The 72,089-nt window shown below is 47.1% G+C and overlaps 1 protein-coding gene across 1 annotated transcript; it reads left to right on the top strand.

The window, feature by feature from the left end:
- Positions 1-24,630: 24,630 nt before the first annotated feature.
- Positions 24,631-69,310, top strand: mrps2 (mitochondrial ribosomal protein S2). Its single transcript, XM_078226148.1, has 4 exons — positions 24,631-24,754; positions 29,424-29,555; positions 53,711-53,837; positions 68,671-69,310. Exons 1-4 carry the CDS (start codon positions 24,736-24,738, stop codon positions 69,209-69,211), a joined length of 819 nt encoding a protein of 272 aa, XP_078082274.1. The 5' UTR covers positions 24,631-24,735; the 3' UTR covers positions 69,212-69,310.
- The last annotated feature ends 2,779 nt before the right edge of the window (positions 69,311-72,089 follow it).

The raw sequence follows: 72,089 nt of genomic DNA, 5'->3' as shown, positions 1-72,089 counted from the left end.
GTATCCCTTTGTGATTTGTCTAATCATTTGTGAATTGAGGCAAAATGATTCTTTCTGTTCTGATAGCTTCATTAAATTAGAATAAATATGGAATCAGTTCTGAGTATCGGTGGCAGTGATAGTTCCTCTGGGGTGTATGTCAGAGTAAGAAGTTTAACAACACCAGGTTAAAGTCCAACAGGTTTATTTGGTAGCAAAAGCCACACAAGCTTTTGGAGCTCCAAGCCCCTTCTTCAGGTGAGTGGGAATTCTGTTCACAAACAGGGCATATAAAGACGCAGACTCAATTTACATGAATAATGGTTGGAATGCGAATACTTACAACTAATCAAGTCTTTAAGATACAAACAACGTGAGTGGAGAGAGCATCAAGACAGGCTAAAAAGATGTGTATTGTCTCCAGACAGGACAGCCAGTGAAACTCTGCAGGTCCAGGCAGGCTGTGGGGGTTACAGATAGTGTGACATGAACCCAATATCCCAGTTGAGGCCGTCCTCATGTGTGCGGAACTTGGCTATCAGTTTCTGCTCAGCGACTCTGCGCCATCGTGTGTCGTGAAGGCCGCCTTGGAGAACGCTTACCTGAATATCAGAGGCCGAATGCCCGTGACTGCTGAAGTGCTCCCCAACAGGAAGAGAACAGTCTTGCCTGGTGATTGTCGAGCGGTGTTCATTCATCCGTCGTCGCAGCGCCTGCATAGTTTCCCCAATGTACCATGCCTCGGGACATCCTTTCCTGCAGCGTATCAGGTAGACAACATTGGCCGAGTTGCAAGAGTATGTACCGTGTACCTGGTGGATGGTGTTCTCACGTGAGATGATGGCATCCGTGTCAATGATCCGGCACGTCTTGCAGCGGTTGCTGTGGCAGGGTTGTGTGGTGTCGTGGTCACTGTTCTCCTGAAGGCTGGGTAGTTTGCTGCGGACAATGGTCTGTTTGAGGTTGTGCGGTTGTTTGAAGGCAAGAAGTGGGGGTGTGGGGATGGCCTTGCTGAGATGTTCGTCTTCATCAATGACATGTTGAAGGCTCCGGAGGAGATGCTGTAGCTGGAGAAGCTGGGGATCGCCAAGGCCATCCCCACACCCCCACTTCTTGCCTTCAAACAACTGCACAACCTCAAACAGACCATTGTCCGCAGCAAACTACCCAGCCTTCAGGAGAACAGTGTTCACGACACCACACAACCCTGCCACAGCAACCTCTGCAAGACGTGCCGGATCATCGACACAGATGCCATCATCTCACATGAGAACACCATCCACCAGGTACACGGTACATACTCTTGCAACTCGGCCAATGTTGTCTACCTGATACGCTGCAGGAAAGGATGTCCCGAGGCATGGTACATTGGGGAAACTATGCAGACGCTGCGACAACGGATGAATGAACACCGCTCGACAATCACCAGGCAAGACTGTTCTCTTCCTGTTGGGGAGCACTTCAGCGGTCACGGGCATTCGGCCTCTGATATTTGGGTAAGTGTTCTCCAAGGCGGCCTTCACAACACACGACGGCGCAGAGTCGCTGAGCAGAAACTGATAGCCAAGTTCCGCACACACGAGGACAGCCTCAACCGGGATATTGGGTTCATGTCACACTATCTGTAACCCCCACAGCCTGCCTGGACCTGCAGAGTTTCACTGGCTGTCTTGTCTGGAGACAATACACATCTTTTTAGCTTGTCTTGATGCTCTCTCCACTCACGTTGTTTGTATCTTAAAGACTTGATTAGTTGTAAGTATTCGCATTCCAACCATTATTCATGTAAATTGAGTCTGCGTCTTTATATGCCCTGTTTGTGAACAGAATTCCCGCTCACCTGAAGAAGGGGCTTGGAGCTCCAAAAGCTTGTGTGGTTTTTGCTACCAAATAAACCTGTTGGACTTTAACCTGGTGTTGTTAAACTTCTTCCTGTGTTTACCCCAGTCCAACGCCGGCATCTCCACATCGTGTATGTCAGAGCCCAGACCCCACAGCACAGCTGACCAGCTACACTGGGGCAGGAGGAAGTTCGGGAAAGCAATAGTGATAGGAGACTGCAGAGTTAGGGGAACAGGCAGACATTGCTCCAGCCACTGTTGGGAGTCCACAATAGTCTCATCTTATTGAAACATAGGAAATCCTGAGGGGATTTGATAGGATGAATGCTGACAGAATAAGTAGTGGGCTGCCACAGGGATCAGTGCTGGGGCCTCAAATTTTTAGAATCTATGTCAACGGCCTGGATGAAGGGACTGAAGACATGGCAGTGAAACCCGACAGTCAGATAGGTAGGAAAGTAAATTGTCAAGAGCATGGAGAGGCCGAAATTTTACCGGCCCACCCGCCACGGGAATCGGAGCGGGCGAAGGATGGAATGTGGAAAGGTGCGTTGACCTCGGGCAGGATTTTCCGGTTTCGGGATGAGCGAGGCCGTAAAATCCCATCCAGAGAGTCCAGAGGAATGGAGACAGATTAAACCAGTGGTGAAAAATTGGCAGATAGAGGATAATATGGAAAAATGTGAAGTTATTTATGTTGCTGGAAAGAATAGAAAAGCGGGATACTATATAAATGGAGAGAGGCTTCAGAACTCAGCCTTTTGGCTAAGATCAAACCCACGATAGGTGCAGTACCTCATTTTGTCAGCTTGGATCTTGTTTGCCTCTCTTGTGGGGACCATGAATTGGATTCAATTTGAAGTTGAATTTTGGAGCGAGCAAGGAGATGGATTGGGGTCTGCACGGTCCTCGCTGAGTGTTAACTTTGTAAAAATTATAAAAATAAACTCGGTGGTACAGATGGATCTATGCATCAGGGTACAAGAAACAGAATAGGTTAATATGCAGGTACAGCAAGTAATGAGGAAGGTAAATGGAATGTTAGTGTTCATTGCAAGGAAAATGAAAATAAAAAGGGGAGCTTTATTGCAGCTGTGCAGGGTTTCAGTCGAATACGTCTGGATTCTGTGCACAGTTTTGGTCTCCTCATTGGAAGTAAAGTAATTGCATTCGAAGCAGTTAGACCATTAGACCATAAGATATAGAAACAGAATTAGGCCACTCAGCCCATCGAGTCTGCTCCGCCATTCAATCATGGCTGATATTTTTCTCATCCCCATTTTCCTGCCTTTTCCCCATAACCCCTGATCCCCTTATTAATCAAGAACCGATCTATCTCTGTTTTAAAGACACTCAATGACCCGGCCTCCACAGCCTTCTGTGGCAATGAAGTCCACAGATTCACCACCCTCCGGCTGAAGAAATTCCTTGGAACCCAAACTGATCATCAGCAAGTTATTGACAGCACTGTCCATGATCCTTTCCATCATTTTACTGATGAATGAGAACCAAATATCACACTCCACTAACTCAGTATATTGATTCAAGTATCCAGGCCCTTTCAGCTGGTCAGTAATGAGTACTGGATGCAGACCAGGAACTGCAAAATCCTTAACATACTGAATTAGTGGATTTTAGACTATTGACAGTGCTCTTCCATTTCACAGATTCAGAATAGATGTTACAACATGGAAAGATGTGGAGTTGCCAGTGTCGGACAGCGGTAGGTACAGTAAGTCGTCTCGCAACACCAAATTAAAGTCCAACAGGTTTATTTGGTAGCACGAGCTTTCGGAGTGTTGCCCTTCATCAGGTGAGTGAAGAGTTCAGTTCACAAACAGGGCATATAGAGACACAAACTCAGTTACAAGATAATGGTTGGAATGCGAGTCTTAACAGTTAATCAAGTCTTTATAGATGCAGACAGTGTGAGTGGAGAGTGGGTTAAGTACAGGTTAAATAGGCGTGAATTGCCTCCAGCCAGGACAGTGAGATATGGAAAGAGGCCATTCAGCCCTTCTTTCTCTACCACTCCAATGCCAAATCATCCCTAACTAAGATGTGCGGGTTAGGTTGATTGGCCAGGTTAAAAATTGCCCCTTAGAGTCCTAAAATGCGTAGGTTAGAGGGATTAGTGGGTAGATATGTAGGGGTAGGGCCTGGGTGGGATTGTGGTCGGTGCAGACTCGATGGGCCGAATGGCCTCCTTCTGCACTGTAGGGTTTCTATGATGATCTCTGTTTTAAAGGAGCATCCCTTCACTCTGAAGTTGTGCATTCGAGTTCTAGTTTCTCCCACCAGTGGAAACATCCTCTCCACATTTCTAGGCCTCTCAATATTCTGTAAGTTTCAAATAGATGCCCCCTCATCCTTCTAAACTCCATCGAATATCGACCCAGACTCCTCAACCGCTCTTCATATGACAAGCCTTTCATTCCAGGGATCATTCTTGTGAACCTCCTCTGGACCCTTTCCAAGGCCAGCACATCATTCCTTAGAAATGGGGCCCAGAACTGCTCATAATATTCCAAATGGGGTCTGACCAGAGCCTTATACAGCCTCAGCAGTACATCCCTGCTCGTATATTCTAGCCCTCTAGAAATGAACGCTAAGAATCAAAGAATCACAGAATCCTACAGACCCATCGAGTCTGCACCGATGCATGAAAGGCCCTGACCTGCCCACCTAATCCCACTTGTCAGCACTTGGCCCATAGCCCTGAATGTTATGACGTGCCAAGTACTCATCCAGGTACTTTTTAAAGGATGTGAGGCATCCCACCCCCACCACCCTCCCAGGCAGCACATTCCAGACCGTCACCACCCTCTGGGTAAAAAGGTTTTTCCTCAAATCCCCCCCAAACTCCTGCCCCTCACTTTTAACTTGTGTCCCCTCGTGATTGACTCTTCAACTAAGCGGAACAGCTGGTCCCTATCCACTCTGTCCATGTCTCTCATAATCATGTACATCTCGATCAGGTTGCCCCTCAGTCTTCTCTGCTCCAATGAAAACAACCCAAGTCTATCCAACCTCTCTTCATAACATAAATGCTCCATCCCAGGCAGCATCCTGGTGAATCTCCTCTGCACCCCCTCCAGTGCAATCACATCCTTCCGATAATGTGGCGACCAGAATTGCACACAGTACTCCAGCTGTGGCCTCACCAAAGTTCTATACAGCTCCAACATGACTTCTCTGCTTTTTAAAAAAAGTTTATTTATTAGTCACAAGGCTTACATTAACACTGCAATGAAGTTACTGTGCAATTCACCTAGTTGCCACCCTCCGGCGCCTGTTCGGATCAATGCACCTAATCAGCATGTCTTTCAGACTGTGGGAGGAAACCGGAGCACTCGGAGGAAACCCATGCAGACACGGGGAGAACGTTCAAACTCCACACAGTGACCCAAGCCGGGAATTGAACCCGGGTCCCTGGCACTGTGAGGCAGCAGCGCTAACCACTGTGCCACCGTGCCACTTTTGTAATCTGTACCCTGATTGATAAAGGCGAGTGTGCCATATGCCTTTTTCACCACCCTATTAACCAACCTTTCCACCTTCAGAGATCGATGGACAAACACGCCAAGGTCCCTTTGTTCTTTGGAACTTCCCAGTGTCAGACCTTTCATAGTATACTTCCTTGTCAAATTACTCCTTCCAAAGTGTATCACCTCACACTTTTCAGGATTTAATTCCATCTGTCACTTATCCGCCCATTTGACCATCTTGTCTATATCTTCCTGTAATCCAAGACACTCAACCTCACTGTTAACCACCCGGCCAATCTTAGTGTCATTGGCAAACTTACTGATCCTACCCCCCACATAGTCATCTATGTCATTTATATAAATGATGAACAATAGGGGGCCCAGCACGGATCCCTGTGGTACGCCACTGGCTTCCAGTCACTAAAGCAACCGTCTATTATCACCCTCTGTCTCCTACCGCTAAGCCAATTGTGAATCCAAGATTGAATTTGCCTTCCTAACTGCCAACTGAATCTGCATGTTAGCCTTAAGAGAGTCCTGAACCAGGACTCCCAAGTCCCTTTGTGCTTCAGATTTCCGAAACCTTTCTCCATTTAGAAAATAGTCTATGCCTCTATTCTTCCTACCAAAGTGCACAACCTCACACTTTCCCACATTGTATTCCATCTACCACTTCTTTACCCACTCTCCTAGCCTGTCCAAGTCATTCTGCAGCCTCCCCACTTCCTCAACACTACATGTCCCTCGACATATCTTTGTATCATCCGCATATTTAGCAACCATGCCCTCAGTTCCATTTTCCAGATCATTAATGTATAATGAAAAGTTGTGGTCCCAACACTGACCCCTTAGGACTATTGACAGGCAGAGAGATCTGGGCATACATGTCCACCGATCACTGAATATGGCAATGCAGGTGGATAAAGTAGTCAAGAAAGTATACAGCATGCTTGCCTTCATCGGTCGGGGCATTGAGTAGCAGGTCATGCAGCAGCTGTACAGAACCTTAGTTAGGCCTCATTTAGAATATTGTGTACAATTCTGGTCGCCACACTACCAGAAGGATGTGGATACTTTGGAGAGGGTACAGAAAAAATTTACCAGGATGTTGCCTGGTCTGGAGGGTATTAGCTATGAGGGGAGGTTGGATAAACTCAGTTTGTTCTCACTGGAACGACGGAGGTTGAGGGGTGACCTGATAGAGATCTACAAGATTATGAGTGACATGGTAAGCAGTCTCACAACACCAGGTAAAAGTCCAACAGGTTTATTTAGTAGCACGAGTTTTCGGAGTGCTGCTCCATCATCAGGTGAGGGCAGCACTCCGAAAGCTCGTGCTACCAAATAAACCTGAAGACTTTAACCTGGCGTTGTGAGACTTCTTACTGTGCCCACCTCAATCCAATGCTGGCATCTTCACATCATGAGTGGCATGGACAGAGTGGATAGTCAGATGGACTTTCCTAGGATAGAAAAGTCAAGTACTCGGGGACATAGGTTTAAGGTGCGTGGGGAAAAGTTTAGAGGAGATGTGTGAGGCAAGTTTTTTTACACAGAAGGTGGTGAATGTCTGGAACACGCTGCCCGGGGAGGTGGTGGGAACAGGTACGATTGTGGCATTTAAGGGGAAACTACATGAATACATGAATAGGATGGCAATGGAAGGATACGGACTCTGTAAGTGCATACGGTTTTAGTTTAGGCAGGCATCGTGATCGGCGCAGACTTTTCTTTGTTCTTTGTTTGTTTCCTGTGGAACACCACTAATCACCGGTTGCCATCCTGAAAAGGACCCCCTTATCCCCACTCTCTGCCTTCTGTCTGTCAGCCAATCTTCTATCCATGCCAGTACCTTGCCTCCAACACCATTGGCTCTTAGCTTATTTAACAGTCTCCTATGCGGCACCTTAGAACCATAGAAAACCATAGAAAATTACAGCTCAGAAACAGGCCTTTTGGCCCTTCTTGTCTATGCCGAACCATTTTATGCCTAGTCCCACTGACCTGCACTTGGACCATATCCCTCCACACCCCTCTCATCCATGAACCCGTCCAAGTTTTTCTTAAATGTTAAAAGTGACCCCACATTTACCACTTTATCAGGCAGCTCATTCCACACTCCCACCACTCTCTGCGTGAAGAAGCCCCCCTAATATTCCCTTTAAACTTTTCTCCTTTCACCCTTAACCCATGCCCTCTGGTTTTTTTCTCCCCTAGCCTCAGCGGAAAAAGCCTGCTTGCATTCACTCTATCTATACCCATCAAAATCTTATACACCTCTATCAAATCTCCCCTCAATCTTCTACGCACCAGGGAATAAAGTCCCAACCTATTCAATCTCTCTCTGTAACTCAGCTTCTCAAGTCCCGGCAACATCCTTGTGAACCTTCTCTGCACTCTTTCAATCTTATTTACATCCTTCCTGTAACTAGGTGACCAAAACTGTACACAATACTCCAAATTCGGCCTCACCAATGCCTTATATAACCTTACCATAACACTCCAACTTTTATACTCGATACTCCGATTTATAAAGGCCAATGTACCAAAGGCACTCTTTACGACCCTATCCACCTGTGACGTCACTTTTAGGGAACTCTGTACCTGTATTCCCAGATCCCTCTGTTCAACTGCACTCTTCAGAGTCCTACCATTTACCCTGTACGTTCTTCTTTGGTTTGTCCTTCCAAAGTGCAATATCTCACACTTGTCTGCGTTAAATTCCATTTGCCATTTTTCAGCCCATTTTTCTAGTTGGTCCAAATCCCTCTGCAAGCTTTGAAAACCTTCCTCACTGTCCACTACACCTCCAATCTTTGTATCATCAGCAAACTTGCTGATCCAATTGACCACATTATCATCCAGCTCATTGATATAGATGACAAACAACAATGGACCCAACACCGATCCCTGCGGCACACCACTAGTCACAGGCCTCCACTCAGAGAAGCAATCCTCCACAACCTCTCTCTGGCTCCTTCCATTGAGCCAGTGTCTTATCCAATTTACTACCTCCCCATGTATACGTATCGACTGAACCTTCCTAACTAACCTCCCATGAGGGACCTTGTCAAAGGCTTTCTGGAAATCCAAATAAATCACATCCACTAGCTCTCCTTTATCTAACTTTTGTTACCTCCTCAAAGAATTCTAACAGATTTGTCAGACATGACCTCCCTTTGACAAAGCTGTGCTGACTCAGCCCTATTTTACCATGCATTTCCAAGTACTCCGCAATTTCATCCTTCATAATGGACTCCAAGATCTTGCCCACGACCGAGGTCAGGCTAACTGGCCTATAATTTCCCATCTTCTGCCTCCCTCCCTTCTTAAACAGGGATGTTACATTAGCCTTTTCCCAGTCCTTTGGGGCCTCCCCTGACTCCAATGATTCCTGAAAGATCATCACCAATGACTCCACCATCTCCTCAGCTATCTCCTTCAGAACCCTGCGGTGTAGTCCATCCGGTCCAGGTGATTTATCCACCTGCAGACCTTTCAGCTTCCCGAGCACCTTCTCCTTAGTGATGGCCACGACATTGACCCCTGCCCCCTGAGAAGAGTCACTTGACTCTTTTCTGGGACTTATTTTATAAGGAAGATTGGATCGTTTGGGCCAATGCGCACTATAATTTAGAAGAATGATGGGTGATGCGGGTCAGAAAGGACAGTGGGGTTAAGGTCACAACTAGATCAGCCATGAACTTATTGAATATTGAGCAGGCTTGAAGGTCAGTTCTGGGAAGTGGGCCAAGAAATGGCAAATGGAGCTCAATACAGATAAATGTGAGGTGTTACATTTTGGAAAGTCAAATCAAGGTAGGACTTTCACGGTGAATGGTAGAAACTTAGGGGGTATCCTGGAACAGAGAGACCTTGGAGTTCAGGTGTACGGTTCTCTAAAGGTGGAGTCACAGGTGTAGAGGGCAGTGAAGAAGACTTTTGGCATGCTGGCCTTCACCAGTCAGGGCATTGAGTATAGAAGTTGGGAAGTTATGTTGCAGTTGTGCAGGACGTTGGTGAGGCCGGACCTGGAATATTGTGTTCAGCCTTGCTATAGGAAAGATAATGTGGACATGCTGGCATTGGACTTGGGTGGGCACAGTAAGACGTCTCACAACACCAGGTTTATTTGGTAGCATGAGCTTTTGGAGTGCTGCTCCTTCATCAGGTGAGTCCAGTTATTAAACTGGAGAGAGTGCAGAAGAGATTTACAAAGGTGTTGCCAGGACTCAAGGGACTGAGTTATAGGGAATGATTGGACAGGCTAGGACTTTTTCCTTTGGAGCGTAGGAGACTGAGGGGTGATCTTATAGAGGTGTAAAAGATCATGAGAGGCATGGATAGGGTGAATGCACTTGCTCAGTCTTTTTCCCAGGGTTGGGGAATTGAGAACTAGAGGGCATAGTTTAAGAGGGGAAAGAATTAATGGGAACCTGAGGAGCAGCGTTTTTACACAGAGGGTGGTGCGTGTGTGGAATGAGCTGCCGGAGGAAGTGGTTGAGGCAGGGACATTGGCAACATTTAAAAGGCATTTGGACAGATAAAGTTAAAGTTTATTTATTAGTCATAAGTCGGCTTACATTAACATCACAATGAAGTTACTGTGAAAATCCCCTAGTTGCCACACTCCGGTGCCTGTTCGGGTACACTGAGGGAGAATTTATCAAAGCTAATGCACCTAACCAGCACGTCTTTCGGACTGTGGGAGGAAACCGGAGCGCCCAGAGTAAACCCACGCAGACACTGGAGAGAACAAGCAAACTCCACACAGACAGTGACTCAAGCCAGGAATTGAACCCAGGAAATGGGGTTAGAATGGTTAGGTGGTTTGTCTTTGACTGGAGCAACTGCGATGTCCTTTAGGACCTGGCCAGCTCGGTCTGACGCGGTGCTGCTACTGAGCCACTCTTGGTGATCAACATTGAAGCCCCCCTACCCAGAGTATATTTGTGCATTTGCCATCCTCAGTTCCTCTTCAAAGAGGTGTTCAATGTGGACGTGCACTGATTCACCAGCTGAAGGGTGAGGGGTGGCAGCAGGTCATAATCAGCAGGAGGTTTCCTTGCCCACGTGTGACCTGATGCCATGAGACTTCATGGGATCTGGAGTCGATGTTGAGGACTCCCAGGGTAACTCTCTCCCAACTGTATACCACTGTGCTGCCACCTCTGCTGGGTCTGTCCTACTGGTGGGACAGGACATAACCAGGAATGGTGATGCTGGTGTCTGGGATATTATCTTTAAGGTATGATTCTGTGAGCATGACTTCATCAGGCTGTTGCTTGACTAGTTTGTGAGAGAGCTCTCCCAATTTCCCCAGGCGTAAGGAGGACTTTGCAGGGTTGACAGGGCTAAGTTTGCAGTTGTTCTTTCTGGTAGGACTATGCTTGGTGATTCATCCGTGTCCATCCCTTTTAGACTTCATAGTCATTTGATATAACTGGATGGTTTACTAGGCCATTTCAGAGGGCAGTTGAGAGTCTACATAAGAACAAAGAACAAAGAAAATTACAGCATAGGAACAGGCCCTTTGGCCCTCCAAGCCTGCACCGACCATGCTGCCCGACTGAACTAAAACCCCCTACCCTTCCGGGGACCATATCCCTCTATTCCCATCCTATTCATATATTTGTCCAGATGCCCCTTAAAACTCACTATCGTATCTACTTCCACTACCTCCCCCGGCAGCAAGTTCCAGGCACCCACCACCCTCTGGATAAAAAACTTGCCTCATACATCTCCTTTAAACCTTGCCCCTCACATTTGTGGAAGCTGGATTTAATTTTATCCAGCAGTTTTTTGGATGCAGCACAGAGAAGGAGAGCGGGGGGGGGGGGAGGGGGTGGGGGGGGGGGGGGGGTACATTTGGGATTTCAGTTATTTCACAGAATAAAAAAAAGATCAAAATATACATCATAGCAGACTAAAAATATTCCTGATGTGTGATTATAAACTTTATGAATCGAGCAACGGTGGCATACTCTAGTGATTAGTCTAATCAGCTATGGAGAATACAATCTGTCCTATTTAGTAGCTGGGAAATCAATATTGGGTGACCTAAGCTAAATGCCAGAATGACCACCTGTTCCTATGACAATGGGGCTTAATTTTCCAGCATGGGAAAAGATGCATTGCCTGGGACAGTAAGGAGCTCAGATCACACAAGTTTCTGAAGTTATGGTTTGTATTATCTGCAACACTTGGTTCTGCTGATTCCAAACTACCCATTTTGTTGTGTCTTCTTTCTGGACACATTCATATGTGATTGCCTCCACTGCTACAAGATCTTTGTGATTACTCCATCCTGTTCACTTGAGGGGTTAAATCACACTTCTTTTGATAACTGTTCAAATAACAGACTCTGACCAAAGTGAGTCCACCTCCTGCACCAAAATCTCATCTCTTGTGCATCTTGAGACTAACTGGAACATCTCATTGTTAGGCTAGCTACAAAATTATTATTATTTAATTAATTATGTGTAATTTAACCCCTCAAGTGAACAGGATGGAGTAATCATTAATAATAATAATCAATAAATTTTACTTACACAAATCAACCACATTGCTGTAGTTCTGGAGTCACATGTAGGCCAGACAGGGTAAGGACGGCAGATTTCCTTCCCTAAATGACATGATGCAGAATGGAGAACTTCAGATTCTGGGGACATTGAGACATGGTCTGGCGAAGGTGGGACCTGTACAGACCATGCCAGTTACACCTGAAGAGAACATAGACCAATTTTCTTGCACTTTACTTATATTATTGGGGAGGATTTAAACTAACTTGGCAGGGGTAAAGCAGGAGGTAATACCAGAAAGAATACCAATGTTCAAAGCAATAGCATCAGAATAGAAATCAGTGAGGTATTGGGGGCGATCTTATCATTGCGCCCCACCAGACGATGGCACCAGATGTTCGATATGGTCAGCCTCGTGCCCATTTCTGGCACGAAATTGAAAAAATTATTTGAATTGAATTTGCATATTTTTAACACGTGTTTAGTGAGCCTGGGATGGAATTGTCCGGGCTCACTTGTCTCTGTGGCATCGCCAGAAGAGATTCTCTCCAGCGAGAATCTCAGCTGGTCTCCAGCAACAGGGACCAGACATGATGGCCTCGCCAGTAGAACCCCTTGGGCAGTGCCAGGACCAGCCTAACACCATGGCACCACCCATCCAGAACTGGGCCAAGAGAGCAGGGCTTGAGGAGTGCAGTGCCTACTGCGAGGCAGGGCCAGACGGGGGCAGCATTGGGAATCAGTGGGAGAGGGAGGGGGACGATCGGGGCTGGCAATGTGGGGAGGATCAGGCCAGCCATCGGGGGTGGGTGGATTGGACTGGCCTGGCCATGGGGGTGGGGGGGCGATGGGGAAGAGTTGGGCTGGCCACGCCCCCTTCCCCTACAGGCAAGAAACCATTTTAGAGGATTATTTTGTCTAAGTGGATGAGATAGCAGATTTGGACATGCCCAAAAAAGGGATCAGAAACTCTCCTGTTTTCACGCTCGTCCATAAGATCACCCACATTAGGAGGGATCAGAGCAAGAGGGAATATAATAACGTCTAAATTAAGGTGACTGTGCATATAAGTAAATGTGTGAGTGCCGTAAATAAAGTTGATGATCTGAAGATGCAGACAATCATGTGGAGATGTTGTGATGATAATTGGGACCTGGTTCAAAGGAGAGCTTGGTGTTAAAAATTCCTGGACACAAGATGTTGAGGAAAGCTATGAAAAGAAGGAAAGGGGAGGTGGTATTGATTAAGGATAGCATTACAGTACTAGAGAGAGAGGATGTCTGAGACAGTCAAGAACAGAATTTACTTGGCTAGAACCAAGAATTAAAAAATGTTTACATTGCTTGGTGTAGTGGCGGAGCAGGCTTGAAGGGCCAAATGGCCTCCTCCTGCTCCCATCTTCTATGTTTCTTCTATATAAAGGGCACCAACTAATGACAAAGATGCAGAGGAACAAATGTGCAAGAAAATTACAGAGAAGTGCAGGAATTATAGAGTAATTATACCTTTTAGTTCCATTAATTATCCACACACAGACTGGGATAGTAGTTATGCAAAGTAGTAAGAGTTCCTGGATGTGTTCAGGAAATTTCTCTACATCTGTATGTTTCGAGCCCAATAAAAAATGTCCATTGCTGGACCTGATATTTGGGAATGAGCTGGGCCAATTAGAACATGTATCAGCAGGAGAATATTTAGGGGACAGTGAACATTGTATCATGAGCTTTAGGGCAGCTATCGAAAAAGACAAGGAATAATCCAGAGTAAGAATAATTAATTGGAGGAGGGCAAACTTCCTGGAAGATTTGGTCCAGATAAATTAGGATGATTTGATTTATTGTCACACGTATTAACATACAGTGAAAAGTATTGTTTCTTGTGCGTTATACAGACAAAGCAAACTGTTCATAAAGAAGGAAAGGAGAGAGTGCAGAATGTAGTGTTACAGTCATAACTAGGGTGTAGAGAAAGATCAACTTAATGCAAGGTAAGCCCATTCAAAAGTCTGTTGGCAGCAGGGAAGAAGCTGTTCTTGAGTCAGTTGGTACGTGTCCTCAGACTTTTGTATATTTTTTCCGAAGGAAGAAGGTGGAAGAGAGAACGTTCGGGGTGTGTGGGGTCCTTAATTATGCTGGCTGCTTTGCCGAGGCAGCGGGAAGTGTAGACAGAGTCAATGGATGGGAGGCTGGTTTGCGTGATGGATTGGGCTACATTCACGACCTTTTGCAGTTTCTTGCGGCCTTGGGCAGAGCAGGAGCCATACCAAGCTGTGATACAACTGGAAAGAATGCTTTCTATGATGCATCTGTAAAAGTTGGTGAGAGTCGTAGCGGACATGCCGAATTTCCTTAGTCTTCTGAGAAAGTAGAGGCATTGGTGGGCTTCCTTAAGTATAGCATCGGCATGGAGAGACCAGGACAGGTTGTTGGTGATCTGGACACCTAGAAACTTGAAGCATTTGACCATTTTCACTTCTCTTTGGGACAATACTTGAGAAACTCTTTGGGACAATACTTGAGAAACTCTTTGGGACAATACTTGAGGTTTTTGAACTGACTTTGAAACCTGGATTTCAATTCCTGCATGTTCACCCTGGACTCGTGCAACAAGAAGAATTTGCATTTATATAGCACCTTATTGATGTAGACAAGGGCATGTCCTCCACTACACTTCCTGAGGTCGATGACTTTGACAATGTCGTTTTACTGACATTGAGGGAGAGATTATTGTTGTTGCATTAGTTACCAGATTCTCTATCTCATTCTTACACTCAGTCCCACTACGGTGGTGACATCTGCAAACTTGAAAATCGAGTTGGAGGGGAATTTGGCAATACAGTCATAGGTGCATAAGGAGTAGAGTAGGGTGCTGAGGACACAGCCTTGTGAGGCACCGGTGTTGAGGATGATGTGGGCGGCACGGTAGCACAGTGGTTAGCACTGCTACTTCACAGCTCCAGGGACCTGGGTTCGATTCCCGGCTTGGGTCACTGTCTGTGTGGAGTTTGCACATTCTCCTCGTGTCTGCGTGGGTTTCCTCCGGGTGCTCCGGTTTCCTCCCACAGTCCAAAGATGTGCGGGTTAGGTTGATTGGCCATGCTAAAATTGCCCCTTAGTGTCCTGGGATGCGTAGAGGGATTAGCGGGTAAAATATGTAGGGATATGGGGGTAGGGCCTGGGTGGGATTGTGGTCGGTGCAGACTCGATGGGCCGAATGGCCTCTTTCTGTGCTGTAGGGTTTCTATGAATCTATGATTGTGGAGAAGGTGTTGTTGCCTATCCTTACTGACTGCGATCTGAGGGCTAGGAAGTCCAGGATCCAGCCGCAGAGGGAGGAGCATAGCCCCAGGCCACAGAATTTGGAGATGGGTTTTGTAGGAATAATGGAGTTAAAAGCTCAGCTGTAGTCAATAAATAGGAGTCTGACGTAAGTGTCTTTATTATCTAGGTGTTTCAGGGTTGAGTGTAGGGTCAGGGAGATGGCATCTGCTGTTGTCAGGGAAAAAATCGGACCTCTCAGGGACAAAAGTGGGGAATTACGCTTGGAGCCCAAAGAAGTAGGGGAGATCCTAAATGAATACTTTGCGTTGGTATTCACAGAGGAGAGGGATGTGTTGACTGGGTGTGTCTCGGAGGGGAGTGTTGAACCGTTGGAGAAAATCTCCATTACAAAGGAGGAAGTGTTAGGTTTGTTAGAGAATTTAAAGACTGACAAATCCCCAGGGCCTGATGGAATCTATCCAAGGCTGCTCAGGGAGACGAGAGATAAAATCGCTGGGCCTCTGACGCAAATCTTTGTCTCGTCACTGGACGCAGGTGAGGTCCCAGAGGATTGGAGGATAGCTAATGTGGTCCCATTATTTAAGAAGGGTAGGAAGGATAACCCGGGTAATTATAGGCCGGTGAGCTTGACGTCCGTGGTGGGGAAGTTGTTGGAGAAGATTCTTAGAGATAGGATGTATGCGCATTTAGAAAGGAATAAACTCATTAACGATAGTCAGCATGGTTTTGTGAGAGGGAGGTCATGCCTCACTAACCTGGTGGAGTTTTTTGAAGAAGTGACTAGAATGGTTGACGAGGGAAGGGCCGTGGATGTCGTCTATATGGACTTTAGTAAAGCGTTTGACAAAGTCCCTCATGGTAGGCTGGTGAAAAAGGTTGGATCTCATGGGATAAAGGGGGAGGTGGCTAGATGGGTGGAGAACTGGCTTGGTCACAGAAGACAGAGGGTGGTAGTGGAAGGGTCTTTTTCCGGCTGGAGTCCTGTGACTATTGGTGTTCCGCAGGGCTCTGTATTGGGACCTCTGCTGTTTGTGATTTATATAAATGATCTGGAAGAAGGTGTAACTGGGGTGATCAGTAAGTTTGCGGACGACACAAAATTGGCAGGACTTGCAGATAGTGAGGAGCATTTTCAGAAGCTACAGAAGGATATAGATAGGCTGGAAATTTGGGCAAAGAAATGGCAGGTGGAGTTCAATCCTGATAAATGCGAAGTGATGCATTTTGGTAGAAATAATGTAGGGAGGAGCTATATGATAAATGGCAGAACCATAAAGGGTGTAGATACGCAGAGGGACCTGGGTGTGCAAGTCCACAGATCCTTGAAAGTGACGTCACAGGTGGAGAAGGTGGTGAAGGCGGCATATGGCATGCTTGCCTTTATAGGACGGGGCATAGAGTATAAAAGTTGGGGTCTGATGTTGCAGATGTATAGAACATTGGTTCGGCCGCATCTGGAATACTGCATCCAGTTCTGGTCGCCACACTACCAGAAGGACGTGGAGGCTTTGGAGAGAGTACAGAGGAGGTTTACCAGGATGTTACCTGGTATGGAGGGGCTTAGTTATGAGGAGAGATTGGGTAAACTGGGGTTGTTCTCCCTGGAAAGATGGAGGATGAGGGGAGACTTAATAGAGGTGTATAAAATTATGAAAGGCATAGATAGGGTGAACGGTGGGAAGCTTTTCCCCAGGTCGGTGGTGACGTTCACGAGGGGTCATAGGTTCAAGGTGAAGGGGGGGAGGTTTAACACAGATATCAGATGGACATATTTTACACAGAGGGTAGTGGGGGCCTGGAATGCGCTGCCAGGCAAGGTGGTGGAGGCGGACACACTGGGAACGTTTAAGACTTATCTAGACAGCCATATGAACGGAGTGGGAATTGAGGGATACAAAAGAATGGTCTAATTTGGACCAGGGAGCGGCGCGGGCTTGGAGGGCCGAAGGGCCTGTTCCTGTGCTGTATTGTTCTTTGACCTGTTGCGGAGATAGACGAACTGTAGTGGATTCAGTCAATCTGGCAGGCTGGAATTGATTTGTGCTGAAGGGGACGACTTTTATGCTTAATATTACGGTCATTTTACGCGTTTATATCAAATTTATGTTGCCCAGTAATGAATGATGGGAAATGTTGTCAGCAGCTCACAGCAATGCGATGACTCATGGAGAGGCTCCTTGCACCCCCTAATCACTTCAGACAGTCTTAATCACTTTAGACTCCAGGAGGGAAGACATAGACAATAGCCCAACTGATTAGATTATGCAAGAAGTTCAAATCACAAAGGGAACCCTCCAGAAAGAGATCAGCCCAGGGGAAGTAGGATCACTTCATCATTAGCCACAGATCAAGTCCATCTATCTATAATGGCTTTTCAATACTTCGCTATTGTGTCACTGCTTTGTGTTATTTGTTTTAGTAGGTACTGATCACATAACTTGTAGTGAATGACAATAACCCACATGGGTCCCATTCATGCTATCAGCAACTGCTTGAATGAGCCCATTACCATACGCTTGGCGCAAAGTTCAAAACCCTATAAATTGTAAAGTGCACACTGGCCAGGGGAGCAGCTGTCTTCCCCCAGGCCTGTGGTTTGTTATTTTGTAAGAAGTCTCACAACACCAGGTTAAAGTCCAACAGGTTTATTTGGCAGCAAATACCATAAGCTTTCGGAGCACAGCTCCTTCATCAGATTTCAGTTCTCAGCAAAAAAAAAAATATATTCCAGCAAAAAACAAGGATTGTAAGAAAAGGGAGAACCAGCCGTGGATAACGAAGGAAATAAAGGAGAGTATTAAAATAAAAACAGCTGCGTACAGAGTGGCCAAAAATAGTGGAGAAACAAGTGATTGGGAAAAATTTAAGAAACAACAAAGAGAGACTAAGAAAGCGATAAAGAAAGGAAGGATAGACTATGAAGCTAGGCTAGCAATTAATATAAAAAATGATAGTAAAAGTTTTTATAAATATATAAAAAGGAATAGAGTGGCTAGAGTGAATGTTGGACCCTTGGAGGACGAGAGGGGGGAGTTAATAGTGGGAAATGAGGATATGGCTGAGTCTTTAAATAAGTTTTTTGTGTCGGTCTTCACGGTGGAGGACACAAATAGTTTGCCAAATATTAACGATAGAGGGTTGGCAGCAGGAGAAATACTTAATACAATTAATGTTACCAGAGAGGCAGTGCTGGGTAGACTAATGGGACTGAAGGTGGACAAGTCCCCGGGTCCGGATGGAATGCATCCCAGGGTATTGAAAGAAATGTCAGCGGTAATAGTGGATGCGTTAGTGATTATTTATCAAAACTCGTTGCATTCTGGGGTAGTGCCGGTTGATTGGAAAACGGCTAATGTTACGCCGCTGTTTAAAAAAGGAAGGAGACAAAAGGCGGGTAACTATAGGCCGGTCAGCTTAACGTCTGTAGTAGGGAAAATGCTGGAATCCATTATTAAAGAGGAGATAGCAGGGCATCTGGATAGAAATGGTTCGATCAATCAGACGCAGCATGGATTCATGAGGGGAAAGTCGTGCTTGACAAACATGTTGGATTTTTATGAAGATGTGACTAGGGCGGTTGATGGAGGAGAACCGGTGGATGCGGTGTTTTTGGATTTCCAAAAGGCGTTTGATAAGGTGCCCCATAAAAGGCTGCTGAAGAAGATTAGGGCACACGGAGTTGGGGGTAGTGTGTTAAAGTGGATTGGGGACTGGCTATCCGACAGGAAGCAAAGAGTTGGAATAAATGGGTGTTTTTCCGGTTGGAGGAAGGTAACTAGTGGCGTGCCGCAGGGATCGGTACTCGGGCCGCAACTGTTTACCATTTATATAGATGATCTGGAGGAGGGGACGGAGTGTAGGGTAACGAAGTTTGCAGACGACACAAAGATAAGTGGAAAAGTGAATCGTGTGGAGGACGGAGAAGATCTGCAGAGAGATTTGGACAGGCTGAGTGAGTGGGCGAGGATATGGCAAATGGAGTATAACGTTGAGAAATGCGAGGTTATACACTTTGGAGGAAATAATAACAAATGGGATTACTATCTCAATGGAAACAAATTAAAACATGCTACCGTGCAAAGGGACCTGGGGGTCCTTGTGCATGAGACGCAAAAGCCCAGTCTGCAGGTACAACAGGTGATCAAGAAGGCAAATGGGATGTTGGCCTATATCGCGAGGGGGATAGAATATAAAAGCAGGGATGTCTTGATGCACCTGTACAGGGCATTGGTGAGGCCGCAGCTGGAATACTGTGTGCAGTATTGGTCCCCTTATATGAGGAAGGATATATTGGCATTGGAGGGAGTGCAGAGAAGGTTCACCAGGTTGATACCGGAGATGAGGGGTTTGGATTATGAGGAGAGGCTGAGGAGATTGGGTTTGTACTCGTTGAGGGGGGATCTTATGGAGACTTATAAGATAATGCGGGGGCTGGATAGGGTGGAGGCGGAGAGATTCTTTCCACTTAATAAGGAAGTTAAAACTAGAGGACACAGCCTCAAAATAAAGGGGGGTCGGTTTAAGACAGAGTTGAGAAGGAACTTCTTCTCCCAGAGGGTGGTGAATCTCTGGAATTCTCTGCCCACTGAGGTGGTGGAGGCTACCTCGCTGAATATGTTTAAAGCGCGGATGGATGGATTCCTGATCGGTAAGGGAATTAAGGGTTATGGGGATCAGGCGGGTAAGTGGTACTGATCCACGTCAGATCAGCCATGATCTTATTGAATGGCGGGGCAGGCTCGAGGGGCTAGATGGCCTACTCCTGCTCCTATTTCTTATGTTCTTATGTTCTTATGATATCTGTTCTCCAACAGTGCACAGACACAGAAGTCAAGTTACAGAATACTAATTGGAATGCAAATCTCTACAGCCAGCCAGGTCTTAAAGGTACAGACAATGTGGGTGGAGGGAGCATTCAACACAGGTTAAAGAGATGTGTATTGTCTCCAGACAGAACAGCTAGTGAGATTCTGCAAGATCAGGGGGAAAGCTGTGGGGGTTACTGATAATGTGACATAAATCCAACATCCCAGTTTAGGCCATCCTCATGTGTGCGGAACTTGGCTATCAGTTTCTGCTCAGCGACTCTGCGCTGTCGTGTGTCGTGAAGGCCGCCTTGGAGAACGCTTACCTGAAGATCCAAGGCTGAATGCCCGTGACTGCTGAAGTGCTCCCCCACAGGAAGAGAACAGTCTTGCCTGGTGATTGTCGAGCGGTGTTCATTCATCCGTTGTCGTAGCGTCTGCATGGTTTCCCCAATGTACCATGCCTCGGGACATCCTTTCCTGTAGCGTATCAGGTAGACAACGTTGGCCGAGTTGCAAGAGTAGGTACCGTGTACCTGGTAGATGGTGTTCTCATGTGAGATGATGGCATCCATGTCGATGATCCGGCACGTTTTTTCAGAGGTTGCTGTGGCAGGGTTGTGTGGTGTGGTGGTCACTGTGTTATTTTGGACAGGGAATAAAGCTTGTGTTGCCTTTTGTACTGTACTCATGTCTGCTTGTCTTTTATGCTGGTAAGAAGCAAAAACTTCCCCTTACAGTGCCATGACTAACCTTTTGAAGCACTTCATAATGATGGATGTCAGAGCCATCTAACGATAGTCATTAAGGCTTCGCTGCTTAGCTTTTCTTTGGATGAAAGAGGGGCAGAAAAAATTGTAACAATACAATAGGTTTCTGCCAAGCATACCCTCATGTCTCAAATAAAAGACTAAATTTCTTTCTGTTCATCATCAGGGACTCAGCCAATGAGTCCACCAGTTTTACTCTGAATTAGTTTAAGGGTACCAAGTGCAGGGCCTTCTGAAACTAATCAAGGAGAGGTTTCTAGAACAATAATCAGGAACTCTCCATGTTAGACTACGCAGCTGGAACTACTTTTTGGGAGCAGTTCATGAGTCTGGAACTTGGTCCAAGAGCGCTTCAACATCTCCCAGACATTTACAAATAAACCAGAATCGAATCTTTCAGCCAGGAGATTATGCGTCAGTGCTCCGACCAATAACAGGTGAACTCTTACAAGCCCAATTCATTGGCCTGTACAGAGTAGCAAAGAAACTCAAGAGAAGTGAACCATCTAATCAAGATCCCATCGGAGGGGAAAAAGCAAAGGCTGCGTCACTTCAACACGATAAAGCAATATCACAGCTGTGAAGGAGACAAGCAGGTTACAAACGGTCTGTCCCATTGCCACTGACCTGGAGGGGCGGGTAGCACTGGGGACGAATTGGAGGGAGACGTGGGCAAGGCCCACATTGAACGCCTGACTACCAGCTAACCAACACAGAAATACTAGTCAATGTAGACTCCTTATTCACCCACCTCAATGCAAAGGGTAGCAGTGGAAGGGTGCGTTTCTGAATGGAGGGCTGTGACAAGTGGTGTTCCTCAGAGATCAGTGCTGGGACCTTTGCTGTTTGTAATACATATAAATGATTTGGAGGAAAATGTAACTGGATTGATTAGTAAGTTTGCGGACGACACAAAGGTTGGTGGATCTGCGGATAGCGATGATGACCATCAGAGGATACAGCAGGATATAGATCAGTTGGAGACTTGGGTGGAGAGATGGCAGATGGAGTTTAATCCGGACAAATGTGAGGTAATGCATTTTGGAAAGTCTAATACAGATAGGAAATATACAGTAAATGGCAGAACCCTTAAGAGTATTGATAGGCAAAGGGATCTGGGTGTACAGGTACACAGGTCACTGAAAGTGGCAATGCAGGTGGAGAAGGTAGTCAAGAAGGCATGCGGCATGCTTGCCTTCATCGGCCGGGGTATTGAGTTTAAAAATTGGCAAGTCATGTTGACGCTTTATAGAACCTTAGTTAGGCCGCACTTGGAATATAGTGTTCAATTCTGGTCGCCATTCTACCAGAAGGATGTGAAGGCTTTGGAGAGGGTACAGAAAAGATTTACCAGGATGTTGCCCGGTATGGAGGGCATTAGCTATGAGGAGCGGTTGGAGAAACTTGGTTTGTGCTCACTGGAGTGACGGAGGTTGAAGGGAGACCTGATAGAAGCCTACAAGATTATGAGAGGCATGGACAGAGTGGATAGTGAGAGGCTTTTTCCGAGGGTGGAAGAGTCAATTACTAGGGGGCACAGGTTTAAGGTGCGAGGGGCAAAGTTTAAAGGAGATGTACGAGGCACATTTTTTTACACAGAGAGTAGTGGGTGCCTGGAACCTGTTGCCGGGGGAGATAGTGGAAGCGGATACGGTAGTGACTTTTAAGGGACGTCTTGACAAGGACAGGAATAGGATGGTAATAGAAGGATATGGTCCCCAGAAAGGTCGGGGGTTTTAGTTAAGTGGGGCAGCATGGTCGGTGCAGGCTTGGAGGGGCCGAAGGGCCTGTTCCTGTGCTGTAATTTTCTTTATTCAAACAGCAAGCTGACTGCTGGCGCTGCTCACTGCATTTGCAGAGATAAGCCCAGCTATACCACCCAAACTCTACATGATGTGGATGTGGGAGACGTCCTGCCATGAGGCAACATACCTTCCATCGATGCCCAGAAAAGCTGCCCAGCTCCAGGAGATTAACTACATGATGGAGCACCAATTGATAGAGCTAGCGGCAGAGGCTGGAGCTGCCCAGATGTGCTGGTGTCCAAGTCAGACAGCTCCAGGTTCTGTATTGACGACCAAAAGATTAATACAGTGACCCGAACTGGCTCTTCCCCGATACCCTTGCTGGAATAGAAGGGTAGGTAAAAGTAGCCTACATTACAAAGACAAATTTATTAAAGGGCTTTCTTTGTCAAGCTGTGCAAAGTAAATTGCGGAGTTGCAATCTCAGGTTGGTTATATCAGTGTGGAGCCACGCCATTTGGATTCTCAAATGCCCAGCTACATGAAGCTGCTGAACCACGATGTGGAGTTGCCAGCGTTGGACTGGGGTGGGCACAGAAAGAAGTCTCACAACACCAGGTTAAAGTCCAACAGGTTTATTTGGAATCACAAGCTTTCGGAGCGTTACTCAGGTGATGATGTGAGACTTCTTACTGATGAACCAGGTAGTGGTGGGCTTATCTAATTGTGTAGTGTACCTGGATAACCTCCTGTGTCAGTGACACTTGCGAGTTCAATAGAAGAGTACTGGGGGCCCTGTTCCAGAGAGTGCAGTCAGCTGACCTTGTGGTCAATATCGCAAGGAGAGCGACTTATCCACTGACAGTGCAGCACTCCCTCAGCACTGACCCTCTGACAGTGCGGCACTCCCTCAACACTGACCCTCTGACAGTGCAGCACTCCCTCAGTACTGACCCCCATCAGTGCGGCACTCCCTCAGTACTGACCACTGTCAGTGCGGCGCTCTCTCAGTACTGACCCTCTGATAGTGCAGCACTCCCTCAGTACTGACCCTCTGACAGTGCGGCACTCCCTCAGCACTGACCCTCTGACAGTGCAGCACTCCCTCAGCACTGACCCTCTGACAGTGCGGCACTCCCTCAGCACTGACCCCCTGACAGTGCGGCACTCCCTCAGTACTGACCCTCTGACAGTGCGGCACTCCGTCAGTACTGACCCTCTGACAGTGCGGCACTCCCTCAGCACTGACCCTCTGACAGTGCGGCACTCCCTCAGTACTGACCCTCTGACAGTGCGGCACTCCCTCAGCACTGACCCTCTGACAGTGCGGCACTCCCTCAGTACTGACCCTGTGACAGTGCGGCACTCCCTCAGTACTGACCCTCTGACAGTGCGGCACTCCCTCAGTAGCGCCTGACAGGTTGCTGATGGTGGAAATGTTCCCAATCGCTGTCTTTAGCTCTCACTCAGTCCTGTTGGTGCTGAAGGGAAAGTTGTTCAGTGATTGGGACAAAAGGATTTGAGAATTCCTGCCCCAAACTCCGGGCCGTATCCTCTTTTTTTTAAAAAAGTGAATGTTTATCTTTATTTACAGCATGTTTTACATGTTCACATTTTCAGTTGTGATTATCTAATAATTATTTACAAACTTGCAAATTGAAGAGCTTGAGTCTGCAAAGCTAAAATCCATTTGTGTCTTCTACAAACCATTCAGATTTCATATAGGTAAAATAAAAACCCTCCCAAAATTAGTCTGGTCTGTCATATTCGTGTAGCTGGATTAATGGATAGAAAGTATATCCACTCTGTCATTAGTTGGTGTTTGTCTCTCAGTGGGGAACGGAAGGCAGTTCTGCAAAAAGTGCATTCTCAATGAATATTGAAGCACTTTCTGGCTGATGGCCATCTTTAAATATTTGCAATGTTTATTCAAATATTTTATGAATAAAGTATATTTTTGCAAAAAAGGAAGTGCGTTCTCTATTGGAAGCCACAAGATCTTTGTTTTTCCCCAGCCCAACTATTTTGTCCTCCGGAGAAAGACAGACGCCACAGCTTTGCCGGCGCCATATTGGTAAGGGCTGACCAGCCATGTTAGGAAATGCTCAGGCTAACCCGCCATGTTGGTGAGGGCTCAGGCTGAACCGCCATGTTGGTGAGGGCTGACCCGCCATGTTGTGGAGTGCTTATTCGCCATGTTGGGGGGGGGGGAATGGGGTGATGACCCGCCATGTTGGTGAGGACTCCGGCAGCGTGGCACTGAGCATTGGTTTTGATAAAGTTTGTTGAATTGACACTGGCGGCAATGAGGTTTGTTCGGAGCGGTGAGTGAAAGAAAAACTGCAAATAAACCGTTCAATCCGCACCGCCCGCACAGCGCCTCTGAGGGAGGGGCCTCAGAGAGGCTGGCCCGGGTTTAGAGGATTAAATTCAGCATCTTTAACAAATGTTTAAAATCAGATTCCCCGGAGAGAAATAATTCTCTCTAGAGGCCCGAACAGAGGGTCAGTGCTGAGGGAGTGCCGCACTGTCAGAGGGTCAGTACTGAGGGAGTGCCGCACTGTCAGAGGGTCAGTACTGAGGGAGTGCCGCACTGTCAGAGGGTCAGTACTGAGGGAGTGCCGCACTGTCAGAGGGTCAGTACTGAGGGAGTGCCGCACTGTCAGAGGGTCAGTACTGAGGGAGTGCTGCACTGTCAGAGGGTCAGTGCTGAGGGAGTGCCGCACTGTCAGAGGGTCAGTACTGAGGGAGTGCTGCACTGTCAGAGGGTCAGTACTGAGGGAGTGCCGCACTGTCAGAGGATCAGTGCTGAGGGAGTGCCGCACTGTCAGAGGGTCAGTACTGAGGGAGTGCTGCACTGTCAGAGGGTCAGTACTGAGGGAGTGCTGCACTGTCAGAGGGTCAGTGCTGAGGGAGTGCCGCACTGTCAGAGGGTCAGTGCTGAGGGAGTGCCGCACTGTCAGAGGGTCAGTGCTGAGGGAGTGCCGCACTGTCAGAGGGTCTGTACTGAGGGAGTGCCGCACTGTCAGAGGGTCAGTACTGAGGGAGTGCCGCACTGTCAGAGGGTCAGTGCTGAGGGAGTGCCGCACTGTCACAGGGTCAGTACTGAGGGAGTGCCGCACTGTCACAGGGTCAGTGCTGAGGGAGTGCCACACTGTCAGAGGGTCAGTGCTGAGGGAGTGCCGCACTGTCAGAGGGTCAGTGCTGAGGGAGTGCCGCACTGTCAGAGGGTCAGTACTGAGGGAGTGCCGCACTGTCACAGGGTCAGTACTGAGGGAGTGCCACACTGTCAGAGGGTCAGTGCTGAGGGAGTGCCGCACTGTCACAGGGTCAGTACTGAGGGAGTGCCGCACTGTCAGAGGGTCAGTACTGAGGGAGTGCCGCACTGTCAGAGGGTCAGTGCTGAGGGAGTGCCGCACTGTCAGAGGGTCAGTGCTGAGGGAGTGCCGCACTGTCAGAGGGTCAGCACTGAGGGAGTGCCGCACTGTCAGAGGGTCAGTGCTGAGGGAGTGCTGCACTGTCAGAGGGTCAGTACTGAGGGAGTGCCGCACTGTCAGAGGGTCAGTGCTGAGGGAGTGCTGCACTGTCAGAGGGTCAGTACTGAGGGAGTGCCGCACTGTCAGAGGGTCAGTGCTGAGGGAGTGCTGCACTGTCAGAGGGTCAGTGCTGAGGGAGTGCCGCACTGTCAGAGGGTCAGTGCTGAGGGAGTGCCGCACTGTCAGAGGGTCAGTGCTGAGGGAGTGCCGCACTGTCAGAGGGTCAGTGCTGAGGGAGTGCCGCACTGTCAGAGGGTCAGTGCTGAGGGAGTGCCGCACTGTCAGAGGGTCAGTACTGAGGGAGTGCCGCACTGTCAGAGGGTCAGTGCTGAGGGAGTGCCGCACTGTCAGAGGGTCAGTGCTGAGGGAGTGCTGCACTGTCAGAGGGTCAGTGCTGAGGGAGTGCCGCACTGTCAGAGGGTCAGTACTGAGGGAGTGCCGCACTGTCAGAGGGTCAGTACTGAGGGAGTGCCGCACTGTCACAGGGTCAGTGCTGAGGGAGTGCCGCACTGTCAGAGGGTCAGTGCTGAGGGAGTGCCGCACTGTCACAGGGTCAGTACTGAGGGAGTGCCGCACTGTCACAGGGTCAGTGCTGAGGGAGTGCCGCACTGTCAGAGGGTCAGTACTGAGGGAGTGCCGCACTGTCAGGGGGTCAGTGCTGAGGGAGTGCCGCACTGTCAGAGGGTCAGTACTGAGGGAGTGCCGCACTGTCAGAGGGTCAGTACTGAGGGAGTGCTGCACTGTCAGAGGGTCAGTGCTGAGGGAGTGCCGCACTGTCAGAGGGTCAGTGCTGAGGGAGTGCCGCACTGTCAGAGGGTCAGTGCTGAGGGAGTGCCGCACTGTCAGAGGGTCAGTGCTGAGGGAGTGCCGCACTGTCAGAGGGTAAATACTGAGGGAGTGCTGCACTGTCAGAGGGTCAGTGCTGAGGGAGTGCCGCACTGTCAGAGGGTCAGTACTGAGGGAGTGCTGCACTGTCAGAGGGTCAGTGCTGAGGGAGTGCCGCACTGTCAGAGGGTCAGTACTGAGGGAGTGCCGCACTGTCAGAGGGTCAGTACTGAGGGAGTGCCGCACTGTCACAGGGTCAGTGCTGAGGGAGTGCCGCACTGTCAGAGGGTCAGTGCTGAGGGAGTGCCGCACTGTCACAGGGTCAGTACTGAGGGAGTGCCGCACTGTCACAGGGTCAGTGCTGAGGGAGTGCCGCACTGTCAGAGGGTCAGTACTGAGGGAGTGCCGCACTGTCACAGGGTCAGTGCTGAGGGAGTGCCGCACTGTCAGAGGGTCAGTACTGAGGGAGTGCCGCACTGTCACAGGGTCAGTACTGAGGGAGTGCCGCACTGTCAGAGGGTCAGTGCTGAGGGAGTGCCGCACTGTCAGAGGGTCAGTGCTGAGGGAGTGCCGCACTGTCAGAGGGTCAGTACTGAGGGAGTGCCGCACTGTCAGAGGGTCAGTGCTGAGGGAGTGCCGCACTGTCAGAGGGTCAGTACTGAGGGAGTGCCGCACTGTCACAGGGTCAGTGCTGAGGGAGTGCCGCACTGTCAGAGGGTCAGTACTGAGGGAGTGCCGCACTGTCACAGGGTCAGTACTGAGGGAGTGCCGCACTGTCAGAGGGTCAGTACTGACGGAGTGCCGCACTGTCAGAGGGTCAGTGCTGAGGGAGTGCCGCACTGTCAGAGGGTCAGTGCTGAGGGAGTGCCGCACTGTCAGAGGGTCAGTGCTGAGGGAGTGCCGCACTGTCAGAGGGTCAGTACTGAGGGAGTGCTGCACTGTCAGAGGGTCAGTGCTGAGGGAGTGCCGCACTGTCAGAGGGTCAGTACTGAGGGAGTGCTGCACTGTCAGAGGGTCAGTGCTGAGGGAGTGCCGCACTGTCAGAGGGTCAGTACTGAGGGAGTGCCGCACTGTCAGAGGGTCAGTACTGAGGGAGTGCCGCACTGTCACAGGGTCAGTGCTGAGGGAGTGCCGCACTGTCAGAGGGTCAGTGCTGAGGGAGTGCCGCACTGTCACAGGGTCAGTACTGAGGGAGTGCCGCACTGTCACAGGGTCAGTGCTGAGGGAGTGCCGCACTGTCAGAGGGTCAGTACTGAGGGAGTGCCGCACTGTCACAGGGTCAGTGCTGAGGGAGTGCCGCACTGTCAGAGGGTCAGTACTGAGGGAGTGCCGCACTGTCACAGGGTCAGTACTGAGGGAGTGCCGCACTGTCAGAGGGTCAGTGCTGAGGGAGTGCCGCACTGTCAGAGGGTCAGTGCTGAGGGAGTGCCGCACTGTCAGAGGGTCAGTACTGAGGGAGTGCCGCACTGTCAGAGGGTCAGTGCTGAGGGAGTGCCGCACTGTCAGAGGGTCAGTACTGAGGGAGTGCCGCACTGTCACAGGGTCAGTGCTGAGGGAGTGCCGCACTGTCAGAGGGTCAGTACTGAGGGAGTGCCGCACTGTCACAGGGTCAGTACTGAGGGAGTGCCGCACTGTCAGAGGGTCAGTACTGACGGAGTGCCGCACTGTCAGAGGGTCAGTGCTGAGGGAGTGCCGCACTGTCAGAGGGTCAGTGCTGAGGGAGTGCCGCACTGTCAGAGGGTCAGTGCTGAGGGAGTGCCGCACTGTCAGAGGGTCAGTGCTGAGGGAGTGCCGCACTGTCAGAGGGTCAGTGCTGAGGGAGTGCCGCACTGTCAGAGGGTCAGTGCTGAGGGAGTGCCGCACTGTCAGGGGGTCAGTGCTGAGGGAGTGCCGCACTGTCAGAGGGTCAGTACTGAGGGAGTGCCGCACTATCAGAGGGTCAGTACTGAGGGAGTGCCGCACCGTCAGAGGGTCAGTACTGAGGGAGTGCTGCACTGTCAGAGGGTCAGTACTGAGGGAGTGCCGCACTGTCAGAGGGTCAGTACTGAGGGAGTGCCGCACCGTCAGAGGGTCAGTACTGAGGGAGTGCTGCACTGTCAAACAGATTCTGGGGTGAAGGGTGGAAAGGTCGTAAAGCTGGATTGTGGGGGTTAGTTTATTTCAGACAGTACTCGATGGATTTCTATTTCTGAGGCTTCGCTGGTTTTGGGAATTAGGGCAAATGCGGGTTTTTGTTTTCAGATTCCAGCATTCACAGTAAGCTGCTTTTATTGCGTATTGGAGAATGAACTGTTTTCAGGAACCGTTCAGCCCTGATCTCAGTGAGAGACTGGAGACGCGGCTGGGCCCTGGGCTCCAGGGATTTCTCTTCACCCTCAGGATGCTCCTTCAAACCCACTTCATTGACCACAGCTATCAGTCATCTGTCGGAATCGGTGACATTGTTGTTTGGTATCATTTTTCTGCATGGTTTTCTACATAAATGCTGCTATATAAATACAGATTGTTGTTGCCTGACTGTGGCCTGAGTGTGATTCAATGTGATTGGGAATATTTGCTAGTGTAGTGGGCGAAGGCCAGTGTGTGCTGTATTTGTATGCATTTCTAACCCCATTCTCTCTCTCTCTCCCAGTGCTGCCACGCTTGGCCTGCGTAACCACCCGCACCTTCCTCTCTGGGCCTGTTTCAAGATATCAAGCAAAAGATCAACTGCAGGGGCATGCTGAAGCTCCTTCTCCAACATTACTGGAGTCAGTGCACGAAGGTGAGTAATGAGCTGATTATGAGGGAACATTGCACCTGTCTGCATTCGGGACTGAGGGGAAAAATGTTAATTTCAAAAGAACCTTTTGAGACTTTGGACGTTTCAAAGAGCGTGACAGATAATTAAGTATTTTGAAGTGTGGTCACTGCGATAATATAATGTCGTAAACACAGTAAGAAGTCTCACAACACGAGGTTGAAGTCCAACAGGTTTATTTGGTAGCAAAAGCCACTAGCTTTCGGAGCGCTGCTCCTTCGTCAGGTCGAAGGAGCAGCGCTCCGAAAGCTTGTGTGGCTTTTGCTACCAAATAAATCTGTTGGACTTTAACCTCGTGTTGTGAGACTTCTTACTGTGTTTACCCCAGTCCAACGCCGGCATCTCCACATCATAATATAATGTGACAACACGTTTGTGCTCAGGAAGCTATTAATGTGGGCAGCACGGTGGTTACCACTGCTGTCTCACAGCACCAGGGACCCGGGTCGAATTCCAGCCTCGGGCAACTGTGCGCCGCTCCCTCAGCACTGACCACCCGACAGTGCGGCGCTCCCTCAGCACTGACCACCCGACAGTGCGCCGCTCCCTCAGCACTGACCACCCGACAGTGCGCCGCTCCCTCAGCACTGACCACCCGACAGTGCGCCGCTCCCTCAGCACTGACCACCCGACAGTGCGCCGCTCCCTCAGCACTGACCACCCGACAGTGCGCCGCTCCCTCAGCACTGACCACCCGACAGTGCGCCGCTCCCTCAGCACTGACCACCCGACAGTGCGCCGCTCCCTCAGCACTGACCACCCGACAGTGCGCCGCTCCCTCAGCACTGACCACCCGACAGTGCGCCGCTCCCTCAGCACTGACCACCCGACAGTGCGCCGCTCCCTCAGCACTGACCACCCGACAGTGCGCCGCTCCCTCAGCACTGACCACCCGACAGTGCGCCGCTCCCTCAGCACTGACCACCCGACAGTGCGCCGCTCCCTCAGCACTGACCACCCGACAGTGCGCCGCTCCCTCAGCACTGACCACCCGACAGTGCGCCGCTCCCTCAGCACTGACCACCCGACAGTGCGCCGCTCCCTCAGCACTGACCACCCGACAGTGCGCCGCTCCCTCAGCACTGACCACCCGACAGTGCGCCGCTCAAAGAGGCTGTGGGCCAAGTGCTGGTAGATGGGATTAGGTGGGAGTTCAGGTGTTCCTTGCGTGTTGGTGCAGACTCGAAATGCTGAAGGGCGTCTTTCTGCGCTCTATGATTCTATGATTCCACGGAGTATTGTGTGCAGTTCTGGCCACCTCACTATAGGAAGGATGTGATTGCACGAGAGGGGTTGCAGAGGAGGTTCACCAGGACATTGACTGGGATGGAGCATTTGAGCCAAAAGGAAAGACTATAGGCTTGGGTTGTTTTTCTCGAGAGCAGAGAAGGACTGAGGGTGAGGAGAAATTTCTTCACCCAGAGGGTGGTGAATGTGTGGAATTCACTCCCACAGAAAGTGGTTGAGGCCAAAACGTCTGATTCCAAGAAGAAATTAGATTTCGCTCTTGGGGCTAAAGCGATCAAGGGATATGGGGGGAAGGGGGGATCAGGATGTTGAATTTGATGATCAGCCAAGATCATAATGAATGGCAGAACAAGCTTGAAGGACCGTATGGCCTCCTCCTATTTTCTTTGTTTCAATGTTTATATGACTGAGGTGTATAAGATTGAGGATTATGGACAGAGTGAATAAGGAGCAGCTGTTTGAGAGGTCAGTCATGAGGAGGTGTCATTTTAAGTTAAAGGGGCAGGAGATTCGGAGGGGATTCACTGAGCATTGTATGAATCTAGAGTGCGCTGCCTGGAAAGGTAGCGGAGGCTGGAAACCTTACAACCTTCAAAAAATATTTGGATGAACACTTGAAACATTGAAAATGGGATTGGTGGGACTTTAGTGATAGATATTGTCAATGCAGACTTTTATTTATTAGTGGCACAAGTAGGCTTACATTAACAATACAATGAAGTTACTGTGAAAATCCCCTAGTCGCCACACATCGGCACCTGTTCGGGTATACCTGAGGGAGAATTTAGCATGGCCAATGCACTCGAACCAGCACGTCTTTCGGACTGTGGGAGGAAACCGGAGCAGAACGTGCAGACTCCGCACAGACAGTGACCCAAGCTTCCAGAATCGAACCCAGATCCCTGGCGCAGTGAGGCAGCAGTGCTAGCCACCGTGCCAACCAGACTTGATGGGCTGAAAGGCCTTTTCTGCGCTGTTTAACTCTGACACTAAATTGCTTGATGTGCAGTTGATGCCGGAGAACCACTATTTCCATTGGCACATGGTACTGCCATGTGAGATCCATGTAGGTTGCACAGCATAATTAAATCATTGGCTCAAATATTTCAACTGCCAAATTGTGATCAGACAGATACATTACCAAGACCTGAATATCCCAACACCTTTAGTTAGAAACAGAAATAGAAAATGCTGGAAAATCTCAGCTCTGACGAAAGGTCACCTAGACTCGAAACGCTGGCTCTATTCCTTCACCACAGAGGCTGTCAGACCTGAGATTTTCCAGCATTTTCTGTTTTTGTTTCAGATTCCAGCATCCGCAGTATTTTGTTTCAATCTTTAGTTAGGAAACAGAATTACATAAGAACATAAGAAATAGGAGCAGGAGGAGTCCATCTAGTCCCTCGAGCCTGCCCCGCCATTCAATAAGATCATGGCTGATCCGATAGTGGTTTAGTTCACTTACCCGCCCGCTCCCCATAACCCTTAATTCCCTTATTGATCAGAAATCTATCTACCTGTGACTTAAACATATTTAACGAGGTAGCCTCCACTGCTTCAATGGGCAGAGAATTCCAGAGATTCATTACCCTCTGAGAGAAGAAGTTCCTCCTCAACTCTGTCCTAAACTGACTCCCCCATATTTTGAGGCTGTGTCCTCCAGTTCTTGTTTCCTTTCTAAGTGGAAAGAATCTCTCTGCCTCTACCCTGTCGAGTCCCTTCATTATCTTATATGTCTCTATAAGATCTCCCCTCAGCCTTCTAAACTCCAACGAGTACAGACCCAATCTCTCCTCATAAGTTAACCCCCTCATCTCCGGTATCAACCTGGTGAACCTTCTCTGTACTCTCTCCAAGGCCAATACATCCTTCCGCAAATAAGGGGACCAAAATCACACACAGTATTCCAGTTGCGGCCTCACCTGTACCTTGTACAATTGCAGCAAGACCTCCCTGCTTTTATACTCCATCCCCTTCGCGATAAAGACCAACATTCCATTTGCCACCTTGATCACCTGCTGCACCTGCAAACTGAGATTTGTGATTCATGCACAAGGACACCCAGGTCCCTCTGCACATAGAACATAGAACAGTACAGCACAGAACAGGCCCTTCGGCCCACGATGTTGTGCCGAGCTTTATCTGAAACCAAGATCAAGCTATCCCACTCCCTATCATCCTGGTGTGCTCCATGTGCCTATCCAATAACCGCTTAAATGTTCCTAAAGTGTCTGACTCCACTATCACTGCAGGCAGTTCATTCCACACCCCAACCACTCTCTGCGTAAAGAACCTACCTCTGATATCCTTCCTGTATCTCCCACCACGAACCCTATAGTTATGCTCCCTTGTAATAGCTCCATCCACCCGAGGCAATAGTCTTTGAACGTTCACTCTATCTATCCCCTTCATCATTTTATAAACCTCTATTAAGTCTCCCCTCAGCCTCCTCCGCTCTAGAAAGAACAGCCCTAGCTCCCTCAACCTTTCCTCATAAGACCTACCCTCCAAACCAGGCAGCATCCTGGTAAATCTCCTCTGCACTCTTTCCAGCGCTTCCACATCCTTCTTATAGTGAGGTGACCAGAACTGCACACAATATTCCAAATGTGGTCTCACCAAGATCCTGTACAGTTGCAGCATAACCCCACGGCTCTTAAACTCCAACCCCCTGTTAATAAAAGCTAACACACTATAGGCCTTCTTCACGGCTCTATCCACTTGAGTGGCAACCTTTAGAGATCTGTGGATATGGACCCCAAGATCTTTCTGTTCCTCCACAGTCTTCAGAACCCTACCTTTGACCCTGTAATCCACATATAAATTAGTCCTACCAAAATGAATCACCTCACATTTATCAGGGTTAAACTCCATTTGCCATTTTTCAGCCCAGCTTTGCATCCTATCTATGTCTCTTTGCAGCGTACAACAGCCCTCCACCTCATCCACTACTCCACCAATCTTGGTGTCATCAGCAAATTTACTGATCCACCCTTCAGCCCCCTCCTCTAAGTCATTAATAAAAATCACAAAGAGCAGAGGACCAAGCACTGATCCCTGTGGCACTCTGCTAGCAACCTGCCTCCAGTCCGAAAATTTTCCATCCACCACCACCCTCTGTCTTGATCCACTGGAGCAAGCTGAGAGGGGTGATTGAAAAGCAGCAGTGCTGGTAAGAGATTAATTGGATTAATTGAATTGTTTATTTATTTAATTAGTCAGCTAGTGTGTGTATTTTTTTGGCCTTTACTTTAACAGCAGTTTTTCAAGTTTAAAGTGAAAACTAGAAGTGGGCAGCAAAGGAGTCTGGGAAGGGTTTTTATTTTAACTTTAAAAGTCAGTTACCTGGGAGGTTCCCCCTCATTGATCCACTGGAGCAAGCTGAGAGGGGTGATTGAAAAGCAGCAGTGCTGGTAAGAGATTAATTGGATTAATTGAATTGTTTATTTATTTAATTAGTCAGCTAGTGTGTGTATTTTTTTGGCCTTTACTTTAACAGCAGTTTTTCAAGTTTAAAGTGAAAACTAGAAGTGGGCAGCAAAGGAGTCTGGGAAGGGTTTTTATTTTAACTTTAAAAGTCAGTTACCTGGGAGGTTCCCCCTCATTGATCCACTGGAGCAAGCTGAGAGGGGTGATTGAAAAGCAGCAGTGCTGGTAAGAGATTAATTGGATTAATTGAATTGTTTATTTATTTAATTAGTCAGCTAGTGTGTGTATTTTTTTGGCCTTTACTTTAACAGCAGTTTTTCAAGTTTAAAGTGAAAACTAGAAGTGGGCAGCAAAGGAGTCTGGGAAGGGTTTTTATTTTAACTTTAAAAGTCAGTTACCTGGGAGGTTCCCCCTCATTGATCCACTGGAGCAAGCTGAGAGGGGTGATTGAAAAGCAGCAGTGCTGGTAAGAGATTAATTGGATTAATTGAATTGTTTATTTATTTAATTAGTCAGCTAGTGTGTGTATTTTTTTGGCCTTTACTTTAACAGCAGTTTTTCAAGTTTAAAGTGAAAACTAGAAGTGGGCAGCAAAGGAGTCTGGGAAGGGTTTTTATTTTAACTTTAAAAGTCAGTTACCTGGGAGGTTCCCCCTCATTGATCCACTGGAGCAAGCTGAGAGGGGTGATTGAAAAGCAGCAGTGCTGGTAAGAGATTAATTGGATTAATTGAATTGTTTATTTATTTAATTAGTCAGCTAGTGTGTGTATTTTTTTGGCCTTTACTTTAACAGCAGTTTTTCAAGTTTAAAGTGAAAACTAGAAGTGGGCAGCAAAGGAGTCTGGGAAGGGTTTTTATTTTAACTTTAAAAGTCAGTTACCTGGGAGGTTCCCCCTCATTGATCCACTGGAGCAAGCTGAGAGGGGTGATTGAAAAGCAGCAGTGCTGGTAAGAGATTAATTGGATTAATTGAATTGTTTATTTATTTAATTAGTCAGCTAGTGTGTGTATTTTTTTGGCCTTTACTTTAACAGCAGTTTTTCAAGTTTAAAGTGAAAACTAGAAGTGGGCAGCAAAGGAGTCTGGGAAGGGTTTTTATTTTAACTTTAAAAGTCAGTTACCTGGGAGGTTCCCCCTCATTGATCCACTGGAGCAAGCTGAGAGGGGTGATTGAAAAGCAGCAGTGCTGGTAAGAGATTAATTGGATTAATTGAATTGTTTATTTATTTAATTAGTCAGCTAGTGTGTGTATTTTTTTAGCCTTTACTTTAACAGCAGTTTTTCAAGTTTAAAGTGAAAACTAGAAGTGGGCAGCAAAGGAGTCTGGGAAGGGTTTTTATTTTAACTTTAAAAGTCAGTTACCTGGGAGGTTCCCCCTCATTGATCCACTGGAGCAAGCTGAGAGGGGTGATTGAAAAGCAGCAGTGCTGGTAAGAGATTAATTGGATTAATTGAATTGTTTATTTATTTAATTAGTCAGCTAGTGTGTGTATTTTTTTGGCCTTTACTTTAACAGCAGTTTTTCAAGTTTAAAGTGAAAACTAGAAGTGGGCAGCAAAGGAGTCTGGGAAGGGTTTTTATTTTAACTTTAAAAGTCAGTTACCTGGGAGGTTCCCCCTCATTGATCCACTGGAGCAAGCTGAGAGGGGTGATTGAAAAGCAGCAGTGCTGGTAAGAGATTAATTGGATTAATTGAATTGTTTATTTATTTAATTAGTCAGCTAGTGTGTGTATTTTTTTGGCCTTTACTTTAACAGCAGTTTTTCAAGTTTAAAGTGAAAACTAGAAGTGGGCAGCAAAGGAGTCTGGGAAGGGTTTTTATTTTAACTTTAAAAGTCAGTTACCTGGGAGGTTCCCCCTCATTGATCCACTGGAGCAAGCTGAGAGGGGTGATTGAAAAGCAGCAGTGCTGGTAAGAGATTAATTGGATTAATTGAATTGTTTATTTATTTAATTAGTCAGCTAGTGTGTGTATTTTTTTGGCCTTTACTTTAACAGCAGTTTTTCAAGTTTAAAGTGAAAACTAGAAGTGGGCAGCAAAGGAGTCTGGGAAGGGTTTTTATTTTAACTTTAAAAGTCAGTTACCTGGGAGGTTCCCCCTCATTGATCCACTGGAGCAAGCTGAGAGGGGTGATTGAAAAGCAGCAGTGCTGGTAAGAGATTAATTGGATTAATTGAATTGTTTATTTATTTAATTAGTCAGCTAGTGTGTGTATTTTTTTGGCCTTTACTTTAACAGCAGTTTTTCAAGTTTAAAGTGAAAACTAGAAGTGGGCAGCAAAGGAGTCTGGGAAGGGTTTTTATTTTAACTTTAAAAGTCAGTTACCTGGGAGGTTCCCCCTCATTGATCCACTGGAGCAAGCTGAGAGGGGTGATTGAAAAGCAGCAGTGCTGGTAAGAGATTAATTGGATTAATTGAATTGTTTATTTATTTAATTAGTCAGCTAGTGTGTGTATTTTTTTGGCCTTTACTTTAACAGCAGTTTTTCAAGTTTAAAGTGAAAACTAGAAGTGGGCAGCAAAGGAGTCTGGGAAGGGTTTTTATTTTAACTTTAAAAGTCAGTTACCTGGGAGGTTCCCCCTCATTGATCCACTGGAGCAAGCTGAGAGGGGTGATTGAAAAGCAGCAGTGCTGGTAAGAGATTAATTGGATTAATTGAATTGTTTATTTATTTAATTAGTCAGCTAGTGTGTGTATTTTTTTGGCCTTTACTTTAACAGCAGTTTTTCAAGTTTAAAGTGAAAACTAGAAGTGGGCAGCAAAGGAGTCTGGGAAGGGTTTTTATTTTAACTTTAAAAGTCAGTTACCTGGGAGGTTCCCCCTCATTGATCCACTGGAGCAAGCTGAGAGGGGTGATTGAAAAGCAGCAGTGCTGGTAAGAGATTAATTGGATTAATTGAATTGTTTATTTATTTAATTAGTCAGCTAGTGTGTGTATTTTTTTGGCCTTTACTTTAACAGCAGTTTTTCAAGTTTAAAGTGAAAACTAGAAGTGGGCAGCAAAGGAGTCTGGGAAGGGTTTTTATTTTAACTTTAAAAGTCAGTTACCTGGGAGGTTCCCCCTCAGTAGTAGTTTTTTTTTCTCTCGGGCCCCTAGCCCTATAAATTGGTGCAGAGGAGATACCCGATCCTCTACACTGGTAGAGGATCCCACCCTTCCATCCTCCTCTAACCTAATTATAAGTGTGGGGAAGTTTTTTGTTTTCTTTTTTTCTTGCTGGTAATGGCTTCAGGGATGGCAGTTCAGGCAGTATGCTGCATCTCCTGTGGGATGTATGTGGTGAGGAAATCCAGTAGTGTTTCAGGAGATTTTAGTTGTAAGAAGTGCATTAGATTGCAGCTTCTGGAGGAGCGTGTAAAGGAGCTGGAGGGGGAGGTAGAGGAACTCCGCATAATTCGGGAGGCGGAGGTGGAAGTTGATAGGAGTTATAGAGAAATAGTAACTCCTAGAAATGAGGCTTGGGTCAATGCCAGGAGGAGGGGTAAGAAGCAATCGGGAAGACAATCCCCTGGGGCGGTTCCCCTCCATAATAGGTTTTCGGTGCTGGAGGCTACAGTTGAGGAGGAATCAACTGAGCATAGAGAGCAGATCTCTGGGGGTGAGCCGAGTGAGAAAGCTCAGGTGGTTAGGGGCTGTAAAAGACTGGGCCTTGTGATTGGGGACTCCACAATTAAGGGGACAGATAGGAGGGTCGGAACTAAAGGTAGGGACTCAGGGTTGGTGTGTTGCCTACCAGGGGCTGGGGTCCGGGATGTGTCTGACAGGGTATTCAGGACTCTTAGGGGGGAGGGAGATAAACCACAAGTTATTGTACATGTGGGGACACACGACATAGGGAGGATAGGGGAAGGGGATATTAGGCAGGGATTTATGGAGTTGGGGTGGAAACTAAAGGCCAAGACTGACAGAGTGGTTATCTCTGGACTCTTGCCTGTACCACGGGATAGTTTAGAGAGGAATAGGGAGAGGGAAGGTTTGAATTCATGGCTGAGGGGATGGTGCAGGAGGGAGGGGTTCAGGTACTTAAGCAATTGGGGCTCGTACTGGGGAAGGTGTGACCTCTATGAGAAGGATGGTCTACACCTTAATCAGAAGGGGACCAATATCCTGGGGGGTAAATTTGCTAAGGCCATGCAGGGAGGTTTAAACTGATTCGGGGGGGGGGAGGGATCCTGAGTAGTGGGGCTGAAAGTGAGGGATGCATGGATGGGGACTGCAATGCACGGCATTGCAGAGGTGGGGTGGAGCAGGGTTTGAAATGTGTATACTTCAATGCCAGGAGTATTCGCAATAAAGTGGGTGAACTTGCAGCGTGGATCAGTACCTGGGACTTCGATGTTGTGGCTATTTCAGAGACATGGATAGAGCAGGGGCAGGAATGGATGCTGCAGGTCCCGGGGTTCAAATGTTTTAGTCGAAGTAGGGAAGGAGGTAGAAGAGGGGGAGGGGTAGCATTATTGGTCAGAGATTGTATCACAGTGTCAGAGAGGAGGTTTGATGAGGACTTATCTGTTGAGGTAGTATGGGCGGAGATTAGAAATAGGAGAGGAGAGGTCACCCTGTTGGGAGTCTTTTATAGACCTCCTAAAAGTTCTAGAGAGGTTGAGGAAAGGATTGCGGAGTCAATCCTGCTTAGGAGTGAAAGTAATAGGGCAATTGTTATGGGGGATTTTAACTTGACTAATATTGACTGGAATTGTTATAGCTCTAGCTCGTTAGAGGGGTCAGTTTTTGTTCAAAGCGTGCAGGAAGGTTTTTTGACTCAGTATGTAGACAGGCCAACTAGAGGTGAGGCTATATTGGATCTGGTGCTGGGAAATGAGCCAGACCAGGTGCTAGACTTGGAAGTTGGTGTGCATTTTGGTGATAGTGACCACAATTCGGTTACGTTCACCTTAGTGATGGAAAGGGATAGGCATGAACCTCGGGCCAGTGGTTTTAGCTGGGGGAAGGGTAATTATGAGGCTATTAGGAGAGAATTAGGAAACATAGGTTGGACTAGGAGATTACATGGACTGGGAACGTCCGACATGTGGAGTTTTTTCAAGGAGCAGCTACTGCGAGTCTGTGATAGGTATGTCCCTGTCAGGCAAGGAGGAATTGGTAGGGCTAGGGAACCGTGGTGCACCAAAAAAGTTTCTTTGTTGGTTAAAAAGAAAAAGGAGGCTTATGTTCGGATGAGACGTGAGCACTCGGGTAGTGCACTAGAAAGCTTTAGATTGGCTAAGAGGGAGTTGAAGAGCGAGCTTAGAAGGGCTAAAAGGGGACATGAGAAGACTTTGGCGGATAGGGTTAAAGAGAATCCTAAGGCGTTCTATAGGTATGTCAAGAACAGAAGGTTGGTTAGGGCAAGTTTAGGGCCAGTTATAGATGGCAGAGGGAAGTTATGTGTGGAACCGGAGGAGATTGGTGAAGCATTGAACCAATATTTCTCTTCGGTGTTCACGCAAGGGGACATGAATATAGCTGAGGAGGACACTGGGTTGCAAGGGAGTAGAATAGACAGTATTACAGTTGATAAGGAGGATGTGCAGGATATTCTGGAGGGTCTGAAAATAGATAAATCCCCTGGTCCGGATGGGATTTATCCAAGGATTCTCTGGGAGGCAAGAGAAGTGATTGCAGAGCCTCTGGCTCTGATCTTCAGGTCGTCGTTGGCCTCTGGTATAGTACCAGAAGATTGGAGGTTAGCGAATGTTGTCCCATTGTTTAAGAAGGGGAACAGAGACTTCCCCGGGAATTATAGACCGGTGAGTCTCACTTCTGTTGTCGGCAAGATGTTGGAAAAAATTATAAGGGATAGGATTTATAGTTATTTGGAGAGTAATGAATTGATAGGTGATAGTCAGCATGGTTTTGTGGCAGGTAGGTCGTGCCTTACTAACCTTATTGAGTTTTTTGAGAAAGTGACCAAGGAGGTGGATGGGGGCAAGGCAGTGGACGTGGTATATATGGATTTTAGTAAGGCGTTTGATAAGGTTCACCATGGTAGGCTTCTACAGAAAATGCAGATGTATGGGATTGGGGGTGATCTAGGAAATTGGATCAGGAATTGGCTAGCGGATAGGAAACAGAGGGTGGTGGTTGATAGTAAATATTCATCATGGAGTGCGGTTACAAGTGGTGTACCTCAGGGATCTGTTTTGGGGCCACTGCTGTTTGTAATATTTATTAATGATCTGGATGAGGGTATAGTTGGGTGGATTAGCAAATTTGCTGATGACACCAAAGTCGGTGGTGTGGTAGACAGTGAGGAAGGGTGTCGTAGTTTGCAGGAAGACTTAGACAGGTTGCAAAGTTGGGCCGAGAGGTGGCGGATGGAGTTTAATGCGGAGAAGTGTGAGGTAATTCACTTTGGTAGGAATAACAGATGTGTTGAGTATAGGGCTAACGGGAGGACTTTGAATAGTGTGGAGGAGCAGAGGGATCTAGGTGTATGTGTGCATAGATCCCTGAAAGTTGGGAATCAAGTAGATAAGGTTGTTAAGAAGGCATATGGTGTCTTGGCGTTTATTGGTAGGGGGATTGAATTTAGGAGTCGTAGCGTTATGTTGCAACTGTACACAACTCTGGTGCGGCCGCACTTGGAGTACTGTGTGCAGTTCTGGTCCCCACATTACAGGAAGGATGTGGAGGCTTTGGAGAGGGTGCAGAGGAGGTTTACCAGGATGTTGCCTGGTATGGAGGGGAGATCCTATGAGGAGAGGCTGAGGGATTTGGGATTGTTTTCGCTGGAAAGGCGGCGGCTAAGAGGGGATCTTATTGAAACATATAAGATGATTAGAGGTTTAGATAGGGTGGATAGTGATAGCCTTTTTCCTCTGATGGAGAAATCCAGCACGAGGGGGCATGGCTTTAAATTGAGGGGGGGTAGTTATAGAACCGATGTCAGGGGTAGGTTCTTTACCCAGAGGGTGGTGAGGGATTGGAATGCCCTGCCAGCATCAGTAGTAAATGCGCCTAGTTTGGGGGCGTTTAAGAGATCCGTAGATAGGTTCATGGACGAAAAGAAATTGGTTTAGGTTGGAGGGTCACAGTTTTTTTTTTAACTGGTCGGTGCAACATCGTGGGCCGAAGGGCCTGTTCTGCGCTGTAATGTTCTATGTTCTATGTTCTATGTCTTCGATCAGACAGCCAGTTACCTATCCAATCGGCCAACTTTCCCTCTATCCCACACCTCCTCACTTTCATCATAAGCCGACCATGGGGGACCTTATCAAACGCCTTACTAAAATCCATGTATATGACATCAACTGCCCTACCTTCATCAACACACTTAGTTACCTCCTCAAAAAATTCTATCAAATTTGTGATGCACGACTTGCCCTTCACGAATCTGTGCTGACTATCCCGGATTAATCCGCATCTTTCTAAATGGTCGTAAATCCCATCTCTAAGGACCTTTTCCATCAGTTTACCAACCACCGAAGTAAGACTAACCGGTCTATAATTACCAGGGTCATTTCTATTCCCTTTCTTAAACAGAGGAACAACATTCGCCATTCTCCAGTCCTCTGGCACCATCCCCGTGGACAGCGAGGACCCAAAGATCAAAGCCAAAGGCTCTGCAATCTCATCCCTTGCCTCCCAAACAATCCTAGGATACGTTTCATCAGGCCCAGGGGACCTTCAGTTTATTCAAAACTGCCAGTACATCCTCCCTCCGAACATCTATTTCCTCCAGCCTATTAGCCTGTAACACCTTCTCTTCCTCAAAAACATGGCCCCTCTCCTTGGTGAACACTGAAGAAAAGTATTCATTCATCACCTCGCCTATCTCTACTGACTCCATACACAAGTTCCCACTACTGTCCTTGACCGGCCCTAACCTCACCCTGGTCATTCTTTTATTCCTCGCATAAGAATAAAAAGCCTTGGGGTTTTCCTTGATCCGACCCGCCAAGGACTTCTCGTGTCCCCTCCTAGCTCTCCTAAGCCCCTTTTTCAGCTCATTCCTTGCTAACTTGTAACCCTCAATCGAGCCATCTGAACCTTGGTCTCTCATCCCCACACAAGCTTCCCTCTTCCTTTTCACAAGACATTCCACCTCTTTCGTGAACCATGGTTCCCTCACTCGGCCATTTCCTCTCTGCCTGACAGGGACATACCTATCAAGGACATCCAGTATTTGTTCCTTGAAAAAGTTCCACTTTTCATTAGTTCCTTTCTCTGACAGTTTCTGTTCCCAACTTATGCCCCCTAATTCTTGCCTAATCGCATCATAATTACCTCTCCCCCAATTGTAAATCTTGCCCTGCCGTACGGCCCTATCCCTCTCCATTGCAATAACAAAAGACACCGAATTGTGGTCACTATCTCCAAAGTGCTCTCCCACAACCAAATCTAACACTTGGCCCGGTTCATTTCCCAGTACCAAATCCAATGTGGCCTCACCTCTTGTCGGCCTATCCACATATTGTGTCAGGAAACCCTCCTGCACACACTGCACAAAAACTGCCCCATCCGAACTATTTGACTTACAAAGGTTCCAATCAATATTTGGAAAGTTAAAGTCCCCCATGACAACTACCCTGTGACCCCCACACATATCCATAATCTGCTTAGCAATTTCTCCCTCCACATCTCTATTACTATTTGGGGGCCTATAGTATACTCCTAACAACGTGACCGCTCCTTTCCTATTTCTAACCTCAGCCCATATTACCTCAGTGTGCAGATCCCCCTCGAAGTGCCTTTCCGCAGCCGTTAAACTATCCTTGATTAACAATGCCACTCCTCCACCTCTTTTACCAGCTTCCCTACACTTAGTGAAACATCTATACCCCGGAACGTCCAACAACCATTCCTGTCCTTGTTCTACCCACGTCTCCGTAATGGCCACAACATCGTAGTCCCAAGTACCAATCCACGCCCCAAGTTCATCTACCTTGTTCCGGATGCTCCTTGCATTGAAGTAGACACACTTCAACCCACCTTCCTGTCTACCGGTACCCACCCTTGACCCTGATACCTTCCCCAATACCTCATCACCCTCACTGACTTCTGGACTACAATTCCTTTTCCCACTCCCCTGACAAATTAGTTTAAACCCCCCTGAAGAGCCGTAACAAATTTCCCTCCTAGGATATTGGTGCCCCTCTGGTTCAGGTGCACCCCGTCCTGTTTGTACAGGTCCCACCTTCCCCAGAATGTGTTCCAATTATCCACGTATCTGAAACCCTCCCTCCTACACCATCCCTGCAACCACATGTTTAACTGCACTCTCTCCCTGTTCCTCAACTCGCTATCACGTGGCACCGGCAACGTACCAGAGATGACCACATGTTTTGTCTTGGCTCTCAGCTTCCAGCCCAGCTCCAGAAATTCCTGCTTTAAATCTCCGTCCCTTCTCTTACCTATGTCATTGGTACCAATGTGTACCACGACTTGTGACTGTTTCCCCTCCCCCTTCAGAATCCAGAAAACACGGTCTGAGACGTCACGGACCTTGGCATCCGGTAGGCAACATACCATCCGTGAGTCTCTTTTGCTACCATAGAACCTCCTATCTATCCCTGCACAGTAGCATGTTGTAATTTTTCACCATTTAAATAATAGTCCATTTTACTATTATTCCTTCCAAAGTGGATAACCTCACACTTGTCAACGTTATACTCTATCTGCCAGATCCTCGCCCACTCACTCAGCCTATCCAAATCTCTCTGCAGACTTTCCGCATCCTCCACGCAATTCGCTTTCCCACTCATCTTTGTATCATCCGCAAACTTTGTTACCCTACACTCGGTTCCCTCCTCCAGGTGGTCTATGTATATGGTAAACAGTTGAGGCCCCAGCACCGATCCCTGCGGCACGCCACTAGTCACCAACTGCCAACCAGAAAAGCACCCATTTATTCCAACTCTCTGCTTCCTGTTAGATAGCCAATCCTCAATCCACGCTAACACTTTACCCCCAACTCCGTGTACCCTAATCTGCAGCAACCTTTTGCGAGGCACCTTATTGAACGCCTTCTGGAAATCCAAAAACAACACATCCACCGGTTCCCCTCTGTCAACCGCACTCGTTACATCTTCATAAAAATCCAGTAAATTCGTCAAACACGACTTTCCCTTCATGAATCCATGCTGCGTCTGCTTGATCGAACCATTTTTTTCCAGGTGTCCTGCTATTTCTTCTTTAATGATGGATTCCAGCAATTTCCCAACTACGGATGTTAAGCTAACTGGCCTGTAGTTACCTGCCTTTTGTCTACCTCCTTTTTTAAACAGTGGCGTCACATTAGCTGTTTTCCAATCAGCCTGCACTTACCCAGAATCCAGCAAATTTTGATAAATTACAACCAACGCATCCGCTATTACATAGAACATTACAGCGCAGTACAGGCCCTTCGGCCCTCGATGTTGTGCTGACCAGTGGAACCAATCTAAAGCCCCTCTAATCTACACTATTCCAATATCATCCATATGTTTATCCAATAACCATTTGAATGTTCTTAATGTTGACGAGTCCACTACTGCTGCAGGCAGGGCATTCCACGCCCTTACTACTCTCTGAGTAAAGAACCTACCTCTGACATCTGTCCTATATCTCTCACCCCTCAATTTAAAGCTATGTCCCCTCGTGCTAGCCTTATTTCTGCCATTTCTTTCAGTACCCTGGGATGCATTCCATCCGGCCCCGGGGACTTATCTACCTTTAGTCCCATTAGCCTACCAAGCACTACCTCTTTCGTAATAGTAATCGTTTGAAGGACCCCCACCCCCCCCCCCCCCCCCCCCCCCCAAAGTCCCACAACCATCAATTTTCAGTAAGCTATTTGTGTCCTCTACCATGAAGACTGACACAAAAAACTTGTTTAAGGCCTCGGCCATTTCCTCGTTTCCCATTATTAAATCCCCCTTCTCTTCTTCTAAGGGTCCAACATTTACTTTAGCTACTCTTTTCCTTTTTATATATTTGTAAAAACTTTTACTATCAGTTTTTATATTTTGTGCTAGTTTAGTTTCATAATCTATCTTTCCTTCCTTTATCGCTTTCTTAGTAGTTCTTTGTTGTTTTTTAAAGTTTTCCCAATCTTCTAATTCCCCACTAGTTTTGGCCACTCTGTACGCATCGGTTTTTAATTTAATACTCTCCTTTATTTCCTTCGTTATCCACGGCTGGTTATCCCTTTTCTTACATTCCTTTTTTATCACAGGAATATATTTTTGCTGAGTACTGAGAAAAATCTCCTTAAAAATCCGCCACTGTTGCTCAGCTGTCCTACCAACTAGTCTGTGCTCCCAGTCTACATTAGCCAATTCTGCCCTCATCCTATTGTACTCCCCTCTGTTCAAGCAGAGGACACTGGTTTGGGACCCTACTTTCTCTCCCTCCATTTGTATTATAAATTCAACCATATTGTGATCACTCATTCCAAGAGGATCCCTCACAAGAAGATCATTAATTTTATCAGTCTCATTACACAGGACCAGATCCAAGATAGCTCGCTCCCTCATAGGTTCTGTAACATACTGTTCGAGGAAACTATCCCGACAGCATTCTAAGAACTCTTCCTCAAGTCCACCGCATCCGACTTGAGTCAACCAATCAATATGCAGGTTAAAATCCCCCATGATTATTGCTGTTCCGTTTTTGCACGCATCCATTATTTGCTTGTTTATAGCCCGACCCACCTCAAAGTTATTATTTGGGGGCCTATAGACCACGCCCACCAGTGACTTTCTCCCCTTACTATTCCTTATCTCCACCCACAACGATTCCACATTCTGCTCCTTAAAGCCTATATCGTCTCTCACTACCGCCCTGATGTTATCTTTAATTAACAGAGCTACCCCGCCTCCTTTTCCTTCCTGTCTATCCTTCCGAAATGTCTGATACCCCTGCATATTCAGTTCCCAGTCCTGGTCACCTTGCAACCACGTTTCTGTAATGGCCACAGAATCATACCCATTTGTACTGATTTGTGCCATCAACTCATTCACTTTGTTTCGAATGCTACGTGCATTCAGGTAAAGTGTCTTTATGCTAGTCTTTATATGGACCCGGTTTGTTAGTGCATTCTTTTGATTGCACGCTCTGTCCCTACCTGTCGCAAACTGGTTATCCTTCCCCAGACCATCTCCTTGCACTGCGTTGACCACCTCCCTTCTTGTGTTTGTCACCTTTTTTTACTCTGCCTGAGCCCTTGACTCTTTTAACTAGATGAATGTCCTCATCATTAACCCTCACTTGTACCCTCTCCTTTACCTTTGATTTTGTAATTCCCCATACCTCTAAACCCCTCCCCCCCCACTATTTAGTTTAAAGCCCTATTTACAGCCCTGGTTATACGATTCGCCAGGACTCTGGTCCCAGCACGATTCAGATGAAGACCATCCCATCTGAACAGGTCACATCTGAACAGGCCCCATCTTCCCCAATACTGGTGCCAATGTCCCATGAATTCAAACCCATTCCTCCCACACCAATCTTTGAGCCACGCATTTACCTCCTTAATCTTATTGACCCTGCGCCAATTCACTTGTGGCTCAGGTAGTAATCCAGAGATTACCACCTTGTTGGTTCTGTTTTTTAATTTGGCTCCAAGCTTTTCATACTCCCTCTGCAGAACCTCTGTTCCTGTTCTGCCTATATCGTTGGCACCTACATGGACCACTACAACTGGATTGTTACCCTCCCTCTCCAAGTTCCTCTGCAGCCCAGATGAGATATCCTGGACCCGAGCACCAGGCAAGCAACACAACCATTGGGAATCTCGATCCTGGTCACAAAGAACAGTGTCAATGCCCCTAACTACACTATCCCCAATTTACACTACATTTCCTTTTTCTTCCTCCACCTGAACGGCTCCCTGTACCACGGTGCCGTGGGCAGTTTGCTCGTCCTCCTTGCAGTCGCCATTCCTGTCCACACTGGGAGCAAGAATTTCAAACCTGTTGTACAGATTCAGGGACTGAGGCTCTTGCAACTCTACCTTCTGGATCCCAATTCCTGCCTCACTCGCAGCCACACCCTCTTGCCCCTGACCCCCAGCTGAATTAGTTAGTCTAATTAGACAAAGAATATGAATACATGGAGGAAGAGTTGATTCTTCTGAAGCTTTTAGCTTTACTTGCATTTGTATAGTGCCTTTAGTAAAATAAAATATTCTCAGGAGATCCACTGGAGTTTTTCTCCACATTGGGAAATATTCAGGTTATCAAAAGGTTGGTCAAAGAGATTAAGTTTCAAAGCGTGTCTTAAAGGAACGGAGAACTAGGTACGGAACTCTAGAGTTTAGGATGTCATGAGCTGAAGGCAGGGCCAGCAATATGGCACAATGGAAATCTGCTCAAGAGGCTGGATTTGGAGGAGCACAGAGTTCCTTAAGGTTGTGAGGCTGGGTGAGATTAGTGATCGGGAGGGGTGAGGTCATTGTGGGATTTGAGAGCAAAGTAAGAATTTCGGTGGATCAGGAGCCACAATGGGTCAGCAAGGATAGGGGTAAGTGATGAACAGGACTTGGTGCGAGTTTGGTAATAGGCACCAGAGTGAATGGTCTCAAGTTTATAGAGAGTGCCAGGAGATTGTTGGAGGAGATGGTCTCCTGGTCCAAAATCGTGGTTGTGAGTTCAGCAGCAAGTGACCTGTAGCGGGGTCAGAGACTGGCGATTTTACAGAAGTGGATGCAAGCAGTCTGTGATAGAGGAATTATGGGGTCTAAGGTCAGTTCAAAGACAACTCAGTTTTTCCAGTATTCAACTGGAATAAGTTGTGTCTCATTGGGATTGGATATCAGACATGCAGTCTGATCATTAGTGGACAGTGAAGGAGTTGAGAGAGCTGGTGGCGAGGTAGAACTGAGTGTCATCAGTGTACATATGAAAATTAAAGCTGTACTTTCTGGTGATCTCATTGTGGGGTAGCATGTCGATGAGAAATGGGAGGGAGCAGGAAGAGAAGCCATTGACAGAGATTGTGTGGCTATGATTGGAGAAAATAGAATGGAACCAGGTGAGAGCAGCTCACAACAGTGGAATGGTGTTGGAGGAGGAGGATGTGGTCAATGTGTCACAAGCTGCAGACAGGATGAGGGGGGAAAGTTTCCCTTTGTCCCAGTCACACAGGATCTCATTTGTGACTCTGATAAGACCCATGCTGGTACAGAGATGGGGTGGAAACCTGATGGGAGGGTTTCAAAGAAAAGGTTCTGGGAATTTTGGCCACAGATCTGGGGCAACACCTCATGGAGAGGGAAGGTAGAGAAGGGACAGCGGTTTGCAAGGATGGAGTGGGCAAGAGGAGAGAGGTAAATACAGCAGATTTGAAGAAAAGGAGAACAATACTTAAGGAGAGGTCAACTAACATGGAGAGCAGGAAGAGAAGCTGATGGTCAGTAGTTCAGTGAGGACAGGGTCAAGGGAGCCTGAGGTGGATCTCATGGAAATGCGAGCTTAGGATGATGGGAAAGAAATAGAGAATAATGCAAGTTCTAGGTTCAGTTGGTTTAATTTTGCCCTGGAGATGATCTTGGAGATGTGGGTGGTTGTAATTGAATTACATTAGTGCTTTATTTCATAGAATCACAGAATTAATACAGCACAAAGACGGCCATTTGGCCCACCATGCATGCTACAGTTCTGTGAATGAACATTTCACCTTCTGCCATTATCCTACTTTCTCTGTGTAAACCTGCACAATTTTCCTTTTCAGTTAACAATCTAGTTTCCTTTTGAAAGCCTCGATTGAACCTACATCCACCACAGTCTTGGGCACAGTATTCCAAAGCCCAAACATTCACAGTGTGATACAGTTTTTCCTCTTGTTGCTTTTGCTTCTTTTGCCAATTAAAATCTGTGCCCTCTCATTCTCCATCATTTCACAAGTGGGAACAGTTTCTCCCTGTCTATTCTGTCTTTGGATTAAATTCAGCCTTCTCTCTGCCAAGGAAATAGTCCCAACTTCTCCATGACTGAAGTTCCTCATCCCTGCAACCATTCTTGTGAATCTTGCACTCTCTCCAACACCTTTGCATCTTTCCGATAGTGTGGCGTCCAGAACTGGACACTCTACTTCAGCTGAGGCCACGTTACATTTTGCATTTTGGTCGATCCAATTCAGGTGGGAGCTATAAAATAAATGGCAGAACCATCAGGAGCATAGACACACAGAGAGATCTGGGAATACATAAGAACATAAGAAATAGGAGCAGGAGTAGGCCATCTAGCCCCTCGAGCCTACCCCGCCATTCAACAAGATCATGGCTGATCTGAAGCGAATCAGTTCCACTTACCCTCCCGCTCCCCATATCCCTTAATTCCCTTATCGATCAGAAATCTATCTACCCGTGATTTAAACATATTCAACGAGGTAGCCTCCACAACTTCAATGGGCAGAGAATTCCAGAGATTCACCACCCTCTGAGAGAGTCCATAGGACTCTGAAATCGGCCCCGCAGGTGGAGGAGGTGGTTAAGAAGGCGTATGGTGTGCTGGCCTTTATCAGTCGAGGGATTGGGTTTAGGAGTCCGGGGATAATGATGTAGCTATATAAGACCCTCGTCAGACCCCACTTGGAGTACTGTGCTCAGTTCTGGTCGCCTCATTACAGGAAGGATGTGGAAAAGATTGAAAGGGTGCAGAGGAGATTTACAAGGATGTTGCCTGGTATGGAGGGTCTTAGCTATGAGGAGAGATTGGGTAGACTGGGGTTGTTCTCCTTGGAAAGACGGAGAATGAGGGGAGATCTAATAGAGGTATACAAGATTATGAAAGGTATAGATAGGGTGAACAGTGGGAAGCTTTTTCCCAGGTCGGAGGTGACGATCACGAGGGGTCACGGGCTCAAGCTGAGAGGGGCGAAGTATAACTCAGACATCAGAGGGACGTTTTTTACACAGAGGGTGGTGGGGGCCTGGAATGCGCTGCCAAGTAGGGTGGTGGAGGCAGGCACGCTGACATCGTTTAAGACTTACCTGGATAGTCACATGAGCAGCCTGGGAATGGAGGGATACAAACGATTGGTCTAGTTGGACCAAGGAGCGGCACAGGCTTGGAGGGCCGAAGGGCCTGTTTCCTGTGCTGTACTGTTCTTTGTTCTTTGTTTGTTGCCTGGATTGAGTGGCATGCCTTATGAGGATAGGCTGAGGGAGCTCGGTCTTTTCTCCTTGGAGAGATGAAGGATGAGAGGAGACCTAATAGAGGTGTATAAGATGTTGAGAGGCATTGATCGGGTGGACTCTCAGAGGCTTTTTCCCAGGTTGGAAATGTCTGCTACGAGAGGACACAGGTTTAAGGTGCTGGGGAGTAGGTACAGGGGAGATGTTAGGGGTAAGTTTTTCACACAGAGGGTGGTGGATGAGTGGAATCGGCTGCCGTCAGTGGTGGTGGAGGCGAACTCATTAAGGTCTTTTAAGAGACTCCTTGATGAGTACATGGAGCTTAATAGGATGGAGGGTTATAGGTAGGCCTAAAAGGTAGGGATGTGTTCGGGACAACTTGTGGGCCGAAGGGCCTGTTTGTGCTGTAGTTTTTCTATGTTTCAAGTTCCCCCTCAACTCTGTTCTGAACCGGCCCCCACTTATTTTGAGGCTGTGCCCTCTAGTTCTGGTTTCCCTTCTAAGTGGAAAGAATCTCTCTGCCTCCACCCTATCCAGCCCCTTCATTATCTTCTATGTCTCTATAAGATCACCCCTCAGCCTTTTAAACTCCCAACGAGTACAGACCCAATCTGTTCAATCTCTCCTCATAAGCCACTCCCCTCATCTCCGGTATCAACCTGGTGAACCTTCTCTGCACTCCCTCCAAGGCCAATATATCCTTTCGCAAATAAGGGGACCAAAACTGCACACAGTACTCCAGTTGCGGCCTCACCAGTGCCTTGTACAGTTGCAGCAAGACTTCCCTGCTTTTATATTCTATCCCCCTTGCGATAACGGCCAACATTCCATTCGCCTTCTTGATCACCTGCTGCACCTGCAGACTGAGTTTTTGCGATTCATGCACAAGGACCCCCGGGTCCCTCTGCACAGTACCATGATGTAATTTTTCTCCATTTAAATAATATTCCAATTTACTATTATTTCTTCCAAAGTGGATAACCTCACATTTGCCAACGTTATATTCCATCTGCCAGATCATCACCCATTCACTCAGCCTATCCAAATCTCTCTGCAGACTTTCCGCTTTCCCACTCATCTTCGTGTCATCAGCAAACTTTGATACCCTACACTCAGTCCCCTCCTCCAGATCATCTATGTAAATGGTAAACAGTTGAGGCCCCAGCACCATCCCTGCGGCACGCCACTGGTCACCAACTCCATGTATCCCAATCTTCTGCAGCAACCTTTTGTGAGGCACCTTATCGAATGCCTTCTGGAAATCTAAAAACACCACATCCACCGGTTCCCCTCTGTCAACCACACTAGTCAAATCTTCATAAAAATCCAGTAAATTCGTCAAACACGACTTTCCCTTCATGAATCTATGCTGTGTCTGCTTGATCGAACCATTCTTATCCAGGTTCTCTGCTATTTCCTCTTTAATGATGGGCTCCAGCATCTTCCCAAATACGGGCGTTAAGCTAACCAGCCTGTAGTTACCCGCCTTTTGTCTACTTCCTTTTTTAAACAGCGGCGTAACAGTAGCTGTTTTCCAATCAGCCGGCATTACCCCAGACTCCAGCGAATTTTGATAAATAACTACTAACGCACCTGCTATTACCTCAGCCACTTCTTTCAGTACCCTGGGATGCATTCCATCCGGGCCCGGGGACTTGTCTACCTTCAGTCCCATTAGTCTACCAAGCACTACCTCTTTAGTAACAGTAATTGTATTAAGGACCTCACCTCCCACCAACTCTCGATCTCTAATATTCGGCAAACTATTTGTGTCTTCCACCGTGAAGACCGACACAAAGAACTTATTTAAAGTCTCAGCCATTTCCTTGTTTTCCACTATTAAATCCCCCCTCTCGTCCTCCAAGGGTCCAACATTCACTCTCGCCACTCTATTCCTTTTTATATATTTGTAAAAACTTTTACTATCATTTTTTATATTTTGAGCTAGTTTAGTTTCATAATCTATCTTTCCTTTCTTAATCGCTTTCTTACTCGTTCTTTGTTGTTTTTTAAAGCTTTCCCAATCCACTAATTCTCCACTATTTTTGGCCACTCTGTACGCATCTGTTTTTATTTTAATACTTTCCTTTATTTCCTTCGTTATCCACTTCTGGTTATCCCTTTTCTTACAGTCCTTCTTTATCACCGGAATATATTTTTGCTGAGTACTTTAAAAAATCTCCTTAAAAACCCTCCACTGTTCCTCAACTGTCCTACCTACCAGTCTGCTTGCCCAGTCTATATTAGCCAATTCCGCCCTCATCCTATCGTACTCCCCTCTGTTCAAGCAGAGGACACTGGTTTGGGACCCTACTTTCTCACCCTCCACTGTATCAGAAATTCAACCATATTATGATCACAGGTCCACACATCCTTAAAAGTGGCAGCTCAGGTAGAAAAGGTGGTGAAGAAAGCATAGGGCATGCTTGCCTTCGTATCTTTCGGACTGTGGGAGGAAACTGGAGCACCCGGAGGAAACCCACGCAGACATGGGGAAAACGTGCAGACTCCGCACAGACAGTGACCCAAGCTGAGAATCGAACCCAGATCCATGGCGCTGTGAGGCAGCAGTGCTAACCACTGCCATCGTGATGCCCATTCTCACACAGTTCCTACCTTTCATCATGTCATGCATCTCCTCATATTCCTGATGTTGCCAGAGCTCAAGGGACTCATCAAATCGTTTCAATAGTTCGGCTGCTGTGTTTGAGAAACTCTGAACAGCTTTCTGCTGCTGTTTTCTGTGATGCTTCAGTTCAGTCTGGCCCTTGATTCTAGTTTGAGAGTTACTATTGAATCTGCTCCCGTCATCCTTTCAGGCAGCGCCTTCCATATTATAAACACTTGCTGCATGATAAATTGTCTCCTTGTGACAAGATCAAGGGGTTGCCTCTGAATGTGTGTCAGGAGTTTGTCTGAATGGAGGGCAGGGGAAGCACCCAGGATTAGGAGTTCTCAGCACAGAGGCTGAGAAGGTTGAAGTGAGTATATGTCTGGATGAAATGTGGTGGTATGGAGAGTTATACAATTATAACTTTCATGGCAAGGGAGACAGAACAGGGTGAGATTTTGGTGGTAAAGGCAAGATTGCCAGTGTGGCCTAGGCTAGGTGGTGAAAGATATCATTAGGTGTGGAAATTTCATTTGGTGCTAAAGTGTCACCAACTATCAGCCTAGTTTGAATCAAAGCTGGAATATCCGTGCAATCAGTCACATTAAGGCTGTGAGTGGCAAGGGCTTGTTTGGAATGATCATTCCGCAAGGGAATGTGGAGAGGGAGGTGGTAAAATGTGCAGGACCCATATCCGTATTGACTTAGTGTTCATTCTGATCCTGTGGTAAATTCTGAGCATTAACTATTGGTTGTGTAATTGTTCTAGAGAATAATGGGCTATTGGCTGACTCCCTGAAACATCCAGACTTCTTCCATATCGGTGAGCTCTTCTCACTCAAAGACCTCTTTGATGCCAGGGTGCACTATGGTCACAAAAAGGGTTGTCGGAACAGGTAAGTGCTCGCTGCTTTCTTTCCACTGGCATAGACAGGGAAATCATTTGGAGCTGCTCGACCAGGAGGTCCTGTATGTGGGGTTGGAGGAGTCGAAGGGAATCACTGTTACAATATTGCACAAGAACCATCAAATGCTTCTACCACACGAAGAGACCATGCAGGCATTCTACAATAGGAACCTCCTCCACACAACAACTTCCATACCAGACCTCTGCCTTTTCCCCAGAACCCTGCAATCCTTTTGTTCAGATACCATAGAACCATAGAAAATTACAGCTCAGAAACAGGCCCTTTGGCCCTTCTTGTCTGTGCCGAACCATTTTTTGCCTAGTCCCACTGACCTGCACTTGGACCATATCCCTCCACACCCCTCTCATCCATGAACCCGTCCAAGTTTTTCTTAAATGTTAAAAGTGACCCCGCACTTATCCCATTCCCGGAACTATTCTTCAATCTTTCCAACATCTTCACCTTCTTCCTAAAGAGTGGATCTCAGAACTGGACACAATAAGAACATAAGAACATAAGAAATAGGAGCAGGAGTAGGCCATCTAGCCCCTCGAGCCTGCCCCGCCATTCAATAAGATCATGGCTGATCTGACGTGGATCAGTACCACTTACCCGCCTGATCCCCATAACCCTTAATTCCCTTACCGATCAGGAATCCATCCATCCGCGCTTTAAACATATTCAGCGAGGTAGCCTCCACCACCTCAGTGGGCAGAGAATTCCAGAGATTCACCACCCTCTGGGAGAAGAAGTTCCTTCTCAACTCTGTCTTAAACCGACCCCCCTTTATTTTGAGGCTGTGTCCTCTAGTTTTAACTTCCTTACTAAGTGGAAAGAATCTCTCCGCCTCCACCCTATCCAGCCCCCGCATTATCTTATAAGTCTCCATAAGATCCCCCCTCATCCTTCTAAACTCCAACGAGTACAAACCCAATCTCCTCAGCCTCTCCTCATAATCCAAACCCCTCATCTCCGGTATCAACCTGGTGAACCTTCTCTGCACTCCCTCCAATGCCAATATATCCTTCCTCATATAAGGGGACCAATACTGCACACAGTATTCCAGCTGCGGCCTCACCAATGCCCTGTACAGGTGCATCAAGACATCCCTGCTTTTATATTCTATCCCCTTCGCAATATAGGCCAACATCCCATTTGCCTTCTTGATCACCTGTTGTACCTGCAGACTGGGCTTTTGCGTCTCATGCACAAGGACCCCCAGGTCCCTTTGCACGGTAGCATGTTTTAATTTGTTTCCATTGAGATAGTAATCCCATTTGTTATTATTTCCTCCAAAGTGTATAACCTCGCATTTCTCAACGTTATACTCCATTTGCCATATCCTCGCCCACTCACTCAGCCTGTCCAAATCTCTCTGCAGATCTTCTCCGTCCTCCACACGATTCACTTTTCCACTTATCTTTGTGTCGTCTGCAAACTTCGTTACCCTACACTCCGTCCCCTCCTCCAGATCCATCTATATAAATGGTAAACAGTTGCGGCCCGAGTACCGATCCCTGCGGCACGCCACTAGTTACCTTCCTCCAACCGGAAAAACACCCATTTATTCCGACTCTTTGCTTCCTGTCAGATAGCCAGTCCCCAATCCACTTTAACACACTACCCCCAACTCCGTGTGCCCTAATCTTCTTCAGCAGCCTTTTATGGGGCACCTTATCAAACGCCTTTTGGAAATCCAAAAACACCGCATCCACCGGTTCTCCTCCATCAACCGCCCTAGTCACATCTTCATAAAAATCCAACATGTTCGTCAAGCACGACTTTCCCCTCATGAATCCATGCTGCGTCTGATTGATCGAACCATTTCTATCCAGATGCCCTGCTATCTCCTCTTTAATAATGGATTCCAGCATTTTCCCTACTACAGACGTTAAGCTGACCGGCCTATAGTTACCCGCCTTTTGTCTCCTTCCTTTTTTAAACAGCGGCGTAACATTAGCCGTTTTCCAATCAACCGGCACTACCCCAGAATGCAACGAGTTTTGATAAATAATCACTAACGCATCCACTATTACCTCTGACATTTCTTTCAATACCCTGGGATGCATTCCATCCGGACCCGGGGACTTGTCTACCTTCAGTCCCATTAGTCTACCCAGCACTGCCTCTCTGGTAACATTAATCGTATTAAGTATTTCTCCTGCTGCCAACCCTCTATCGTTAATATTTGGCATACTATTTGTGTCCTCCACCGTGAAGACCGACACAAAAAACTTATTTAAAGACTCAGCCATATCCTCATTTCCCACTATTAACTCCCCCCTCTCGTCCTCCAAGGGTCCAACATTCACTCTAGCCACTCTATTCCTTTTTATATATTTATAAAAACTTTTACTATCATTTTTTATATTAATTGCTAGCCTAGCTTCATAGTCTATCCTTCCTTTCTTTATCGCTTTCTTAGTCTCTCTTTGTTGTTTCTTAAATTTTTCCCAATCACTTGTTTCTCCACTATTTTTGGCCACTCTGTACGCAGCTGTTTTTATTTTAATACTCTCCTTTATTTCCTTCGTTATCCACGGCTGGTTCTCCCTTTTCTTACAATCCTTGTTTTTTGCTGGAATATATTTTTGCTGAGAACTGAAAAGGATCTCCTTAAAAATCCTCCACTGTTCCTCAGCTATCCTACCTGCCAGCCTGCTCTCCCAGTCTACCTTAGCCAATTCATCCCTCATCCTATCATATTTCCCTCTGTTCAAACAGAGGACACTGGTTTGAGACCAAACTTTCTCCTCTTCCATCTGAATCAGAAATTCGACCATATTGTGGTCACTAGACCCAAGAGGGTCCTTCACAATAAGATCCTTAATTCTACCTACCTCGTTGCACAATACCAGATCCAAAATAGCTCGTTCCCTCGTCGGTTCCGTAACATGCTGTTCAAGGAAACTATCCCGACAGCATTCTAAGAACTCTTCCTCCATTCCACCCTTACCGACTTGAGTCTGCCAGTCAATGTGCATGTTGAAGTCCCCCATGATTATTGCCGTTCCGTTTTTACACGCATCCCTTACCTGCTTGTTTATAGCCCTCCCCACCTCAACACTATTATTTGGGGGCCTATATACCACACCTACTAGTGTCTTTCTCCCTCTACTATTCCTAATCTCTACCCATAACGATTCCACGTTTTGTTCCTCAGAGCCTATGTCATCCCTCAGTACTACCCTGATATTATCTCTTATTAATAGCGCGACCCCACCACCTTTTCCTTCCTGTCTATTCTTCCTAAACGCCTGATACCCCTGGATATTCATCTCCCAGTCCTGGTCACCTTTCAGCCACGTTTCTGTAATGGCCACTAGATCGTACCCACTTGTGCTGATTTGCACCATCAACTCATTCACCTTGTTCCGAATGCTTCGTGCATTCAGGCAAAGTGTCCTTATTCCAGCTTTTATCTGGACCCGCTTTGATGAGTCGCGAACACCCTCTCCCTCTACTCCCTTATCTAAATTACCGCCTTCATTCACTTGCACCCTCTCCTCTACCATTAATTTTGTAATTCCCCTTACCCCTGCATCCTCCCCCCCCATCAATTAGTTCCTTGATCCTAGTCAACTCTTCTAGCTCCCCTCCCTCCAACCTATCTAGTTTAAATTCTCCCCAGTAGCCTTAGCCAACCTACCGGCCAGGATATTGGTCCCCGTGTGGTTCAAGTTCCACCCGTTTTTTGTATACAGATCACCCCTGCCCCTAAAGAGGTCCCAATGGTCCAGGAACCTGAATACCTGCCCCCTGCACCAGTCCCTCAGCCACACATTCATCCTCCACCTCACTTCATTCCTGCCCTCACCTTCCCGTGGCACAGGCAGTAATCCTGAGATTACTACCTTTGCTTTCCTCTTTCTCAGCTGTCTCCCTAATTCCCTGTACTCCCTTTTCACGACCCCTTCTCCCTTCCTACCCACATCAGCGGTACCAATATGTACCGCTACCTCAGGCTCCTCTCCCTCCCACCTCAGGATTTCCGGGACGCGACTAGCGACATCCTGGATCCCGGCCCCAGGGAGGCAGACCACCATGCGAGAATCCCGCCTACCTCCGCAGAAACGCCTGTCTGTCCCCTTCACCATCGAGTCCCCGATTAATACCGCCTTCCTCCTCTTTTCCTTAGCCCTCTGAGTTACAGGGCTGGACTCCACTGCAGAGACACGTCCACTGCTGCTTCCCCCAGGCGGGCTGTCCCCCCCAGCAGTACTCAAGCAGGAGTACTTGTTGTGCAGGGGCAAATCCACCGGGGTGCTCTCAACCACCCTAGCCTTACCCTTCCTGGCCGTCACCCACTTGGCCTCCTCCCGTGGCCCTGGTGTGACCACCTGATGATAGCTCTTGTCTATCACCTCCTCATTCTCCCTTATCAGCCTAAGATCCTCGAGCTGTAGTTCCAGCTCCCTAACACGGTCCCTCAGGAACCGCAGCTCGACACACCCCTCACAGATGTGGATGTCCGGGAGGCAAGATGCCTCCAGGACCTCCCACATCCTACACTGGGAACAACACACTGGTTTCACACTCATACTGGACACTTTATGTCAAGTAAGACAGTGAAAAGTTAATAAGAGTGTAAGGAAACAAAAACTCACCCCTGCTCGTCCAAGCCCTGTGAGCCAAAGCCCTGACAGCTCACTCAACTTCCCACTCACTCTGCTGCCCGCTACGATGCTGCCCGCTGTATACTTTGGTGCACTTTTAAACCCTCCAAAAACTTCCCCTGGCCACTCCTGGCCTGACTTCCGGTTTTGAAAAAAACCTCCGATTTTAAACCCAAAATTAACTGAAAAAACAAATAATTAATTACAGTCAGAAAACCCACTCTCTTACCCTCAGCCTGCTCCTGGGAACAATGAAGCTGAACCTCCAAGGTAAGCCCTTTTTAAACCCTCCAAAAACTTCCCCTGGCCACTCCTGGCCTGACTTCCGGTTTTGAAAAAAACCTCCGATTTTAAACCCAAAATTAACTGAAAAAACAAATAATTAATTACAGTCAGAAAACCCACTCTCTTACCCTCAGCCTGCTCCTGGGAACAATGAAGCTGTACCTCCAAGGTAAGCCCTTTTTAAACCCTCCAAAAACTTCCCCTGGCCACTCCTGGCCTGACTTCCGGTTTTGAAAAAAACCTCCGATTTTAAACCCAAAATTAACTGAAAAAATAAATAATTAATTACAGTCAGAAAACCCACTCTCTTACCCTCAGCCTGCTCCTGGGAACAATTCAGTTGAGGCTGAATTAGTGTTTTATGAAGGTTTACAATCCCTTCCTTGCTTTTATATTCTATGCCCTAGATCTCTTATGCTTATTAACCACTCTCTTAACCTGCCCTGCCACCTTTAACGAATTGTGTACATTGGGTGGAATTTTATGAGGTTTTTTCTGAGTGTCGGGCGGATGCGAAACTGGGAAAGTTCCAGATCTGGTTTTTTTTGGACATGTTTTCAGGCCCAATCTTATGCACTCTGTCTTTAAAATTTTGGACGAGTCCATTTCTGGCCAGAGAGGCTATGAGCAGGGCTTCACGTGCCCGACAGCCTGTAGAGGGAGGTATTGCGCATGTGCAGACCTCTGATGCTGCACATGCACATTAACAGGAATAAGGGTGTCTCAGACAAAGTGAGAGCTGTCAGGCCCCTGCTACTGCAGGCAGCCTCAAGTACACCCCCTCTCCCGCACCCGATGAATCGCAGACCCGCCCCCCCCTCCCCCACAGGCCCTGCTCACCCACAGGCCCTGCCTCTGGCACTGCCCGGTGGGCATTGCCATGGTGCTGGGGCGGCATTGCCAGTCTGGGGCATCCCTGCTTTGCCCTCAGCCTCCCCAGGGGGGGGGGGCAGGCCTCAATGCCCTCCAATTCCACCAGCAAGGCCAACATGACTGTTCCCCGTTCATGGAAAACTCTCCTGGTGAGGCCATAAAGGCAAGCAGGCCTGGCCGATTGAACGCCGGGTTCTCTAAAGACATTAAAATTAATATTTAAATAAATTTGAATACATTAACCAGCCTCTTGCCCATTTCTGGTGAGAGGCTAACTGCGCCAGAAATCCAGGTATCGTAAAATCGCGCTGGTTGCAAAAACCGACACCATTCGCACTAGCCGCTTTAGGCCTGATTTTACGGCATTTTCCCACTGCAGAACGGGCATAAAGAGGCAGCAAAAATTCTGCCCATTATCTCTACTCTCCTGCGCTGCCTTTAGAATAGTTTAGCCTTTACTTCCTACCAGCATAATATATCGCTTTGCACTTACTGTCCTGAAGATACTGGAACTTCTGAGAGAAACTGAGGAAATTTCCAGGACCCTGCACCACCTGATAACAAAGGACAATAAGACAATATCTCCACATCAGAACAAAGGACAATACAGCCTTCGGCCCACCAAGTCTGTGCCGACACAGATGCCTCTCAAATCTAATATTTCCTTGTCTCTACGTGGTCCATATCCCTCTATTCCATGTCTATTCATGCATCTGTCCAGATGCCTTTTGAACGTTGTTATAAAATCTGCTTCCACCACCTCCTCCGGCAGCGCATTCCAGGCATTCACCACCCTCTGTGTGGAAAAACTTGCCCCTTACATCTCTTTTAAACTTCCCCCTCTCGCCCTCAACGAATGCCTACGAGTAATTGACGCTTTGACCTTGAGAAAAAGACTCTGACTATCCATTCTATCCAAGCCTGTCATAATCTTGTAAACTTCTATCAGGTCCCCCCTCATCCTCCGATGCTCCAATGGAAACAATCCATTCTTCATAGTCTGTATCCTCCAAACCAGGCAACATCCTGGTAAATCTCTTCTGTACCCTTTCCAACGCATCAACATCCTTCCGGTAGTGTGGCGACCAGAATTGTGTACAATACTCCAAATGCAGCCTGACCAAGTCTGATACAGCTGCAACATGATTTTCCAATTCCTATTCTCAACACACTGACCGATGAAGGCCAGCATGCCATCCGCCTTCTTGAACACCTTGTCCACCTGAGTTGCCACCTTAAGGGAACTGTGGATCTGCACGCCTCGATACTCTGTATGCTGATATTTCAAAGGGTTCTGCCATTTACTCTGTACTTTCCTTCTGCACTGCTGCTTCACAGCACCAAGGACCCAGATTCGATTCCTGGCTTGGGTCACTGTCTGTGTGGAGTTTGCACATTCTCCTTGTGTCTGCGTGGGTTTCCTCCGGGTGCTCTGGTTTCCGTCCACATTCTGAAAGACATGCTGGTTAGGTGCATTGTCCCAACAGGCGCCGGACTATGGCGACTAGGGGCATTTCACGGTAACTTCATTGCTGTGTTAATGTAAGCCTGACTTGTGACTAACAAAGAAAGAACAAAGAAAATTACAGCACAGGAACAGGCCCTTAGGCCCTCCAAGCCTGCACCGACCATGCTGCCCGACTGAACTAAAACCCCCTATCCTTCTGAGGACCATAATCTCTCCGTTCCCATCCTATTCACGTATTTTTCAAGACGCCCCTTAAAAGTCACAATCGTATCTGCTTCCAATACCTCTCCCAGCAGCGAGTTCCAGGCACCCACCACCCTCTGTGTAAAAAAAAAACCTGCCTCGTACATCTCTTAAACCTTGCCCCTCGCGCCTTAAACCTATGCCCCTAGTAATTGACTCTTCTGCCCTGAGAAAAAGCTTCTGACTATGCACACTGTTCACGTCCCTCATAACCTTGTAGACTTCTATCAGGTCGCCCCTCAACCCCCGTCGTTCCAGTGAGAACAAACCAAGTTTCTCCAACCTCTCCTCATAGCTAATGCCCTCCATACCAGGCAATATCCTGGTAAGTCTTTCCTGTACCCTCTCCAAAGTCTCCACATCCTTCTGGTAGTGTGGCGACCAGAATTGAACACTATATTCCAAATGCTGCCTAACTAAGGTTCTATAAAGGTGCAACATGACTTGCCAATTTTTAAACTCGATGCCGAATAAATAAACTTCAAACTTTAAGACCTTCCAAATCGTATCACCTCACGTTTGTCCAGGTTAAATTCCATCTGCCATCTTCGGCCCAGGTCTCCAGCCGATTTATATCCTGCTGTATCCTCTGACAATTCTCCTCACTATCCACTACTTCCCCAATTTTTGTATCATCTGCAAATTTACGAATCAGATCACCTACATTTTTCTACAAGTCATTTCTATATATTACAAATAACAGAGGCTCCAGCACTGATCCTTGTGGAACACCGCTTGTCACAGACCTCCAGTTAGAAAAGTCCCCTTCCACTGCTATTCTCTGCTTTCTATGCCTAAGCCAGTTTTGTATCCATCTTACCAGCTCACCTCGGATCCCATATGACTTAGAAAACATAGAAAAACATAGAACAGTACAGCACAGTACAGGCCCCTCGGCCCTCGATGTTGTGCCGAGCTTTATCTGAAACCAAGATTAAGCTAACCCACTCCCTATCATTCTGGTATGCTCCATGTGTCTATCCAATAACCGCTTGAAAGTTCCTAAAGTGTCCGACTCCACTATCACAGCAGGCAGTCCATTCCACACCCCAATCACTCTCTGAGTAAAGAACCTACCTCAGACATCCCTCCTATATCTCCCGCCATGAACCTTATAGTTATGCCCCCTAGTAACAGCTACATCCACCCGAGAAAATAGTCTCTGAACGTCCACTCTATCTATCCCCCTCATCACCTTATAAACCTCTATTAAGTCGCCTCTCATCCTCCTCCGCTCTAAAGAGAAAAGCCCTAGCTCCCTCAACCTTTCCTCATAAGACCTACCCTCCAAACCAGGCAGCATCCTGGTAAATCTCCTTTGCACTCTTTGCAATGCTTCCACATCCCACATCCGGGAGGAGGGTAACTGGGTAACAGTGAGGAAGGAGAAAGCTCGGGTGATGGTGAGCACCCCGGTGGATGTGCCCCTTAATAATAAGTACTCCTGTCTGAGTACTACTGGGGTGGACAGCCCACCTGGGGGAAGCAGCGGTGGCAGTGTCTCTGGAGCTGAGCCTGGCCCAGTAGTGCAAAGGGGTAAGGAAAGGAGGGTAGTGCTAATTGGGGACTCTACGGTGAGAGGGTCAGATAGGCGTTTTTGCGGACACAGACGGGACTCTCGGATGGTGGTTTGCCTCCCTGGTGCAGGGGTCCGGGATGTCTCTGGTCGAGTCCCAGAAATCCTGAAGGGGGAGGGAGAGGAGCCCAAGGTCGTGATGCATATAGGTACTGCTGACATCGGTAGGAAGAGGGAAGGGGTCATGAAAAGAGAATATAGGGAGTTGGGTAGACAGCTGAGAAAGAGGAATGCAAAGGTAGTAATCTCGGGATTGCTGCCTGTGCCGCGGGAGAGTGAGAACAGGAATCGGTGGAGAATTAATGCGTGGCTGAGGGACTGGAGCAAGGGACAAGGATTTGGGTACTTGGATCATTGGGACCTCTTTAGGGGCAGGTGTGACCTGTTTAAAAAAGACGGGTGGCACTTGAATCCCAGGGGGACCAATATCCTGGCGGGAAGGTTGGCTAAGGCTACTGGTGAGACTTTAAACTAGAAAGGTTGGGGGGAGGGAATCGAAATGAGGGGACTGAGAGCGAGGAGGTTAGCTCGCAAATAGATAAGGAATGTAGACAGGGTAAGAGGGAGGTTAGACGAGTGAGGGAGAAGGGAAGTGCTCAGGCTGAAGGTCTGAGATGTGTCTATTTTAATGCCAGGAGTGTAGTGAATAAAGTGGATGAGCTTGGAGCGTGGATTGCTGCTTCGAATTGTGATGTGGTGGCCATTACGGAGACTTGGATGTCTCAGGGACAGGACTGGGTGCTTCAGGTGCCAGGTTTTAGATGTTTCAGGAAGGCCAGGGAGGGAGGCAAGAGAGGGGGGGGAGTGGCACTGTTGATCAGGGATAGTGTCACGGCTGTAGAGAAGGTGGACGCCGTGGAGGGACTGACTACGGAATCTCTGTGGGTGGAGGTTAGGAATAGGAAGGGGTCGGTAACTTTGCTGGGTGTTTTCTATAGGCCGCCCAATAGTAACAGAGATGTTGAGGAGCAGATGGGGAAACAGATCCTGGAGAGATGTAGGAATAACAGAGTTGTCGTGATGGGAGATTTTAATTTCCCAAACATAGATTGGAATATCCCTAGGGCTAGGGGTTTGGATGGAGAGGAGTTTGTTAGGTGTGTCCAGGAGAGTTTCCTGACACAGTATGTGGATAAGCCTACTAGAGGAGAGGCTGTTCTTGATCTGGTGCTGGCTAATGAACCTGGACAGGTGGAGGATCTCTCGGTGGGTGAGCATCTTGGGGATAGCGATCATAATTCTATCTCCTTCACGATAGCATTGGAAAGAGATAGGGTCAGGCAGGCTAGGAAAGTGTTTCTCTGGAGTAAAGGGAAATACGGTGTCATCAGGGAGGAAATTAGACGGGTAAATTGGAAGGAGGCATTCTTGGGGAAAAGTACCGAAGGAAAGTGGAGGATTTTCAAGGAATGTTTGTCTGGAGCTCTGCATGACAACGTTCCGATGAGACAGGGGGGTGTTGGTAGGGTACGGGAACCGTGGTGCACGAAGGTTGTGATGAACCTGGTGAATAAGAAAAGAGAGGCGTACAGAAGGTTCAGAGAGCTAGGAGGTGTTAAGGATTTAGAGGAGTATACGCGATGTAGGAAGGAGCTTAAGAAGGAAATTAGGAGAGCGAGAAGGGGTCATGAGAAGACCTTGGCGGGTAAGATTAAGGAGAATCCCAAGGCTTTCTACAAATATGTCAAGAGTAAAAGGATGAGATGTGAAGGCATAGGACCCTTAAAAGGTGAAGGGGGAAAAGTTTGTGCGGAACCGTTAGAAATGGCGGAGCTGCTTAATGAATACTTTACCTCGGTATTCACGGTGGAAAGGGATCTGGGTGGTTGTACTGCTGGATTGCGGAGGACAGAAAGGATCGAGCATGTGGACATAAAGAAAGAGGATGTGTTGGAACTATTGAATGGCATCAAGGTTGGTAAGTCGCCGGGACCGGATGGGATGTACCCCAGGTTACTGTGGGAGGCGAGGGAGGAGATTGCGGAGCCTTTGGCGATGATCTTTGCATCGTCGATGGAGACGGGAGAGGTTCCGGAGGATTGGAGGATTGCGGATGTGGTCCCTATATTCAAGAAAGGGAACAGGGACAGCCCGGGAAATTACCAACCGGTGAGTCTAACCTCAGTGGTTGGTAAGTTGATGGAGAGGATCCTGAGAGACAGGATTTATGATCATCTAGAGAAGTTTAGTATGATCAAAAGTAGTCAGCACGGCTTTGTCAGGGGCAGGTCGTGCCTTACGAGCCTGGTTGAGTTCTTTGAAAATGTGACCAAGCACATTGACGAAGGAAGAGCGGTGGATGTGGTCTATATGGACTTCAGCAAAGCGTTCGATAAGGTCCCCCATGCAAGACTTCTTGAGAAAGTGAGAGGGCATGGGATCCAAGGGGCTGTTGCCTTGTGGATCCAGAACTGGCTTGCCTGCAGAAGGCAGAGAGTGGCTGTGGAGGGGTCTTTCTCTGCATGGAGGTCAGTGACCAGTGGAGTGCCCCAGGGATCTGTTCTGGGACCCTTGCTGTTTGTCATTTTCATAAATGACCTGGATGAGGAAGTGGAGGGATGGGTTGGTAAGTTTGCTGACGACACCAAGGTAGGTGGTGTTGTGGATAGTTTGGAGGGATGTCAGAAGTTGCAGCGAGACATAGATAGAATGCAAGACTGGGCGGAGAAGTGGCAGATGGACTTCAACCCGGATAAGTGTGTAGTGATCCATTTTGGCAGATCCAACGGGATGGAGCAGCAGTATAAAATGAAGGGTACCATTCTTAGCAGTGTAGAGGATCAGAAGGACCTTGGGGTCCGGGTCCATAGGACTCTTAAATCGGCCTCGCAGGTGGAGGATGCGGTCAAGAAGGCGTATGGCGTACTAGCCTTCATTAATCGAGGGATTGAGTTTAGGAGTCGGGAGATAATGCTGCAGCTTTATAGGACCCTGGTTAGACCCCACTTGGAGTACTGCGCGCAGTTCTGGTCACCTCATTACAGGAAAGATGTTGAAGCCATTGAAAGGGTGCAGAGGAGATTTACAAGGATGTTGCCTGGATTGGGGGGCATGCCTTATGAGGATAGGTTGAGGGAGCTTGGTCTCTTCTCCCTGGAGAGACGAAGGATGAGAGGTGACCTGATAGAGGTTTACAAGATGTTGAGGGGTCTGGATAGGGTGGACTCTCAGAGGCTATTTCCAAGGGCTGAAATGGTTGCTACGAGAGGACACAGGTTTAAGGTGCTGGGGGGTAGGTACAGGGGGGATGTCGGGTAAGTTTTTCACTCAGAGGGTGGTGGGTGAGTGGAATCGGCTGACGTCGGTGGTGGTGGAGGCAAACTCGTTGGGGTCTTTTAAGAGACTTCTGGATGAGTACATGGGATTTAATGGGATTGAGGGCTATAGATAGGCCTAGAGGTGGGGATGTGATCGGCGCAACTTGTGGGCCGAAGGGCCTGTTTGTGCTGTGACTTTCTATGTTCTATGTTCTATCCTTCTTATAGTGAGGTGACCAGAACTGCACACAATATTCCAAATGTGGTCTCACCAAGGTCCTGTACAGTTGCAGCATAACCCCACGGCTCTTAAACTCAAACTCCCTGTTAATAAACCCTAACACACTATAGGCCTTCTTCACGGCTCTATCCACTTGAGTGGCAACCTTCAGAGATCTGTGGATATGAACCCCAAGATCTCTCTGTTCCTCCACATTCCTCAGAAACCTGCCGTTGACCCTGTAATCCACATTCAAATTTATCCTACCAAAATGAATCACCTTGCACTTATCAGGGTTAAACTCCATCTGCCATTTTTCGGCCCAGCTCTGCTTCCTATCAATGTCTCTTTGCAGCCTACAACAGCCCTCCACCTCATCCACTACTCCACCAATCTTGGTGTCATCAGCAAATTTACTGATCCACCCTTCAGTCCCCTCCTCCAAGTCATTGATAAAAATCACAAATAGCAGAGGACCCAGCACTGATCCCTGTGGTACACCGCTGGTAACTGGTCTCCAGTCTGAAAATTTTCCATCCACCACCACCCTCTGTCTTCTATGAGATATGATGTGGAGATGCCGGCATTGGACTGGGGTAAACACAGTAAGAGTTTTAACAACACCAGGTTGAAGTCCAACAGGTATATTTGGTAGCAAATGCCATTAGCTTTCGGAGCGCTGCTCCTCCGTCAGATGGAGTGGAAATCCCAGTGGATTTCCACTCCATCTGACGAAGGAACAGTGCTCCGAAAGCTAATGGCATTTGCTACCAAATAAATCTGTTGGACTTCAACCTGGTGTTGTTAAAACTCTTTCTATGAGATAGCCAGTTACTTATCCAATCGGCCAAATTTCCCTCTATCCCACACCTCCTTACTTTCTTCATGAGCCGACCATGGGGGACCTTATCAAGTGCCTTACTAAAATCCATGTATACGACATCAACTGCTCTATCTTCATCTACACACTTAGTTATCTCCTCAAAGAATTCAATCAAATTTGTGAGGCAAGACTTACCCTTCACGAATCCGTGTTGACTATCCTGGATTAAGCTGCATCTTTCTAAATGGTCATAAATCCTATCCCTCAGGACCTTTTCCATTAACTTACCGACCACCGAAGTAAGACTAACCGGCCTATAATTACCAGGGTCATTCCTATTTCCTTTCTTGAACAGAGGAACAACATTCGCCACTCTCCAGTCCTCTGGCATTATCCCCGTGGACAGTGAGGACTCAAAGATCAAAGCCAAAGGCTCTGCAATCTCATCCCTTGCCTCCCAAAGAATCCTAGGATATATCCCATCTGGCCCAGGGGACTTATCGACCCTCAGATTTTTCAAAATTGCTAATACATCTTTCCTCAGAACATCTACCTTCTGTATCAGCTTGCCATGAGGAACCTTATCGAAGGCTTTACAAAAGTCCATGTATACAACACCCACTGCCCTGCCCTGGTCAATTTTTCTTGTCACTTCCTCAAAGAACTCAATTAAGTTTGTGAGACACGACCTCCCTTTCACAAAACCATGCTGCCTATCACTAATAAGCCTATTCCAGATGTGAGTACATCCTGTCCCTACGAATCTTCTCCAATAATTTCCTCACCACTGATGTAAGGCTCACAGGCCAGTAATTTTCCAGATTGTCTCTTCTGCCCTTTTTAATCCTTGGCACTTTTGTGTTGAATCCCTGGAAAGCTGTGCTTTGTTTTGCATGTTCAGATTAATTTATTTTGAGACAAAAATGAATGCACTACCTGAGTCTCAAGATGAGTGGACTTCACCAGAAGTGACCCTAACACTGAGCTCTCGTTCTGGCATCAGTCACTGGGTTGTTGGGTCTGGCTTTGCTGCTGTAACACTGCGGTACTCCTGCTGAATCGGAATAGTTTTAGATAACTGTATGGTTGCCTGGGAGGAGGTAAAGTGAGGCAGCCTGATTCCTCTTTTAATGAACATCTCTGGAACAGAATTGTAGATGTATAGGAAGAGCTGACTGCCCCTAAACCTCTTAAGTGTTGCCCGGCTCCGAGAGTAAAAGGATTATGATCGACTGGTTATAATTAGGCAGTGTTTTGGACTGTCAGGACTACATTGGTGCATTGGATAATGTGAAAGAGCTTGTTGTAATGCACATTTTAAGAAATCTGATGTCCTTTGGTTTCTTGCAGTTTGAAACTTGTGATGCACAGAGTTACACTGTCTGTGATTGGTCTGTTTCCTGTATTATTTGAAAGGAAATTGCTCAGTGAGGATAATGGGAATTCTTTCTTCCCATTAGGCTGATGGAACCGTATATCTTTGGCTGCCGACTGGAGCAGGACATCTTCGACTTGGACCAGTCTGTGCTTCACCTTCAGCAGGCACTGAACTTCACTGCCCACTGTGCCTATCGGAACGGGATCATCCTGTTCGTCAGTCGCATCCGTCAGTTTGCACACCTCATAGAGAAAACTGCAAAGGGGAGTGGAGAATATGCACACACCAAATACTGGCAGGGAGGACTGTTGACCAATGCACATGTCCAGTATGGAACTGGTGTCCGTCTGCCCGATCTCATCATCTTTCTCAGCACAATGAACAATATATTTGAGCAGCATATTGCCGTGCGCGATGCTGCCAAGATGAATATTCCAACAGTGGGGATAGTAGATAGTAACTGTAATCCAAGTCTCATCACTTACCCCATCCCAGGAAATGATGACTCTCCTTCAGCAGTTAAACTCTATTGTAAACTTTTTAAAATGACTATTCTTCGGGCAAAAGACAAGAGACGCCAAATGGATCTTCTGTATGGAAACCAGGAAGAATTAACCAAATAAATTGCTTAATATACAAGAGCTTTGCTGCCAACAATCACAGCAACCTTAATTTAACAGATTGTCTCTGTAGTTAAATAATTAAAAAGTAGATTAAATTAATCTGCTCTTAGTGCTCCATATCTTTTGAATGCTGACTCTGATCAGGGGTGGGTGGAAGGTGGATAGATGATGGGAAGGAAGGAGTTCCTGGTTGTGAGAAGATTGAAAAGTTGATAGGGTAGAGATAGAAAAAATATTTTACTCGTGGGAAGTGTGAAACTAGAAGCCAGAAATACAAGACAGTCACTAATAAATGTAATCGGAAATCGAGAGACTGCTTTGAATCACTTCACAAGAAACTTTTGTTTTTGGATTGCCCCAACCCAGACTTGGACCCATAAGTGGGACTTGCTTCCACCAAGACCTAGCGGGTACACTATTGAGGGTAGTCATAAATTTATCAACCGTGTGCTGGATTCTGAGGACCTAACAGCAGGAACTTGGAGTCATGCACCTTAAAATGATGGCCCTGGATCTGGGTGAAGTTAGCAGTCATTTTCTTTTTAACTAGGGAAGAGGATACTCGGTAGCACATATCTTTGCTATACTGTGTTCACGTTATAATAATGCAGCTGTTCCTTGAAGCCTGTTTGATGCTTTGTAATTACAAAGCTGAGAAAATAAATGCTTCTATTAAGAGCTTCCATCTCACTGAAGAAGCTGTAGGATGATCCACCTCCAACAACCTGCTCTGAAAACTCTGCTCTGCTTTGACAGCTGTGAGAAATTCTGCCACAGCAGCTGAGACAGTCCACAATGTTGTCAAACAATACATTACTTCTAAAAAGTTAACTCGCGATATCTCTGTGTTAATACATCCTTCAAAAAACTCCTAAATCTGGATCCAAATACTCGTCAAAGATGAATCAGTTCTTCCTTGGGCCAAACCATATTCTAAATTTTGTTGAAATGCTTCCATTTGTTTTTTGAGGTATATTGGCTCGGGCTTTCCGAGCAGCGACGATGATCATCACCCTTGTAAATTTCCCCGACTCAAAGCTGTTGTGCGTTTCTCCGGAGGTCTTCGAAAGTTGGCTTTTAAAGAAATCCACAGCACAGCATTCCCCAGGGAGTCCTGTCAGAATGGAGTAGAGTTGGGAAGACAGGAGACGTCCCTTTTTACAGCCCTGGTTGCTGTATTGTAAGTTCATATGTTCAGTTTGAATGTTAGTGAATGAGTGAGTGGGTGAATGGAGAGTTGGGTGAGTGTATGGGGGATTAGGTGTGCAAGTGGGTGGGGGTAGTTGGGTTGGGGAGGGGATAATCAGGTCAGGGATAGCCAACTTGTTGGGAGGGTAGTTGGGTATGGTCGGATGGTCAGGAGAATGGTCAGGTTGGTGCTGGGGGGGAGGGGATTGGTTATAGGGTCAGGAGGGTAATTAGGTGGGGAGTGCACAGAAGGATAGTTGGTTGGTTGAATCAGTATGGTTGTTGGAGAGGTGATGGAGTGTCAGTTGTGTAGTTACCCAAGAATTAGACTAGGTTTTAATTTGTCTTAGTACTTCCTGGGCTCCTATCCAGGTAACTATATTGGAACTGTCCGAAGTCTCGCAATAACTCAAAGTTGAAGACATTCACAGAGGGTTCAAGGGAATGGGGGAATTGTCCATTAGAAGTTAAAACTTCTGGTTGTATGTCTAGTCTCCAACAATCTGGAGACTGGAGGATTTGTCCTATTGATTTCTCCTCTTCCCTGACCACCGCCCCCATCCCCAACCGTCTATGAACAGAAAGGTGATTTGATTTCGATTTCCCACTTTATAAGCGGTGGTAGATTTCCCAACCCCTCGACTTTGGCGTGATCCAATTTTCTATTAATAACCTCAGCAAACTTGAGATAGCATCAACTTAGAGGGTTAGTTCATTTGCACATACTCAAAACGTAGGAGGGAGCATCGCTACATAGCCCCCGTACATACAATAAAGGAGGGATAGAGAAATAAAGATTTCCAGAGTAAAGAGTAAAGACTGATTGTTTCATGTTCAGGGTAATTTCACAGTAACTTCATTGCAGTGTTAATGTAAGCCTTACTTGTGACATTAATAAATAAACTTTTACTTTAAAAAAAGTGAGTCCAGAATCCAGATCAGAGGCTGGCAGGTTGAAAATTGATGCTGGATAATACAGTAGAGATGATGGCCATGATGAGATAGGCATGCAGAGATGAATTAGTCTTGTAGGCAAGAGTATAGAAGTTCCAATAGAAACAGAGTAGATGGAACCAGATATTCAAACCTGGACAGAGCCCCTTTTAGATGGAAGATAGCAGACTGATTTGCAGCACAGCAGGACAGTATAACTGGTTCTCCCAGCTTTTGGGGGAAGGAGGGGTTTGTCACATGAAATCTACCTCTCCACTTTGGTTTTGACAGAGACTGTATATTAGTTTGGGTTGGGTTCCTGAGATGTTAATGTTCCAACCATTAAGAATTTGAAAGAGAGGTTGCAGCGCTCTTTGTACTAGCATACTAGTAGACCCCGGTGGCTATGCCTGGCTTATGAAATGTGGATTGCCTTTGTATAATTCCTATTTTTGGACTTTGGCAGTCCAGAGATTGTTTGTCCCACTTTGAAGATTATGAGGTGCAAACCTCTTTGAAACTAGCCGATTAGCTCCTATTGTTTGAAGGTCCCAGCCGGACAGAGCTTTTGTCATTTTAAACCGTCATTGTCCAGCTTTAAAATTTTAGAAAGTATCTGTGAGGATATATATTTTATACAAATATCATGTGAGGTTTTTAGCCTCATTATAATCCTCATGGACATGAGAAACAAATTAATTCCATTTCATTTTTTTATGTGGTCTTATGAAGGAAGAATTGGAAGTAAAGAAATATA

Source organism: Mustelus asterias, chromosome 13, assembly GCF_964213995.1.
Source record: "Mustelus asterias chromosome 13, sMusAst1.hap1.1, whole genome shotgun sequence".
NCBI classification, from domain to species: domain Eukaryota; kingdom Metazoa; phylum Chordata; class Chondrichthyes; order Carcharhiniformes; family Triakidae; genus Mustelus; species Mustelus asterias.
The sequence above is the reverse complement of the archived record's forward strand: the minus strand, read 5'-3'. Positions and strand labels throughout refer to the sequence as shown.

Excerpts from the sequence above, each read along its gene's own strand:
- mrps2 (XM_078226148.1), top strand. Across the intron at positions 29,556-53,710 it reads ACTGGAGTCAGTGCACGAAG|AGAATAATGGGCTATTGGCT; the intron begins GTGAGTAATGAG and ends TAATTGTTCTAG. Across the intron at positions 53,838-68,670 it reads AAAAAGGGTTGTCGGAACAG|GCTGATGGAACCGTATATCT; the intron begins GTAAGTGCTCGC and ends TCTTCCCATTAG.